The 72,089-nt window shown below is 39.1% G+C and overlaps 1 protein-coding gene across 9 annotated transcripts; it reads right to left on the minus strand.

The window, feature by feature from the left end:
* Positions 1–6,617: 6,617 nt before the first annotated feature.
* FCRL3 (Fc receptor like 3) lies at positions 6,618–36,172 on the minus strand. 9 transcript variants are annotated; one of them, XM_017948143.3, is made up of 15 exons: positions 35,919–36,168; positions 35,630–35,801; positions 34,908–34,928; positions 33,611–33,856; positions 32,880–33,143; positions 32,359–32,643; positions 31,262–31,549; positions 30,553–30,831; positions 25,308–25,586; positions 24,848–24,970; positions 17,985–18,012; positions 17,006–17,124; positions 16,728–16,796; positions 9,065–9,096; positions 6,618–8,978 (listed from the first exon to the last, which is right to left on the minus strand). In XM_017948143.3, exons 2-15 carry the CDS (start codon positions 35,709–35,711, stop codon positions 8,835–8,837), a joined length of 2,259 nt encoding a protein of 752 aa, XP_017803632.2. In that variant the 5' UTR covers positions 35,712–35,801; positions 35,919–36,168; the 3' UTR covers positions 6,618–8,834. The 9 variants fall into 9 exon arrangements, 7 of the variants coding, with proteins under 7 accessions (XP_017803632.2, XP_021780853.2, XP_017803628.2 ...); XM_021925161.2 differs by having other exon boundaries at positions 35,882–36,168; XM_017948139.3 differs by having other exon boundaries at positions 35,878–36,168.
* Positions 36,173–72,089: the final 35,917 nt, after the last annotated feature.

The following is a 72,089-nucleotide window of genomic DNA, read 5'->3' on the forward strand; positions in this document are numbered from 1 at the left end:
TTTTTTTTTTTCTCTTCTATTTTCAAATAGTCTGTTTCCAAGCTCACTAATTCTTACTTCTGTTTGACTAATTCTGCTGTTGATGCTCCCTATGGCATTTTTTATTTAATTTGTGTAGTTTTCAGCTCTATAATTTCTATTTGATTTTTAAAAATTATTTCAATTACTCTGTTAAAGTTCTCTAATAAGTTACTGACTCAATTCTCTGTTTTCCTGAAGTTTTTTGAGTTTTATTAAATTAGCTATTTTGAATTGTTTATTTGAGAGATCACACATCTCCATCACTTTAGGTCAGTCTCTGACACCTTATTTTATCTATTTGGTGAGGTCATACTTTCCAATATGATTTTATCTTTGTGGAAGTGTGATGATATCTGCACATTGCTATACTGGGTATTTATTTTAGTCTTTGTAGTCTGGCTTTGTGCCTGTTCTTCAAAGGACCTTTCTGGAAGTCCACATTGATGGACTATTGTTATAAAATAGCTTTATCCTTCCTGGGGTCTCCAGGAGGAAAAAGTTTGGAGCAAATTTGAAGCACATATAGACTCCACTTGAATTCCTTGATCCTTCTAAAGGCCACACCCACATTTCTGGATTATATTTTGCACCTTATGATCTGGAAACAAGACATATGAGATTCTATTTCAAAATTTAAAAATATATATTTTTTCCTTTTTAAGAAGAAGTAAATTTTTCCTCAGTGAATGAGTTTGCTAGTTGAATTCATTTGCCTAATATTAAAAACTTCAAAGTAGATTGCATTTTTATATACATTATACTTTCTGTTGTCTAAGCTATTGATACCAAATAGAAAAGCCATAAAATTTGAAATACACTTCATACTTCAATATCTGAGTTATTTTTAAGGTTTTCAAAGCATTCTAGTGTTGTTTACATAAAGTCATGAACAATGGCTGATGTAAAATCAGTGATGTTGATAAATTGTATCAGTTGATGTTTATTGGTCATCAGTGAACTTTTTAGCTTCTTTTCTTAAGATTCATTTTTCTCAAAGCTAAAAAAATGTTCAGTGTAATATCAAGTGATACAGGCTAACAATTTCAGTTATTCCTTTGTACCTCAGAGGAAATTATAAATAAAAGTAACTCTGTCCATTTTCCTGAAACGTAAGCACAAGAGTGTGCTTTTGTTTTATTTATCTTTTCAATGGTAGTTACTCAACGTATGTCAGTCAGTTGAAGAATAGATGAGGAGTCTTTTGAGCAATGGGAGGAATGTCTTTTTTTGAGCCTACTGGTTGATGCTTTGCATCTATACATCTACTGCCAGCTTAGTGCTGATGTTTCAGTAGCTTTCAAATGGTGAGTGCTGAAGTTAAGGAATAAAACTGAGATGCTACAGGTGGGGGGAAATGATTGATCCTGTGACAGAGGAGATATCTCAGAGACCACAACTTTTGTGCAGATCTACCTGTATCTATCTATCTATCTGTCTGTTTATCTATCTATCTATCTATCTATCTATCTATCTATCTATCTATCATCTATCTATCTATCTATCTTGCTAGCTAGCTATCATATCTATCATCATCATCACCTATCCTCTTTACTATCATTAATCATTTATCACCTACATATCTATGTGTTTATTTAATCAGACTATTTAGAAGCTCACTCTCCATTAAATAGAATGATTTTTTAAAAACTTGTTAGTAGTGATGTATATTTCACAAAGAAATAGTATATATGTTGATAAACAGAGACACAAATTACTGCAGAGACACAAATATTTCTATTAACATTGACATCTCAGGAAAGCAAGCCTCTTTAAAAAGATATGAAAAAGATTCTGTACTTTGAGCAATTTTAAACAGAGTGAATAAGAATTATTTTTGCAAGTAACATTAAAATCCTGACAGAAGGGAAAAGTCATTTTGATGCAAATTGCATACAAAATGATCACTGAGGGAAGAAATAAAGGATCAATGAACAATGCAAAACCAAGACAATGAAAGAAGAGAACCTGCATCGTGTTTATTGGGAAGGGTTAGAGGTCCATAACAGAACAATCTTGAATATCATTTATACATGCTTAAGCCAGTTGTTTAGTAAACTGCATAACATTCTTCTTCCATAAAATTGTTTGGTCCTTTTGAATTCTAGTATCATCCTTGTAACTAGAAGGCAATGTAGTTTGGCAATGTAGAGCACAGATTTCAGAGTTGGTCAAATCTGAGTTTGGATTCTGTTTTACTTTGCATTTGATAAACTATTGGATAAACTATTTAAACTCCCTGAGCCTCAGTCTCATCTTTAAATAGGTATTATAATACCGAACTCTTGGAATTTTTTGTGAGTCTGTGAGTCATGCACTATATTCACAGCACTTATGTATATAAAAACTCAATATAGTGCATGACTCATAGTGTGTGCTCAACTTTGGTAGATTTAGGGCTTGGCTTTATCCATTCAGAGAAAAATTACCAGATTGTGTGGAGTAAAATTCATGATAGACTAATTTATAGAAAGAACGATTCTTTTTCTTTTCTTTCTTTCTTTCTTCTTTTTTTTTTTAGATGGAGTTTTGCTGTTGTTGCCCAGGCTGGAGTGCAATGGCAAGATCTTGACTCACTACAAACTCTGCTGCCCGGATTCGAGCAATTCTCCTGCCTCAGCCTCCTGAGTAGCTGGGATTACAGGTGCCCACCACCATGCCCAGCTAATTTTTGTATTATTATAGAGACAGGGTTTTGCCATATTGGCCAGGCTGGTCTTGAACTCCTGACCTCAGGTGATCTGCCCACCTCGGCCTCCCAAAGTTCGGGGATTACAGACGTGAGACACTGTGCCCAGCCAAAAGAACTATTCTTTTCAAGTATAATTGAGAATTTTTTCCCAATGAACAGAGGAGTTGTGTTGGCAACTCTGAACACCCTCTTCTCAGTCAAGGGTCTTGGAAAAAATAGAGTGTCTTGGGAATATTGCTTGAATAACAGAATAGCCCTGATTATATGTTTATTTCCCTTTGAAACCTTATTAACGTTTATTTCAGGTTCAGGGATACATGCACAAGTCTGCTATACAGGTAAATCGCATGTCTTAGGGGTTTGGCATACAGATTATCTTGTTACTCAGGTGATAAGCATAGTACCCAACAGGTTCTTTTTCGATCCTCAGCCTCCTCCCAACCTCCACCCTCAAGTGGGTCCTGGTGCCTGTTGTTCCCTTCTTTGTGTCCGTATGTACTCAAAATTTAGCCCCCACTTAAAAGTGAGAACAGGTGATATTTGGTTTTCTCTTCCTGTGCTTGTTTACTAAGGATAATGACCTCCAGCTCCATCTATGTTGCTACAAAGGACATGATCTCATTCTTTTTTATGGGTGCATAGTATTCCATTATTATATGTACCACATTTTAATTTTTACCCATTCTACTGTTGATGGGCATTTAGGTTGATCCCATGTCTTGTTATTGTGTATAGTGCTGCAGTGAACATACATGTGCATGTGTCTTTCTGGTGGAATGACTTACATTCTTTTGGGTATATACCCAGTAAGGGGCTTGCTTGTTCAAATGGTAATTCTGTTTTAAGTTCTTTGAGAAATTACCAAACTGCTTTCCACAATGGCTGAACTAATTTACATTTCCACCAGCGGTGTATAAGCATTTTCTTTTCTCCACAGCCTCACCAGCATCTGTTAGTTTTTGACTTTTTAATAATAACTGTTCTGCCTAGGGTGAGATGGTATCTCATGGTGGTTTTGATTTGCATTTCTTTAATGATTAGTGATGTCTAACACTTTTATATGCTCATTGGCCGTGTGTATGTCTTCTTTTTAAAAGAACCAGGATATTTTTCTAACTTAGTTCAAGTTTTCCCTTATTTCTTATATTTGGATTTTATTATGTATTTTTTATTATCTGTATGTCAACTTCTAGAAATGTAATGGTCTTTATTATTGTTGTAAATATTATCTCCTTTTTAAAAACAATTGAATTTCCTACAACTTAAAACTGGCATGTATGGATATAATTAATTTTTATTAATTTATCAACACTTTACCCTTTTTGTTTGACTTTTTTGGACTTTCTGGTTATATAACTATATAGTGATAATAGTCTCTATATTATGGATGTACCATAATTTATTTAACCAATTTTCTGCTGATGTAATTTCTTCAGAACCACCCTGTTCTTTATTATCAACAATCTCGTGTAGAATTCAAGGGCTAAAGGTATACACATTCAAAAATGTTGTTGCTGATTGCCGAAAAAGACTTAGTAATTACTCTGCCACCTGCAGAGTGAGGAATTGTCTGTTTCCCAAAACTTTTGTCAACATAGCACTATAAGAAATCAAAGTCTGAATAAAAAATAATAAATACTGTTCATTATCAACCAGAAATAACCACTTTCCACAGTTCTATGAGTATCTAAATCTATATTTGTAGCCACATCTATATATTTATTCAAATCCCTTTTGATTTTTTTACAATAATGGATCAATTTATAGAAACTATTCCAGAACACACCTGTAAAAAATTATGTGATGCAAAACTATTGATAGTTTTGCTTTCAAACTCAAATCTCATCTTGAATTGTAATCCCCATAATTCCCTTGTGTCAAGGGAGGGACCTGTTGGGAGGTGACTGGATTATGGGGGCAGTTCCCCCATGCTGTTCTCATGATAGTGAGTGAGTTCTCACAAGATTTGATGGTTTTATAAGGCAGTCTTCCCTGTTCTTGCTAACTTGCTGTTTCCTTCTGCCAATGTGAAGAAGGTCTTTGCTTTTCTTACACCTTCTTCCATGATTGTAAGTTTCCTGAGGCCTTCCCAGTCATGTGGAGCTGTGAATCAAGTAAACCTCTTTTTTAAATAAATTACCCAGTCTTGGGTATGTCTTTATAGCAGTGTGAAAATGGACTAATATATTAAGTTGGTACCAGGAGTGGGGCACTGCTATAAAAATACCCAAAAATGTGGAAGCGACTTTGAAACTGGGTAATGGGCAGAGATTGGAACAGTTTGAAGGACTCACAAGAAGACAAGAAGATGTGAGAAAGTTTGGAATTTTCTAGAGGCTTGTTGAATGATTTTGACGAAAATGCTGTTAGTGATGTGGTCGATGAAGTCCAGGCTGAGGTGTCTGAGATGCAGATGAGGAACTTATTGGGTACTGGAGTAAAGGTCACTCTTTCTCCACTTTAGCAAAAAGACTAGTGGCATTTTGCCCCTGCCCTACAGATCTTGGGAACTTTAAACTTGAGAGAGATGATTTAGGGTATGTGCTGGAAGAAATCTGTAAGAAGCAAAGTGTTCAACAGGTGACAGAGCATAAAAGTTTGGAAAATTTGCCTTCTGACCATATGATAAAAAAGAAAAACTTACTGTTCTGGTGAGAAATTCAAGTCAGAGGCAGAAATTTGCATAAATAATGAGGATCCAAATGTTAATTTCCAAGACAATGGGGAAAATGTCTCCAGGGCTGTCAGAGGTCTTCAGAGAAGCCCCTCTCATCACAGGCTGGTAGGCCTATGACGAAAATGTGGTTTCACAGGCCAGACCCAGGGCCTTGCTGCTTTGTGCAGTCTCAGAACTTGGTGTCCTGCATCCCAGCTATGGCTAAAGGGGCCAACATACACTTTAGGCCATTGCTTCAAAGGGTGAAAGCTCCAACCCTTAGTGGCTTCCATGTGGTCTTGGGCCTGCAGGTACACAGAACTTAAGAACTGAGATTTGGGAATCCCTGCCTAGATTTCGGAGGATGTATGGAAACTCCTGGATGTCCAGGCAGATGTCTGCTGCAGGGATGAAGTACTCATGGAGAAGCTCTGCTAGTGTGCAGTGCAGAAAGGAAATGTGGGGTTGGAGCCCCCACACAGAATCCCTACTGGGGCACTGCCTAGTAGAGCTGTGAGAAGAGCCCAGCATCCTCTAGACCCCAGAATTGTAGGTCCACTGACAGCTTGCGTTGTGCACCTGGAAAAGCTGCAGACACTCAATGACAACCATGAAAGCAGCTAGGGTGGGGGCTGTACCCTGCAAAGTCACAGGAAAAGAGCTGCCCAAGGCCATGGAAGCCCACTCTTTGCATCAGTGTGCCCTGGATATGTGACATGGAGTCAAAGGAGATTATGTTGGAGCTTTAAGATGTAATGACTGTCCCATTGAACTTTGGACCTGCATGGGACCTGTAGCCCCTTTGTTTTGGCCAATTTCTCCCATTTAAAATTGAAGCATTTATCCAATGCCTGTACCCCCATTGTATCTTGGAAGTAACTGATTGCTTTTAATTTCACAGGCTCCTAGTTGGAAGGGACTTGCCCTGTCTCTGATGAGACTTTGGACTTGGCTTTTTGTGTTAAGGCTGGAATGAGTTAAGACTTTAAGGGACTATGGGGAAGGCATGATTGTATTTTGAAATGTGAAAACATGGTATTTGGAAGAGGTCAGGGGCAGAATGATATGGTTTCACTCTGTGTCCCCACCCAAATCTGATCTTGATAAAATTAAAATAACCTTTTTAATATACTTTAGTGACAAAACCTAAGCTTCTCATGTGGCTTTGTCTTTGGTAATCTATGAGTGAGAATAGGCTCTGATGTAAAGATATACTAAAAGGGTAAGTGTGAGAAAGACACTGGAAACTGGTACTTTTTCCAATGGTCTTTTATTTTCAAAGACTCCATTAAAATTACTGTTTTTTAGATTTCTGGGTTATGGGGTTTTAGTTGTGAATTCAAAGGGAAAAGTCAAGTAGAGCAATGCATGAGAATAATTCATTTTACAGGGCAATCAGAATTTGCACTTTTGTTATATCTGAAATGTACAGTTAGGACTCACTCCTCTTTCCACTCACATACTCTGATTTGAACAGGGTTAAGTGTTACAAAGACATGGAAAATCTTGAACTTTGTCCTTTCCTGGGTTCAGAATCTAGGAGATGGATAAACAATGATAAAAGATGAGAGGTCCCTTAGAGAAAGTTCACTATAAGGCACAAAGGGACCTGGCAAGGTAATTCCAAATCAGCAGCAAGGTGTGAGAGGAGGAGAGCCTCCATGTACAGTCTGGTGGTTAGTACACAAACCTGTTTATATATTTTTACCATAGAGAAAAAAACAGCAGAGTGTATCACATAGAAGGCAGAGACATTTGCCTCCTCCCTCTTCAAGGGAACTTAAAATTTTAATGCCAATATGAACATGAACTGGCAGAGATCAGCATCTCAGTATAGGCAGGACATCGTGCCCTGCTCTCAAAGGCCAGGATAAGGGTAAGAGAGGCCAGTGGGAGCAGTGTGGATTGATCGTCACATTTTTTGAGGCCAGCAGCTGTGGCTTAGCTGGCTTTGCTGGTAGTAATGGAGGACAAAAGTGCCTTCTGGTGAAACTCAGCTTCTATAGTGATGGAATCCAAGCGTAGCAGAGTTTATGGTGACCCTGTAGTGTATCTCCAGAAATGGTGATTGGTTGAATGCTTGTAAGACATTCCTTTGGGACTCCAAGGAATACTGATTAGAGAAAGATGTGGTGCTTTGAAAGGACTTGGTGTTCCTACATGAACCAAGTGAAGGCTTAGAATTAACAACATTCAGAGATTAATGTTAATATAATCTCAGTTGTCCCTAGGACTTGAGGTGTTCAGATATATTTGGAAACATCAGGATTTCAGAATGGAGGTGAAGTCACTAAAAATTGTTGGTACATTTTCATTTTTGTCACATTAAAAATTCAAGACACTGTGGAAAGAGTTTTTGATAGTAATAGCTAGGAAAACATTAAAACATATTTTACACAAGTAAATACTAAACAGCAATAAAAACAAATGAACTATAGCAACATGCAACAATATGGATGAATCTTAGAAATAGAACATGAAGAGAAAATACCAAAAATATTTTCTACAACAATATGGTCTTTAACCTATAGCTAAAACTAATATAAAAACATATTAAGGAAAACATATAGTTACATTAATATGATAGAATTAGGAAAGCATGGGAATAATGAACATGAGATTTAGAATGGTTTTTTAGCAGATGGAGTGAGGTAGAGGCAGAGAATGGGAGAAACCACATAGATATAGTAGGTTATTGTCTCAGGGTTAATGGGTACTTATAAGAATAAAACTGACTGACTAGAAATCTATCATGTATGGAAAATGATGAGACTATGTCATGAAGCAAAAATTACAATTAATGTGATTTTTTACACATAAGGTCTTTGTAGTAGGGATAGAGGTCACATATTAAACTAGCAGAGCCTTTAATGAAATGCTGAGGTTATTTTTCATCATAACTAAGGGTAATTTGGTTGGGAATGTCACCCTGTAAGTACAAAAATACACTTCAGATAGAGTCACCTTAAAATCTTGTTCTATAACTTCTTATGGCTGTTCCCAATATGGTAGCAAGGATACAGCATATATACCAAAACATCAGCAATGCCACTACCAGCCACACACACAAAAAAGGAAACAATATTTGGAGCTAATTGTTTGTACAGAGAGCACATTAACAGCTTTCAATCACATTTGGATCAAACGGTCATGATTGTGCCTTTGTAACCCTGGCCAGACCATTTCTCTCTCCTCTATTCAACAGCCCTAGGAGCTGAGGGCCTTCCTGCCTTGCCATGTGTCTCCACTGTGAAAATAACACAGTGCTTGCTCAGAGGCTGCCCATTCTTTTCCTAGGGAACACACAGACTCAGGCACAGAGGAGATTTGCAGATCTTTTGTGCAGCCTCACATCCCCTGCAGCCCAGCCTCATAGGAGGCAGTCTGGAGAGATGGATGATGTGTGGTTGGAGAGAACAGAAAAAAAATGGTGCAGGCTGTTTCCTGTGGGCCACTCTGGGTAAGGGGCTAGTGGTCTGAGGCCAGTAATACACGTGGCATATTCTCATAATTTTCTTCATCATCTTCATGGGCCCTGCCTCTGCTGCGAGCCTCCCCTGCAGAGTCATCTGGGTATTTCTTCTTCAGTTCTGAATAGAGGACTGTGAGTTCCTGGTGGAAAAAAACCACAAAAGGTAAGTACCTAAATACAGGAGAGGAAGGCCAGAGAGGGAAGAAAGCCAAGAAATGTGACTCACCTTATGCTCTTGATGCATCGTTGGACAATTAGCTGTTGGGTAGGAGTAGCAAAGAAAAGTATTAAACTGTGGGCAGTATAATCCAACTTACAACCTACGCACACTGCATTCCAAGCCAATCTTCTGGATTTGCTTGATCTCTTGACTATTTCCTCTGTTGGATTCTTCCAAACCCACATAGAAAAAGTACTCTCCCAAGCACAAACACTAACAAAGACTTTCCTCTGCCCACCAAATACCCAGAACTACTTTCATGACAGTTTCCTTCTTGCTCCTCTGCTCATTCTAACCCCAGAGGGGCAACCACCCCCAATCCACTGCAGACTTCTAGGGCTGTATTGATCCTCTGGGAGAAGGAGGCAGATATGAGTCACTTCACTTTGCACAGGGAAATTGGAAGAGGCCAGAGAGGAGATTGGCATTCTAAGGCCACATGGCAATTTCCCAGGAAGCCAAAGAGTTGCACTGGAACATTGAGAAAATTTAGTGTGTGTGTGTTTTCTACCTTTCCAAGGGGTTCTTTGTATCTCTTTTATTTATTTGTGCAGTCAATAAGCATTCATTAAGCAATGGCCTTCTATTAGGCATTAGGTAAGGTATAAGGAGATAGAAATGCAGAAACTCCTGAACAACATGAGGCTTCCTTCCTCACCAAAATACAAAATTTAGCTGGGCGTGGTGATGCCGCCCTGTAATCTCAATGTGAGATTACTTAGGGAGGCTAAGGCAAGGAGATATATGAACCCAGGAGGCAGAGGTTGAAATGAGCAGGGTCACTGCCTTCAACAGCCTAGGCATTTGACAGAGTGAGATCCTATCTCAAAAAAGAAGAAATAAAATAAGAGTGACAAAGTGCAGAGGCCAGGAGCTTGGCTCAGTCTCTCAACTCCAGCTCCACACGGTGGTGGTACATTTCAAGCTGAGGTGCCGGGTTTGTCTCTGGGAATTGCAGGACATGCAGTGCTGATCAGCTACTGCAGCCGACCAGCGAGAGCTGAAGCAGAAGGGCATGCTCACACAGAGGCGCAAGGGAAGGAATCTGCACCTACAGCCTAGGGGCTAATTTGGCACAGGAGGCTCAGGGTGGCTCCCACCCCATGCTTTGAGCAGGCAGGCTGGGGTCTGTCCACCTGGCTGGGAGGGATTCCCACCCGGGGCCTCCTGTTGCTAGCACAAGCAGTGCAGTCTGGCCAGGCGGCAGGAGGCTGGGAGGGAAGCCATGCATGCTGGGAACTGGTAGATGGCTCAGCTGGGCTCTCCCAGCTAGGTGGGCTCACATGCATCAGCTACTATGCAGGCTCCACCTCTAGGGACGGGCACAGCACAGCAGCAACAACAACAAAGCAACGGCGAGAGCCTCTACAGATGCAGCTTGACTCTGTCAGCAGCTTTAGAGAGAGCAGTGGGATCTCCCAACCACGGAGGCTATGGTCTGAAATGGGACGTTTGCACTGCTCAGTGGGTCCCCTGACCCCTGGTGGCTAACTGGAGGGCCATCCCCACAGGGGCAGTCTGACACCCCTCCACAGGGTGGAGTACCCCTGAGGCTTCCAAAGCAAAAAGAATCAGGCAGTGCACTAGCTGTTCAGAAATGTTCTATCTTCTGCAGCCTCTGCTGCTGATACCCAGGCAGACCACCGGGGTGGACCCAGCTCAAGCAATCTCCAACAGACCTACAGCTGAGGGTCTGTTGTTAGAAGGAAAACTATCAAACAGGAGACCTACCTCAAGAAAAAACCCCATCAGTACATCACTGTGTCAAGACCAAGGCAGATAAAATACGAGGCCTAGGGAAGCAGGGGTGAACAGCTGGAAATTCCTGCACAAAAGTAGGCATCTCCCAGCCGAGGGTGAAACTCCGCCATGGCTCTTGGATCAAAGCTGGGCCAGGAGAATGACTTTGGCGAGGGTGAAAGAGGCTGATCCATCAAATTTCATAAGAGCTAAGGAGAATTTGGTACCCATGCAAAGAAACTAAAAATCTTGAAAAAAGTGGAAGAATTGACGGCTAGAGTAGTCATGCAGAGGAAAGGTCATAGCAGAAATGAAAGAGATGAAAACTCCTTGACATGAAATCACGTGACAAATCACAGAAACTTCCATTATAGGCTGAATCAACTGGAAGAAAGAGTATGTGATTGAGAGGGATCAAGTAGATAAATGACAAAGAAAAGAAAAGTAGGCTGAAAGCACGAAACTGGGATGCATATACAAAAAGTGAAATCTCAAATGATTGATTTTCCTAGAAATTGAGGGGAAAATGGAACCAAAGTTGGAAAACACTCTTCAGGATATCATCCGGGAGAACTTACAACCAGTAGAACGGAGCCAAACATTCAAATCAGGAGGGAAATACAGAAGCGCTCCTAAAGATACTCCTGAGGCGTTTTCAGACACATAATTACCGGATTGCAAGAGAGTTGAAATGGAAAATCTGGGGCAGCCAAGAGAAAGGTCAGATTCACCACAAAGGGAGGCCATCTGTGGAGCTCTAGCAGATCTCTCGGCGGGAAAACTCTCCAAGCCAAGAAGAGAGTGGGGGCCAATATTCAACATTCTTAAAGAAAAATTTCCAACTCAAATTTCATATCCAATGACTTGCTGGGTTTCATAAGTGAGGAGAAATAAATCCTTTACAGATAAGAAAGCAAATGCTTAGAGATTTTGTCTCACCACAGGCCTGCCCTTACAGAGACCCTGAAGGAAGCACTCCAACATGGAAAGGGCATGGGGTACCAGCCATTCCAAAACATGCAAAATCTGCAGAGACCATGTCAGGCTAGGAAGAAACCCCATCACAGCCTGGCAGGCAAAATAACCGGATTAATATCATAATGGGGATCAAGTTCACACAATCTTAACCTTCAATGTAAATGTTCGTCTCCAATGAAAGGCCTGAACCCAGCAAACTGGATAAAAGGAGTCAGACCCATCAGTCACCTGCTGTATTCAGGAGACCATCTCACCGCATGAAGAGAACATACATAGGCTCAAAATAAAGGGATGGAGGAAGTTACCAAACAAATGGAGAATAAAAAAAAGCAGGGTTGAAATGCAAAGATCTCTGATAAAACAGACTTTAAACCATCAAAAGATCAAAGAGACAAGAGGCGAAATACATAATGGTCAAGGGATCACATTCGCTTGGGAAGAGCTAACTATCCTAAATATATACCGGCGGGGCACTTTGATTCATAGAAGCGAGTCCTTGAAATTTACAAAGAGACTTCGAACTCCCCACTTTACAATACAGCGGGGCTTTCAACACTCAACCAACATTGACAGATCAACAAGACAGAAAGTTAACAAAGGATATCCAGGTGGGCGCTCATACGCAGCGAAGCGACCTAATGAACATGTCGCAGAACTCTCACCTACAAATCAACAGAATATACATTCTTCTCCGGCGCAATAGTACTTACCGAAATTGACCATGTAATTGGAAGTAGAAGCACTCTACAGCAAATGTACAAGAACAGAAATTCTGCTCAGGCATGCCTCAGACTACAGTGCAATCAGAGCTGAACTGGGACTAAGAAACTCAATCAAAACAGCTCAACTACATGGAAACTAGGGCAGCCTATGGACAGCTACTGGGTACATATGAGGCAGAAATAAAATTCTTTGAAACCAATGAGAACAAAGATACAACATGCAAGAATCTCTGGGACACATTTAGAAAAAACAGTGTGTGGGGGAAATTTATAGCACTAAATACCCACAAGAGAGAGAAGCAGGAAAGATCAAAATTGAAAGCACTCAGCATAATTAAGAACTAGAAGCAAAGAACGACACATTCCAAAGCTAGCAGAAGGCAAAATATGGCAGATCAGAGGCAGGCTAGAGAAGGAGATAGAGACACAAAAACCCTCCAAAATATTTGAGATGGGAGTTGGTTTTTAGAAAGGTCAACAAATTGGCAGACACTAGCAAGACTAATGAAGAAAAAGAAGAGAGGAATCAATCGACACAATTAAAAATGATAAAGGGGATAATACTTACTGATGACCCCACAAATACAAACTACCATCAGAGAATACTATAAGCACCTCTCATGACCAAGCGGAAAACCTAGAAGAAATGGATATTCCTGGACGCATGTTTGGACTATTGGGGAAGAAGTTCAGATCCTAGATAGACCGTGTGGGAAACCTGTAGGGGTGGAGCAGCCGTGTAGCCTGCAAGCCAAAGAAAGGAGTGGGACCAGGGTGGATTCAAGCTGGAATTCTACAGAGGTATAAGGAGGAGTTGGTACCATTCCTTCTGGAAACTATTTATTCAATCAATAGAAGGGGGTCTCATCTTTTTGTGAGATACATAAACATTAATCCTGATACAAAAGCCTGGCGAGCACATAAAAAAGAAGGTACTGGGCCAAATATTCCTGAAATGAACATGGTGCAAAAATCTCAATAAATGTCACGGCAGGCGGTTCAGCAGCACGTCAAAAGAAACACTCTTACTTGATCAGGTGGGAGGCTGTAAATACAAGGATGCAAAGGCTGGTTCAACATTCATAAAATCAATAAACATAATCAGCACCTCAGCAGACAAGAGACGAGAACCACGCTGATTTATCTCAATAGATGCCCAGAAGGAAGCTTTTGACAAAAGAACAACAGCCCTTCATTGCTGGCAATGAATTGGGTATTTGGTGGGCATTACCTCAAAATAATAAGAGCTATTTATGACGAAACCCGTATGCTGAATGGGCAAGCTTTAGCAATTCCTGAAAGCCCAGCTTGAGGCGGGGTTGCCCTCTCTCTTTCCACTCATCCAACACCGAGTGTTTGGAGTTTCTAAACAGGCAATTAAGGCAGAGAAAAGAAATCCAAGAGGGTATTCAGTTGGGAAAGAGAAGTCAAATTGTCCCTGTTTGCATAGAGATGGCATGATTGTGTATATTTAAGAAAACCCCGTAGTCTCGGCCCAGAATATATGGCTGATGGCCAGCTTTAGCAGATATAGGATACAAATTAATGTGCAAAAGAATGCAGGCATTTCTTATACATAATAACCAGACTAAACAAGCCAGAATGTTGGACGGGCTTTTAATTCCATTTGGCTGAGAGAGAATCCAAATACTAGAGATCGCTTACAAAGGGATGTAAAGAGACCTCCTTCAAAGGGAGAACTGCAAACCACCTCTACTGAAATAAAGGGGACACAACAGTGGAAGGAGCATGCCTTGGGATGGGAAGAATCAATATGAAAAGTAATGCATACTGCAGGGCGTTATAGATTCAATGAAATACATCGGCTGTGGGTTTCTTTGGGTGGAGAAAAACTGCTTTCCAAGGTTCATGAGTTAAAAGGAAACCCGCATCTCAAGACAATCCCTAGTCCGAGGCCAAGCTGGGAGAAAAATACATGCCAGCTTCAAACTATACTACAAGGGCTACAGTAACCAAAACAAGCAGTGCATGGTACCAAAACAGAGATATAGACAATGGAACAGAACAGAGTCCTCAGAAATAATACCACATCTACAGCCATCTGATCTTTACGACAAACCTAGAAAAACTTACAAAGAAATGGGAAAGATTCCCTGTTTAGCTATAAAATGGTGCTGGGAAATTATTTATACATAGAAAGCTGAAACTAGGTCTTTCCTTGCCATATGCAATTAATTCAAGATGGATTGAGAGACTTAAAATGTTAGACCCTAATACCATAAAAATCCTAGAGGAAAACCACAGTGGTACAAATTTACCAGGACATAGGCATGGAGGGCTTTATTGTCTAAAACACCCATAAAAGCTGCTTGACGTAAAAAGCTGAGTACATGCATTGGGGATCTGTTAAACTAAGAGCTTCTGCACAGCAAAGAAACTACCCATCAGAGTGAACAGGCAGCCTACAGAATGGGAGAAAATTTTTGTCCACTCATCTGACAAGGGGCAATATCCAGAGCCTACGAGCAACAAATTTACAAGAAGAAAAAACAAACAACTGTCAAAGTAGGCGAGATATGAATGTGGGCATTATAAAGAGGCATTATACAACCAGCAGGCACTGAAAAAATGCTCATGTCGCAGCCCATCAAGGAAATACAAATCAAAACTACAATGAGATAGCATCTCTGCACCCAATTGATAAGCGATCATTAAAAGTCAGAAACAACAGGTGCTGCTGGAGAGGATGTGGAAAGAACACTTTTATGTTGGTGCAAGCCTTCGTTTCAACATTATGGAAAGTGGCGTTTCTCCAAAAGGATCTAGAACTAAGATGCCGCCCAGGCCAATATCCATTGCAGGATTCTTGCAAGGATTATAAATTATGCTGCTATAAAGACACATGCATGGCACAGCCTGTAGTATTACAATAGCAAAGACTTGGGAGGTCCCAGCTTAAGTATATACATCAGTGACATGAATTAGATTAAGAAAATGTGGCATACACCATGGAATGCTATGCAGCCATAAAGGATGAGTTTGTTTTTTTCTTTTAAAGGGACATGGATGCAGCTGGAAACCATCGATGCTATAGCTATCACAGAACAGAAAACCAAGCTTACCGCATGTTTCACTCATAGGTGAGGGCGAACGTGGGGTCACTTGGACTCAGGAAGGGGAACATGCACGGGGCCTATCACAGGAGGGGAGGGGAGGTTACGTGGGAGGAGTTATACCTGGTGCTAAATAGCCAGTTGATGGGTGCAGCAGACCAACATGGCACAAAGTATACATATGTAACAAACCTGCATGTTATGCTGTACCTAACTTAAAGTATAGCCAAGCCAAATTTTTAAAAAAGAGCAAGCAATAAATAAATAAAATAAAAATAAAATAAATAAGCAAATAAATAAAATGACAAGAAACTCGTTTAAGCGTGATCAAGAGGAGAATACTCTGTTTGGAAGGGAGAAATGGTTTGAGAGAGAATATCTAAATGCAGCAATTATAGGGCACCCAAGATAGAAATACATATTGAACTATTTTGTTGCCATAAAGAATAAATGGCTCCTCCCAGATTAGCATATAGAAAGGGTAGTTGGCATCAGTGTGAGTTTCACTGTGTTACCTGAGCTATGTCTTGAAATATGAGTAGGGATCACCAAGTAGACTAGAGGCAAGGACATTTCAGGACCAGTAAGAAACATGAGCACCAAGCATAAAGATGCCAAGAGTTCAGTATGGCTAGAGGAAGAACATTAGGCAAAGCTTGCAAGAGGAGCCAGTGTGTGGAAGGCAAAGATCATGCTTTGGAATGGGTGTCAGTGAGGGCAGTTAATCTAGGCACTGTTGTGAACAATAGAGCACCTCAAAGGGATCATGCTGGAAGTAGATTGTGGGAAGGCTGGAGGAGAACAGTAGTAGAAATAAAGAGACCAGTTAAAAGAATGACAATTGTCTACACATTTGATTATTCACTCATTAATTCAAACAGTATTTTAGGGGGCCTGCAGTTTCCAAGAGTTGGGCTAAATGCTGTGAATACATTAGTGAAAAAGTCACAGTGTCTGTCCTCAAAGAATTTATGGGATCACGGTGGCAGTGTGTAAAGGTAAGAAGAAATGGATAGATTCTACAACTGACAATATGGGAGACAAGTAATGCCTTGCATGTTGGACTTGTATTTGAAATAACTCTGATCAAAGGCCCCTTACCGGTTTCAATAAAACACTGCCACCTCACCTCTATTTGCCTGAAAGGCATCTCACCTGAATTTTCTTTTGTGTGTTGGATGCTCCAGATGTGGGAATAAATCAGGTTGCTATCTCCAGGATTTACTGTGAGAGAAGGTATCATAGTTGGTTGCAGTCAAGAGCTCATATTCTAGACTCTACTTCCCAATCATCAAATTATAACCACCTTCTATTTCTAGTCTAATGTTAGAAATGTCATTTTTAAATTTGTGACAGGGCCACGGGCTGTTATTCAATCTCTCTTCCCTCCCTGGCTCCTCCCTAGAGCCTTCTGCCCCCTAGGGAGTCCTCACCATTGCTGTACATTGGCTCCAGCTCCACTGGGGCTAGTGGTTTAGAGTGAGTGGGCTCTTGAAGGTCTATCCTGGAAGGCCTGGACGAGGAAGGCTCCTGGCACTCACTAGGACTGTGACTGTGACAGAGGGGGAGAGAAAATGGATAAAAAACTATCTGTGGGTTACACAGAATTTCAGGGAACTCGGTATCCAGGAAGTCTTCCAGTACAGCATGATTCAAGTAAAAATATCGTGTCTGCTTCTGTTTGGCTCTTTTGATAAAGTGTCAGAAGACGTATGGCACAAGATGAAGCCCAGGGAAGCATTACAAAACAGGACAGCCAAGGCAAGGCCAGAGGGCAAAGCAGCCTCAGCGCTTCTTTGAAAGGCAAAAACTCATATTTGACTAATTTTAAATGTTATTTTTGAAGATGTAAATGATTAAACACTGATACGCAAAGACCTCTGCATTCTTAGAGAACTTAAACCTTGTCTTTTGTAAAAGGTCCCTTTCAATTTTCCACCTCATATTACAATAATCTACCTTTCCTGCAAGATGCCACGTGAGCTCTTCAAGTAAAGTGGATTTTTTCCAATTTCATTTCCTTCTGCAGCTAATATTGCGAATTGAACATTGCCAGCATTCAATAATAATTTCCCAAATGAGTGGAGGAATGAGGAAGAAGGAAATGAATGCCCTGCAGCCCTATGAAAGGTGATGCCATTAAGACATTAGTGGTCAAGTCTCTGCTGGAACACATTTAAGGAAGTAGATAAATTAACATAGATAGCCAATAACATGTATTCTGTGTTTAAGTGGACACAGTGAATATTGTTCACAAATATAAATGAAAGTGACATTCACTTATATCTACTTTTTTATTTTGTAAGAATGTAAAAATGCTACTAGGAAATCCATTCATATTTTTAAAAAACAAGTCTTGTGCATATAAATAAATCATGAAAATGTTGGCAGCACAAGAAGCAGAGACCTCACCTAGATGTTCCAGTGGCAGAAAGTCCTCCTGCAAAACAAACAAAGGAAGGTTGGGTGGTAAGTGAGCTGTGTAGATCATGAACTCTCTGTTACAACGTTTTCTCCTAGAAATCAGATTCATTCTAGATCTAAGCTATGGCAAATCTCAAGGATTATCCAGTTCTACCCTCCTTCCTCCAGCTATGTTATGTTATAGGTGAGGAACATGGGGTCTTGAAAGGCATTTGCCTAGAATCACACTTATTCTGAATCATTTTTCAATCAGTAACAGGTGAATAGCAACTCTAAGTAGTTGTGACTGAATAGGTCACAACCTGGGTCAGGTGCTCCCCGCAAACCCACTTCTTCATCCTGACTGCAGCCCTACAAGGTGGAAACAAGGAGACTGAGGCCTAAAGGGGCCAAGGGATGCTCAAAATTGATACAGAATTCCTTCACTAATATGAATCAATGGGACTACCATGATAAACTCTACCTTCTTTTTCTCTAACTGTGACCCCTCACCCCTGCAAGTCTATTCCAGCAACACTAAACTGCAAATCGTTTGGGTATGTAATGGCTTTTCCACACCTCTTCTCTCCTTCTCTTTCACTTGGCTAACCCCAATTTATCTTTTTTCCAGAGCATGCCAACAGGCTGGATTAAGTAAACTGTCTCCATGCATATAAGACCATGTAAGATTAAAATTACTATACTGTTTTGTAATTATTTATTTCTGTTTCCCTCTCATTCTCTCTTTCTTGAAAGGATGTGCTACTTGAGGCTGTAAACATCATCTTAAATTTTTTTTGTATTTCTGATGTCATGGCCAGCAGTTAAAAATATTCAACAAAGATTTGCGAAACAACTGAACAAAGTATGTATATTGAGGACTTAAAAATAACAAACTGACAATTTTAGAAGTTAGAAGTCTATCCTTGAAGCCAAACCTAGCAGACTTAAAAATATGGCAGGTTTCTATCATCACTGAAATATTGAATCTTTCAGGCCTGCCCCAATGCAAGCCTTATCCCCGGTTCCCATCCTTGTCCTTTGCCTTTTTAAAAATCTATGGCTCTATATCAGTCTCATTGGCTTAGAGAACACAAGTCATTGCTCAAAATAAACATAGCAGCCTTGACTCTCATGAAAAATAACTGAGTAACTCCCTGTTCCTCAGGGAGTGGGCCTCCTGAGTTAAGCTAGAGGGGTATGATCAGGATCTGGTCCTGAATCTCCTCAGAGCAATCACAGTTCACATAAGTTAATAACCAGTATCTTTCCTGTGGGTGGTTAGCTCAGACCCAGAATGCATCTGGGAGTCAGTCTATCTCCTTATTTGTAAAAGAGAAAACTGAGACCTAGACAGGTAGCTATTTATTATACAAGCTAATATTCGTTAAATACATATGGGCCAGCACTGTGTTAAGCAGTTTACCTAGGTTGTGTCATAGTACCTAAAAGGTAGATACTGTTATTATTATAACCACTTCATAGATGAAGAAACTGAAGTTTAATGAGTTTAATTTGTTTGCCTAATATCAAGTTGGCAAGTTTTATTACCGGAATTTCAACATAGCCAGATTTACCATAGAGTCAATAAATCTATCATTCTTTTTAGGAGTGATTCACTCAGGCAAAAAGCAGAGTCCTTCACTTTTAGAAAAATTTAGAAGGTCTGAGCTTCTTCCTGAGAAGTCTTGCCAATGATGAGAAGGGATACTTTGCTATGAGGAGGTACAGTAAGCAAGATTTTGAGAAAAGAAGAGCACAGACCCTCTGCTTGGTGAACTATCCTAATTTCTTAGTGAGTTTGTTATTTAAAATAACACTCCCCCTAAGTCTGGGGGACAGACCACCTGGGCTCCTATTCACATGTATCATGTGAAATGATTGTCAATTTTCTCTCTTGGTGCTGTGCTGACTGAAAACCTCAACACTGAGATTCAATTGTCTTCTTTTAGTATGTTACAGATTAGAAAATGGCATCCCAGATAAACAATGAGAGAAAAAAAATAAAAGTAATTTTGGAAGTAGGAGGTATGACTAGCCTTCTATAAGTAATATAATATCACTTGAAAATAGCAATAAGTTGAAGATATACACTATAAACCCTAAAGCAATCACCAGAGTAACAAAACAAATAATTATCACTTCCAACAAGAAAACTTAACTATTCTAAATATATATGCTCCCAACATCGCAGCACCCAGATTCATTAAACAAGTTCTTCTTGATCTACAAAAATCTTGGACAGTCACACAATAATAGTGGGAGATTTCAATATCCCACTGACAGAGTTAGACAGATCATCCAGGCAGAAAACTGACAAAGAAATCCTGGACTTAAACTTGACACTTGACCAAATAGACCTAACACACATCTACAGAATATTCTATCCAGCAACTGTGGAATATACATTCTTCTCACCTGCATGTGGAACATATCCTAGGTTCAGCGACAGGCTCGGCCATAAAGCAGATATCAATACATTTTTAAAAAATCATACCGAGTACACTCCTAGACTACAGTGCAATAAAAACAAAAGTAAATATCAAGAAGATCTCTCAAAACTACACAAATACATGGAAATTAGACAACTTACTCCTGAATAACTCCTGGATGAAGATCAAAATTAATGCAGAAATAAAAAAAATTTAATTAATGAAAAAGGGAAACAACTATGCATGTCCACTATCACCACACTCATTCAAGACAGTACTAAAGTCCTAGCCAGATCAATCAGGCAAGAGAAAGAAATAAAAGGCACCCAAATAGGTAAATAAGTCAAACCATCTTTTTTCGCTGACTGCATGACTCTCTACCTTGAAAACCCTCAAGACTCTGCCAAGAGTAAAGTTTCAGGACACAAAATTAAGGTACAAAAACCAGTAGCATTTCTATACACCAACAAAGTCAGGCCGAGAGTTAAATCAATGGACAATTCCATTTTGAATAGCCACAAAGAAAATGAAATACCTAGGAATACAGCTAACAAAGGAGGTGAAAAGTCTCTGTGAGAACTACAAAAAAAAAAAAAAATGCTGAAATAAATCAAAGATAACACAAATAAATGGAAAAACATTGCATATTCATAGATTGGAAGAATTAATATTGTTAAAATGGTCATACTGCCCAAAGAAATTTACAGATTCAATGTTATTCCTATCAAATTACCAATATCATTCTTCACAGAATTAGAAAAATCTATTTTAAAATTCATATGGAGCCAAAAAAAAGCCAAAATAGCCAAAGCATTCCTAAGCAAAAACAACAAAGCTGGAGGCATCACACCCCACAACTTCAAACTATACCAGAAGCCTACACTAATCAAAATAGTATAGTACTGATACAAAAACAGACACATAGACCAACGGAAAGGAATAGAAAACTCGGAAATAAAGATTCACACCTACAACCATCTGATCTTTGCCAAGGCTAACAAAAAGAAGCAATGGGGAAATGACTCTCTATTCAACAAATGGTGCTGGGATAACTGGCTAGCCATATGCAGAAGATTGAAACTAGAACCCTACTTTTCACCATATACAAAACTTAATTCAGGATGGATCAAAGATTTAAATGTAGGACTCCAAACTACAAAATTCCTGGAAGAAAACCTAGGAAATATGCTTCTTGACATCAGCTTTGGTAAAGAATTTTTGGCTAAGTTCCCAAAGCAATTGCAACTAACACAAAAATTGACAAGTGTGACTTGACTAAACTAAAGAGCTTCTGCACAGCAAAAGAAATTATCAACAGAGTAAACAGACAACCTATAGAATGGGGAAAATATTAGGAAACTATGTATCTGACAGAAGTCTAATGTTGAGACCTGTAAGGAACTTAAACAAATCAACAAGCAAAAACCAAATAACCCCATTAAAACATAAGTGAAGGACATGAACAGACACTTCTCAAAAGAAGTCAAACTAGCGGCCAACAAACATGAAAAAATGCTCAACATCACTAATCTCCAGAGAAATGGAAATCAAAACCACCATCAGATACCATCTCACCCCAGTCAGAATGGCTAGTACTTAAAAGGCAGAAAACAATAGATGCTGGTGAGACTGAAGAGAAAGGGAATGCTTATACACTGTTGGGAATTTAAGTTAGTTTAGCCACTGTGGAAAGGAGTTTGGAGATTTCTCAAAGACCTTATAATAGAGCTACCATTCAACCTAGTAATTCCATTATTGGTATGCACCCACAATAAAATAAATCATTCTGTCAAAAAGACACATGCGGCTGGGTGGGGTAGCTCACGCCTGTAATCCCAGCACTTTGGGAGGCCGAGGTGGGCAGATCACGAGGTCAGGAGATCGAGACCATCCTGGCTAATTTTAGTCTCTACTAATAATGCAAAAAATTAACCAGGCCTGGTGGTGGGCGCCTGTAGTCCCAGCTAGGTGGGAGGCTGAGGCAGGAGAATTGCGGGAGGAGGCGGAGCTTACAGTGAGCGGAGGCGGAGCTTACAGTGAGCCGGGATCAGGCCACTGCACTCCAGCCTGGGCTACAGAGCAAGACTTCAACTCAAAAAAAAAAAAAAAAGAAAAAAAGACACATGCACTCATATGTTCATTGCCATACTACTCACAATAGCAAAGATATGGTATCAACCTAGGTGCCCACCAGTGGTAGACTGGATGATGAAAATGTGGTACATATACACCATGGAATACTACACAGCCATAAAAAATGAAATCATGTCTTTTGCAGCAACATGGATTTAACTGGAGGTCATAATCATACACCAACTAACACAAGAACAGAAAACCAAATACCACATGTTCTCACTTATAAGTGGGACTAAACATTGAGTAAACATGGACATAAACATGGGAACAACAGACACTGTGGACTACTAGATGGGGGAGATGGGGAGGAATGCCTGAGTTGAAAAACTACCTATTGGGTACTATGCTTACTATCTGGGTGGCAGGATCTGTACCCCAAATCTCAATATCATGCAATATAACCATGTAACAAATCCACACATTTACCCCTTACATCTAAAATAAAAGTTGAAAATTTTTAGAAAGTTATTGCTATTATGTTAACAAAGGAAGTAAAGCAGAATTAAAAAATCACTCAATTATTCCAAAAATAAGTCAAAGTAAAGCAAAAAAATAGATGTGACAAATAGCAAATAGCAAAATAGACATGAAACCTAATCATATCAATAATTATACTAGTGTAAATTGTCTAAACACCTCATTTTAAAGGCAGACTATAATATTAAACTAAAAAAAACCCCGCAAGAATTAGCTGCATGGTATCTATTAAAAATTAACTTTAAATATGGGGGTACAAATAGGCTAAAAGCAAAAGGGTGGGAAAAAATCGCATGCTAACACTAATTATATTAATACATTAATATTAGACAAAGACTGTTTCACAGTAAGTGATTCGACCAGGGATACAGAGGGTCATTTCATAAGGATAAAGTGGATAATTCATCAAAAACATGAAAATTCTCAACACTTATCCACCTAATAATGAGCAATTCCAAATTATGGAAGCAAAACTTGATAGAATTGCAGAAGAAATGGATAAATTCACAATTACAGTTAAAGATTTTAATTTCCCTATCTCAATAATTGATAGATCAGATAGACCAAAAAATCAGTAAGGATATAGAGGAATTGAGAAACATTATCAATCAAATTCACTTGCAGACATTCATACTGTAAGAAATGTTAAAAAAAAAAAAAATCCTTCAGGCAGAACAAAATTGATACCAGGTGAAAATATGGCTATATAAAAATGAATGAAAAATCCTGGAAGTGGTAACTAAGTGAGTATTCTTTTGATACCAAATCATAAAAAGGCATTTCTAGAAATGAAAGCTAACAACCAATATTCCTCATAAACATGGATGTAAATATCCTTTGCAAAATTTTAGCAAATCATATCAACAATCATGATCCAGTTGGGTTGACCCCAGAAATATAAGGCTGCTTCAACATTCAAAATTCACCTTATCAATAGATTAAAAAAAATCACATTATTATCTCAATAAATGTAGAAAAATCATTTTACAAAAATTTATTTGTGTAAAATCTCTCAGCAAATTAGGAATAGGAGGGACTTCCTCCACCAGATAAACAGCATTGAAAAAAACGCATGGCTAAAGTAATCTGTAATGGGGAGAGATTGAATACTTTCCCCCTAAGATCTGGAATGTGATAAGGATATTTTCTCTCACCACTTGCACTCAACATTGTACAGGAGGTTCTAATCAGTGCAATTAAGCAAGAACAAGAAGTAAAAGAAATTAAGATTGGAAAGGAAAGAGTTAAACTATCATTATTTGCAGACAACATGATCATCTATATAGTACATCTGATGAAATCTACAAAAGAGATACTGAACTAATAAGTGAGTCTAGCAAAATTTCAGGATATAAAATTAATATTAAAATTAGCTGTGTTTCTATATACTAACAACAATGGGAAACTGAATTTTTAATCTCATTTTTGGCATTCTTTATTTATTTTATCCAATTTCACTATATTCAGCTGGTATTCAAATATACCTTGGAGTTTATGGTCACCTCTACGATCATTTATTTATTTTTTGTTATGAATGAAGGACTTTCTTAGGGAGATAGAACATGAGTTAATTAATTTTCTAATTTTTAATTGGAAGCAAAACTCTGCTACCTAATATAAATCTCAAATTAAACAAGAGGTAAAAATTTTATTGAGAAGTTTATTCTATTGTTTTTGCTACAGTTGCCTACAGAGCGACAGTGAGTAGTGGAACCAAGGGCCTAGTACTTGGAAGGGAATAATTGACCTTTACAGGATGCACCAGACAACTTCAAATTATTATAGCAACAGCAAAATCACATCACAGGGTAGGACCTAGACACCCACCTGGTTTCCTCTGGGCCCTGGCGTAGTGCAGCAGAGCAGCAGCAGCAGCAGCAAGGCTGAGGATGCTGAGCACCAGCCCCGTGACTCCCGCAGTGGTAAGGCCTGTTCTGTTCCTGGAAGTTCCTGAGTGGAGGGAGCTGTACTTGAGTTCCAGTGGCACAGGTTTTGGATACAGACAAAATCATGCAGGTAGAGTGAGTATGTTCCAGTTTCTGATTCCTCCTGTAGCGTCATTTGTAATTTTCAAAACTATAGCACATGAAAGGTATTTGCCAGCATCTAAGATTAAAATGTATTTCCTTTCCCTCTCCCATATAAAATCCATACCAATCTCCAGAAGTCCCAAGCCTTGGGGTGCGTGTTCAAAACCTCCTTGCTGCTGGTAGAATTTGTACAATCTGTCAGATAACTATTTTATTTACCATAATGGTGACCTCTAGCCCAGGTACTACTAACTTACCTGTAACACTGAATGTCACCACTTCACTGCGCTGGGCCCCCAGGCCATTGTCAGCCTCACATGAGTAGTTGCCAGAATGTTCTGTAGTCAGAGAGAGGTTGAAGGATGCCCCTCCTCCAGAGTGGGCCGAGCTCTTCCCCAAGGTGTCATCTTCGTGATAAAACCAGTACAGGATCGGGAAGGAACCTCTCAGGGACTCACAGTGAAGCTCCAGCAGGTCCCCCACCACAGCCTGGGCCCCAGGAGCCCTGAGGGTGAGGATGGGACGAGACACCGGAACTGAGGGAGGAAAAATAGTTCACTGGCAGTTTTGCTTAAGTAGGTATGCAAGAGAACTTAATAAAGGAATACGCAGCATAGTTGAGTTGCAGGAACATGCACCTGGATTCTGGAGAACCTGGGCTTCAATCCTGTCTCTATTCTTTATTAGCTCTATAAGCTTGACTGTTTAAGAACTTTTTAATTTCTCTAAGTCTTAGTTTATTCCTCTGTAAAACTGAGCTAATGATACATTATATCTCAAGCTATTGTAATAAAAATCAAATTGTATGTAAAGTACTATAAAAATTGGTTATTATTGATAAAAATATAACTAAAATCAAGGTTTCTAAACATTCCTACACCTGAATCTTAGCTCTAAGACTGAAACTTCCATACCTATCTAAAGCAAGACCCATTACTCTCTACCTAATCACCTTGCTTTATTTTTCTAGAGAGCATTTAGCACTAACATCTGTCTATCTATGTATCTATGTATCTATGTATCTATGTATCTATCTATCTATCTATCATCAACATCATCTATCATCGTTTTATATGATTCCCCAATAGGATGGAGAATTATCTGTTTGTTCGTTGCTGTATTTATGGCTGTTGGAACTTTGCCTGGCATGTAAAATTTATGCTCAATAATTGGTGATTGAATGGAAAACTGAATTGAACCAAACTATCACAAAAATATCCAGATATAGCTCTAGCAACAATGATTTCCATTTTAATGAACAATTAAAGAAACGGCATAGTGGGAAGAATAGAAAGCCCTTAATATGGAATGTAAACTGTAAGATTGCTGGTTCTGCAAAGTTGTGAGGAAAACTGGATGAACCAATCTGTGTGTAGTGCTTTAGATATAAGCTGTGTGCTTTATTGGCAAGGGTAGCTTGGTAAGGATCTTAAGTTCTGCTTTCCATTGGAGATTGGCTAAAGGGAATGAGTGTGAATGTGGAAACTATTCACTGAATGGCAATGATTAAACTTGAAAACGAGCCATCTGCTGGCTGCAAGAAAGATGGCACCAGCTGCCTCATCAGGATAGAGGTGCCAAGTCCCGATATTGGAAGTGTAGAGTTCTTGCTAAATTGAAACCGATGGTTTGAATTTGTCCCGTTCGTATAGCATCTGCAATATGAAGTGACCTGGGCGGGATGCAGAGGGCCTCAGGGGTGAGTCTTTTATATGGTGCTTTGTGATCTCACTGTGCCTTTCACCCATGTCTCTCGGTGTTCGTATTCTGGGAAGAGAGATTTCCAACCTCTTGCATCCCCTCCTCTAGGGCTCATGGGACCCCTGGTTCTGAATGCATATTCCCCTAAAATCAAAGAGTTTGAAGACTGAAAAAGACCATGGTTATGGTCAACTTAAGTGGTCTCCAACATGGGCTGTAAGACACCCGATTGAAGTGTAAGGAGAAAATATGACAATGTTTAAGAGTATTTCTTTTTGAGCTTGAAATTTAAAAAGATGTTCAGCTTTACTAATATTCATGGTGGTGCTCCTGCTCAGGTAGATGTCACATTGTATATTGGGATATGACAGGGTTTCTTATGATGGCAGGGCCACCCAGGCACAGAGAGTGGGAGAGCAGTGCCTTGGTTTGTTGGTTAACTCTCAACATATGGAACATAATGCCCTTTTAATTGGCTACTTAAGTGTTTTTACAGATGATTTCAATTTAAATCATAAAATATATTTTTTAATTTAATTTCTTTCTTTCTTTTTCTTTTTTGACAGGGTCTCACTCTGTTGCGCAGCCTGCAGTGCAGTGGTGCGATCATGACTCACTGAAGCCTTGACCTGGGCTCAAGGGATCCTGCTGCTTCAGCCTCCAGAGTAGCTGGTTTTACAGGATTTTGCCACCACGCCTTGCTATTTTTTTTGTATTTTTAGTAAAGACAGGGTTTCGCCATGTTGCCCAGGCTTGTGTAAACTCTTGGGCTCAAGCAATCCTTCCTTGGCCTGCCAAAGTGCTGGAATTGCAAGCATGAGCCACTGTGCCTGGCCAAATCATAAAAACTTTACAATGCTTTGTGATGAGATTTGGAAGCAACCTCAAACCTTTTTCTATCACATGAAAGTTCATTTATTTTGTGACAAAGTTCTAAAAAGAGGAATCAAATGTAAAGATAAGTTACGCGTTTTTCCGCAAAGAAAGATCAGTATTTAATTTTTGTTGTCTTTTTGGTCATCAGTGGCTACTGACAATGTTAATACTTAGCAAACACTTTAAAAACTGACCTTTAACAGTACTCATATTGTTAATGCTTTTCTAAACTCATGCTATAGAGATAATATTTTGGAAAATAGTTGTTTAAAAATATTTACATTTCTATGTGGTCTTATTATCAGAAAAATGTAAGTAAGTCAACTTTAAAAATTTATATCTGCACCTTTAAAAATCCATGGAAACAGAACATGGCAACCAGCTTATAGCTCTTCCAAAGTTTAAACACATTCAATAGAAATTCAGCATGCAGTGGCTGGGTGTGGTGGCTCATGCCTATAATTCTAGCACTTTGGGAGGTTGAGGCGGGTAGATTCCCTGAGCTCAGAAGTTTGAGACCAGCCTGGGCAATATGATGAAAACCCGTCTCTACTAAAAATACAAAATATTGCAGGGTATGGTGGCCTGCCTCAGCTACTAGAGAGGCTGAGGCAGGAGAATTGCTTGAACCTGAGAGGTGGAGGTTGCAGTGAGCTGAGATAGTGCAACTGCACTCCAGCCAGGGCAACAGAGTAAGACTCCATCTCAAAAAAAAAAAAAAAAAAAAAGGAAATCCAACATGCAGCACTTCCCACTTACTTTACAAGAACAACTAATAAACATCAACAAAAATATAAACTTATTAACCAAATTGCAGTGAAAAGCCTTGCATAATTAGACTATGGGATTGAAAAATGAGTATAATGGAGTTGAAAAAGCAGCAGTGATGATCTGCTTCCACTTGGATCTAGATATATTGGTAAGATAAAGCTTTAGCAGTAACAGGCACTAAAACTAATGGGAATAAGGCCAAACTCAGAACCAAACCTCAAATAATTGTACCACCATAAGTAAACTAAGATTTTCAAAGTAAATGAAGCATATTCAATTATAATAATTTTAGTCAAGTATTCTAAATCAAAGATTTAAAAATATTTTCTCCCTTCTTTCCTTCCTTCCTTCCTTCCTTCCCCTTCCTTCCTTCCTTCCTTCCTTCCTTCCTTCCTTCCTCTTTCTTTCTTTCTTTCTTTCTCTCTCTCTCTCTCTTTCTTTCTTTCTTTCTTTCTTTCTTTCTTTCTTTCTTTTTCTTTCTTTCTTTCTTTCTTCTTTTCTTTCTTTCTTTCCTTCTTTCTTTCTTTCTTTCTTTCTTCTCTCTCTCTCTTTCTTTCTCTCTTTCTCTCTTTCTTTCTTTTCTTTCTTTTTTGACTTGGTCTCACTCTGTTGCCCAGGTTGAAGTGCAGTGGGACAATCTTGGCTCACTGCAGTATCAACCTCTTGGGTTCAAGCCATCCTCCCACCTCAGCCTCCCAAATATCTGAGAGTACAAGCGCATGCCACCATGCCCAACTGAATTTTGTGGTTTTTTTGTAGAGACAGGGGTTTCTCCATGTTGCCCAGGCTGGTCTCAAACTCCTAAGCTCAAGTAATCTGCCCACCTCAGCCTCCCAAAGTGCTAGGATTACAGGCATGAGCCACTGCCCCTTATTTAATTTCTATTTCTCTATTTGTTTTGCCATGTGCCCATTAAGTTAATACAGTAGTACATGTATATAATTAATACACAAATATGTTATTAATATACACATTTGTGGGGTGTGTGTTAAATAATTTTGATGGAGAGTGGTGTGATATCCAGAATTCTTGTACCCCCATGATTTGCTGACTCAATTAGTTTATAAGAGAGGAAAATAAGCACAAGACTGGTAAGAAGACTTATTCAAGGTTAAACAAATGGTATTTTCTTGTTTGAAACTGGAGTCTTTGTTTCAGCACACTGTCTGGCATTCCCAGATTTTAATACTTCCTTAAATCATTACCCAAGTTTGGCCTATAGGAAGGATTATTATTAACCAAAATGTCATAAGTGTTCTAATAGTTTGGAATCATTAGAGAACAAGAGTCCATGGCAAAATCCTGAGAATGTACGGGTTTGGGTCACTGATAATTATTGCCATATCTCTCTTATTTTGTCACCTTTTCCTAGGTCCCAGTGCCCTCTCCCATCCTCCAAATGCTAAGCACTTTGGGATAACCATGACTTGGACTGGAGGTTCTCTTTGAAATGATTGGGCACATTGCTAATGGTTCTTCGGGGCTGGACATGGAAAATACGAGATGTCCTGGTGCCTCTGCTGAAGGAAAATTTTGTTAGGGGATACTGAGACCATCAGTTTAAACGAGACCCAATCAGAAGGCATTTGAAAAAAGTGAGAAGGTTAGATTGCTCATTAGAATCCAGAGGCCATCAAAGAGGTCTGCTGCTGTGATCCTAGTGGCTGACAGAGAACCCACAGAAGTGGGTATCCATGAAGACAGACACTTTAATGATCCAGGGAGCCAAGTGGAAATTTAGATCGAGATAGGGGCAGAAAACTATGGCAAGGGATGATCCAGTCAATTTTTCCTGGGCAAGGGAATTCAGAATTTTCCTTTGTCAGTAATTGCTGACCCATCACATATTTGGTATTCTGGTAAGCCTTCGTGCCTCCACCAGAAAAAAAAAAAAAAAAAAAAAAAAGAAAAAAAAAAGAATGGGGTATATGGATGGTCGTTGATGACAATTATAGAGGAATAATAATAAAAAAAGAAATGGTCTAAGTTACTAAATGTGTAGTCACAAGGAACAATCCCAGAACTCCCAGGCAGAGTCATAAAGAGCGGGAAGTCTATTGGGATATCAACCAGCAAATAGCCCAGTGGAGCTATTTCTGAGAAGACATGATCTCTTGCATTGGCTGTTAACTGCTGTGGGTATATCTTGCTTACCTGTGACCCTGAGACTCACTCCATGACTGTGCTGGGCCCCCAGGCCATTGTCTGCATCACAGGAGTAGTTTCCAGAATGTTCTGCAGTCAGAGAGAGGTTGAAGGAGGCTCCTCCTCCAGAGGTGGCTGAGCTGTTCCCCAGGGTGACATCCTCACGATAAAATCGGTACAGGATCGGGGGAGAGCCTCTCAGGGACTCACAGTGAAGCTCCAGTAGGTCCCCCACCAGAGCCTGGACCCTGGGGGCCCTGAAGGTGAGGATGGGGTGAGATACCGGAACTGAGGGAGACAAAAGGGCTGTCAGAGGATTCTGATGTTTGTGACAGATGCACAACCTCTCTCAAGGAGCGTAGCAATCGATACGTCCCTTGTCCCTTGATTGTTTCTGTTTCTCACTGATCACATTTTTCTCATCTAACAATCAGAAGCATTTCCCCAAAACAGTGAGAGTTAATCCTGGGTAATTTTGTTTTCATCACCATTCAGTCTTCCCCACAAGAAGTAAGGTCCTTCAACTTATTTTGCCATCTTTCCATTTCTCGGATAGCTTTTAAATCTCTCTCTCTCTTTCTCTCTCTCTCTCTCCCCCACCTCCCTCTTTCCCTCCCTCCCTCCCTCCCAATGCCTCTTTTAGGAGATCCTAGTGGCTGACAGAGAACCTAAACCCTGGCCTGCAACTAGAGGCTGTGTGAAAAGAATCGAAACTTACTTCTCACAGTGACTTGAATCCACCTGCTGAGGATGGGGCCGTGAACGTTGTCAGCTGCACAGTAGTATCTCCCTGCGTCGCTCTCCTTTACCATGAGAACATGCAGCTCTGCCAACAGGGAACGCTGGGTCTTTCTACCCAGGCTTCTTACTCTTCCTTCTTTGTGCCAGGAGAATGTGACAGTCCCTGAACCCTGGGCTACTGAGCAAATAAGGACCATATTTTCTCCTTCAATCAGCTGCCCTCTGGTGGGCTGGATCTCTAGATTCACATTAGATACAGGCACTCCTGGGGGAACACAAGACGGCATGTGAAGGTCCTGATGGCGGGGACATCAAGGTCAAGGGGAAGGCTGGACCTGCCATGAATAGGCCAATAGCAGCAGGTGCAGCAGGCAGAAGCCCAAAGTAGGAAATAAGAAATTAATTGTGTATACTATTATAATGGAAGCAACATCCCTCTCACTCCCACAACAATTCCCATCCTTGGGAAATGTGGGCAACAAGTCCATAATCTCCATAAACCCAAAGTTTTCTGGTCACATTTTATATGTGTTTATCTCTAAGGAATCTTTGATGCATCAATAAACCACGAAGTAAAAGAGAACACTGAAGATCCTCTATTTTGAAGATCAAAGTAGAATCCAAACTCTTCTCCTATTCTTCAAGACTTCTCCAGATTTACATCCATGCCTCCATATCTTTGACTATTACCGTTCATATTCATCTTCCCCTTTTCTGACTATTTTGTTGTGAGTTTAGGTCACCAAATGGAAGCACCACAGGGACCTCTCAAAACTGCATGTGTTCAGCTATGCTTCTAGTTGTCTCTTGATTCATGAGAGAACCGATCTTGTGCATCTCTGTAACCCCATAGGGTTAGGCACTCAGTAACTGATCAATAATTACTATTACCTGACTCAGGTGGAAGAAAATGTTCTAGGGCTGTTAAACCAATGTTGAGCTTAGAGAAGATTACCAGAATAGCTGGACACTCCTCTCTGTTATGTCTACCATCCTAGGGGTGCTGGAGTTGTCACTGGTCTGCCTTCCTCTCCCCAGCTCTGACTCTGGAAGAGTAGCCACTTGGACACTCACTCTGTACACGTATCTGAGATGTCAGGCTCCTTTTTCTGATGTTGTGAGTCACTGTCTCTGTCTCACACCAGTAAGACCCAGAGTCTTCAGTCCACATGGCAGGGATCTGGAGTTCGGGGGACGTGCTCCAGCCTGATCCGAGGGTCTGACTATCTCTGAAGAAGGAGAATTGCAGCTGGACTTCTGGCCTCTGTGGAGAGAGCTGGGTCTCACAGATCAGGGTCATGGGACTCCCCTCTATGGGCGTGGAAGAGCTGACTCTCAGCACAGGATGTAGAAACAGCTCTAATGAAAAGAAAAAAAACATAGTCCCCAGGGTGGTGAGGCACAGAGTTCCTAGAGAGATGCACTTCTGTTCTCAGCACCAGCCATCAGGAGATAGAGAAGCATGCAGAAAGAACAATCTCCTTCCCATGGCTGAGCCATAGGAACCTCTTTATGAAATTCCCACGGATAAACACCTTCCCTTTATCCTCAGTTTCCCTACCAAACCCAATAATCCACAGGAATCTAGCCATTACCTTGAACTTGGATATTTAGGGGTTTTGAATTTCGTTTAATTGATACTATGGAAAGTATCGTACAAGTAGCAGTACAATGATATTTGCTATTGTCCCTGGAGACTGAATTCACTGTGATGAAGTCTAAATTATAACTATTAGGAAGCTGTTTTCCATCTTTGTAGTAAACCTTTTCACGAGCTTTTTCATTTTCTTTCCCCTGACATCTCAGGGTGACATTATCTCCTTCAAAGACAGGATGCGAAGCCTGCAGGATCAGCGAGTCTGCAAAGAGCACAGGAGCACACTCAGTTTATACCCTGTTGCTTCTGCCTTCACTCCCATTTCCGCCCATGAGGCAAGAGCCATAGTTCTATACACACCTGCAAATGGCCCCCACCCACATTGTCATGTGGCTCCAATACCTTATTCTTCCTTTCCCCAGGAGAGCGAACCAATTCCCAGAAAACTTTCTTGAGAAATCCTCACATGTCTTTACAAAAAGAGGAATCCCAGACCTAAACCTCTTTGTGCTTGATGGCCACTGGGTCACCCATACTTCTTTGGAGGGGAATACATAAACAATCCAACATCATGCTGCTGCCCTATCTCTTTATTTTCCCCAGTGGGGTCAGCGCATCAAATATCCCCATGTCTGCTTACAACTCTGCCTGGGATCCCTGCATTAACCCAGCCCTCAGACATTCTGCCTGGCGGCTTGACACTTTAGACACTCCCCTTCCATTCCTCACCATGTGAAAATTCCACATGCACAGCATCACTGAGGGAGGATCCTCGGGTCTTGCATTGGTAATTTCCAGACTCCCTAATTTGGATCGCGTTATGTTGTATTTCCCACAGCTTCTCATCGCGATACCAAAACGTGCCTCTGCGGGCGGGGGACTGTGATATTCCGCTGCATGTGAGAGTCACTTTTTCTCCTTTGAAGGCTGTGGACCATGGAGGATCAAGGAGAAGTACAGCTTTTGGAGCTACCCCTAAACAGGAAATAGAAAGATAAAGGCAGAGGAAGGTCAATTGGTGGTAGGCACAGCACAGTGGGAGCCCAACCTACAGTCAGGAGTTTTCCTGGACTAATTTCCAGTCAGGACCAGGGTGGAAAATGGAGCAGAAATAACCTGGGGAAATGCCTGGGAAAGAATCTGTTCTTCCTCACCCATTTTCTGGAGGTGAGCAGATGGGTATTACAGGGGAGAGGTCTCGGGTTCCTGGCATTGCCTTAGAAAAGCTCAGGAGATGTGATTTGCCATTGGGCAAACACTGTGAAGGCCTCAGAATGTGGCTGATTCTGAAATTCTCTTGTCCTATACATTTCTGTCCAGATAAAGGTGAACCTGGGATGTATATACCTCAGAAGTAGTTTCTAGACTCTAGAAAATTACTTCCTACTTGTTAACACTTAATGAATAAGATTTTCTCACTTGTATTACTTTTATATCTTTCTCAGTTTGAGAGTCTGTGGGGAAGGCAACTTTACTCTCCATGTAAGTTGGGCACAGTAAACAATGGAGGGACATAAAGAATTTAAATGGAGGAGGACGGGCTGCTTGAGAAGTCAAACTTGTGTGTGGAATTGCAACTGACTGACAGGCATGGAAGTGAGGTGTGGCAGTGGCATGAGCTCTTTTTGGAAATTTATAAGGATTCTGCTGTAGCATCTTCCTCCATGAATGGGAGCTATTTCTATGTCCTTTGATAGCAGCACTAGCTTGGACATTCAGATGGAGATGTATTAGAGAATATGGAGATCAGAGATGAGATTCCTTCATCATCAGCCTCTTGCCTCTGCCCTTTGCTCTGCAAATGTTTCCTTCCTCTACTCTGAGGAATCCTGGTAATGTAGGGGAAAAAAATCCTGGAGACTGAAAAAGTCAGAGGAGGCTCTGTTCACGCAATATAGTAGCAGATGTGACCCCAGAGCATCAGCACTGCTGATGGGATGCATCCTTGCAAGCGTTGGGGCAGGCTGTGTGGGCTGAGGGCACCCATATACAGAGAGCAGAGGGGCAGAGAGAAGGAGAAACTTACCTGATTGTTCTCTTCTAGGAGCTGTGAGGGAGCAGAAAATGACAATCAGACACTCTCTAAAACATTTTTTAACAACCTAACCACAACCGCTTCTTTTGTTTTTCCTTATCACTTCTTTGCTCCCTTTTTATATCACCCAGAGCCCCTAAGCAACAAACAAATGGCCTATAAATTATTTTACAAACATGATGGCTTGTGTCCAAGGCCTGACCTCATCTCTGCTATTATTTTCTTGGCCATGGCACACTTTATTCTCTCCCCATCTTCTCTGAGTGCAGGGGCAGACAAAGACTTGCAGAAATGGTTTATGCTCCCTTCGTTCCTTGGGCTTCCTATTGTTCCTCTCACTTTTTCAATCTCTGATTAAATTTTGGCTTAAAACTTCTAGAAAAGAGTGATGTTTCTCAGTAGACCTTCCTTCACATGCCTAAGTTTTTAGAAGTCACTGTTTATCTGAAAAATTATTTAGTCTGAGGCTTAAGAGGGAGGGTGGGATATAGAGTTGTGGTTTGGCAGAAGGAAAAATCCAAGTTTCCTGTGAGGGGAGAAAAGCAGTGGATGAGAAACCAAGGGCAGGATATGTGGCTTGCTCTGATGGTTGCATTTGGAGCCTCTTGGTTGTCCTGGGAGCCCAGCTCTGCTCACTTCTCATCCCTTGCTATCTGTCTCTGAACCCCAAGTAGAAGCAGAGATAGAAGCTCCTTGAGTGTTTCCCTGGTCACCTTTAGGAACGGAGGCCCTGGTCCCATTATAGTCCATCTGTTCACTCAGGATCAGCAGCAGCAGCCACAGAAGCATGGGCATCGGCCGGGCAGAGGGCAGGGAAAGTCTTTCTCACCAAAAGCCGGACTTATCTCCAGGAAGGAGGGCAGGAAGCTGCTACTCAGATCAGACCTGCAAGAATTAGAAAAGGGAAGAAGAGTTTAGTAACATATCTTGCTTTGGGCTCTGAAAATGTGAACGTGGCTACCTTCCTAAATGCTGCTTGTATCTCAATCCTGGTAGTGATACATTTTTAGAAGTTGGGGCTCATCTTCCAACAAATGCAGTCTCTCAGGAGTAATGTCTCCAAGGCTGTGCCTGGGTTCTCTAGAAATGTGAAGTTGTGGATTTGCTAATATTCAAATAATTCTTTCTTTGTTTTTCACATGGAAAACCCCTTCACTACTTGGTCTTCACACAGCCTTTGCTTCCGCATGCAGCTCCTAATGTAAGCAAGCTTAATGAGCGTGGTGTGAGTCACACAGTCAAGATGTGTCAAGCATATGCCTTTTTGACTCTCACATAAGTTGTCATGAGGTTTCTGAACAGGAAAATAATACAAATTTACAGATTAGGGACTGCTCGTAATCTCACCCAGATCTGCAAATTAGGAGATAAATCAGCACGTGTACCACCGTTTTTAAAGCCAAAGCCCTTCTCAGAAAGGCCTTCCCTCACTTTGCAATCAAAGAGGTTCCACCCCATTATTTTGTTTCAAGTCCTTTGTGTTTTTTTCACAGTTTTAATAATAATTTGCAATTATTTTCTCTATTTCCTTGTTTGCTTTTGCGTCTTCTTTCCCACTAACATTTAAGGACCCCTTTTCTTACCCATTATATCCCCTGCACCTCTAACTGTTCTTTCTTGAAAGCATGCCTTCAGTAAATACTGTTTGAGGGACTATTGAATAAAATCTCTGAACCAGTGTTTCTCAACCATTTTTTCATTATTGCTCCCCTAAGGATCTTTTTTAGACATTTTTGTTTTTAGCCACCCCCTTTTTCCATGAAAATTTAATACCACAAATATACTATTTATGTGTTTATGTGCTGCCTGTACAGCTGTGTTTGATACATTAAAAAATTAGGTTTTTTTCATCTTCCCAAGAGTCAATTCTTGCCTCTTTGAAGGTGATATCACTTCTGTTAGGAATGCATGTTTTAGACTTAGAGGTAAGCCATTCTTAGGAATCTACCTACCAGGATAAAGTTGTCATCATTCAGAGACCTTTACACTAGAAATGGAAGATGATCTCAGATCAAATGTCCCATCCTCAGGGTGCCCAACCTTGGCATGTAATGGAAAGAGGGTCTTCTTTTTTAAACGAATATTATTATGTTCTTTCTCCTATGGAATTCACCAAATTTTATCTTTCTCTCTATATTTATGTGATTGTATAATACCTGTTTTTCTCATTAGATAGTATTGCAAGGTTTGGGAACAAGCCTGGTTTGTTCTTTATTTTGTTTCAATGCCTAACAGATCACTTGTCACATACCAATTTGTCAATAAGGACTTGCTGAATGAACGACCAACAAGCAGTAAGGAACAGTATGACAATAGAAGAGGATTGGATGTGTTTCAATGTGTTCTTAGTCACTCCTGGTTAGAGATTTCTCCAATATTCTGGAGAAGATGGTTATATCAATTTATTTAAATTAACCTAAATTATTTATTAAAATTGTACCCAATTAATCCATAGTACAGGGTCCATTAATAATTGTAGAGTATGCTGCCACTTCTACTGAGAGGCATTCTCTGACCTCCCACATTTGGGCTGGGTGTTCCTCTCATGTGCATCAATAACACTTCGATTTCCTTCACCCCAGAGCCGATCACAGTGAATTGAAACATCCTGTCCCTTTGATGGTATTTCTCAATGATCTAAGCATCTTTAGGGAAGGAAGTGATTAGGGCTTATTTTTCATTTTTCTGAGGACAGGATGGTCATCAACAAAAGGAAGGTTCAGTGGGATATGGATAGCTTCAAGATTCAGTGTGTCAATTCAGACTAATTCGAAACATGAATAAACTTCAAATTCACTTCGTGCTCAAAGGTGAAGATGTTGTTGATGACTCTGAACTGTTGTTTCCTGTGGTTGGAAAGATATGCTCAGAAAAGAGTATTTTGAATTTAGTTGTTCATCTGTAGCCAAAAGTGTTACATTTTTCTACCTCTGTCTCTGAAGACAGGGACTACGTCATATTCACATTATTCTAGCACCTTGGCACAGTGCCTTTCACTCAGTAGAGGACTGCCAGGTAAAATACAAGGTTCTCATTTAAATTTGTATTTCAAATAAAAAATAAATAATTTTTACTATAATTATGTCCCATACAATACTTGGGATATGTATGAGTTCGTTTTCATGCTGCTGATAAAGACAAACCAAGACTGGGCAATTTACAAAATAAAGAGGTTTATTGGACTTCCAGCTCCACATGGCTGGGGAGGCCTCACAATCATGGTAGAAGGCAAGGAGGAGCAAGTTACACAAATGGCAGCAGGCAAAGAGAGAGAATGAGAGCCAAGTGAAATGGGTTTCCCCTTATCAAACCATCAGATCTCGTGAGACTTATTCACTACCAGAAAAATAGTATGGAGAAAACGGTTCCCATGATTCAATTATCTCTCACTGGGTCCCTCCCACAACACACGGGAATTATAGGAGTACAGTTCAAGATGAGATTTGGGTGGGGACACAGAGCCATATCAGGATATAATTACATTTAAAAAGTAGTCACTGTTTATCTGAGATACAAATGTAACTAGGAGTCCCACATTTTAATTTGCTAAATATGGCAAATCTAATTGAACAGAATAACTTTTCATTTGCATGAATAAATTAATGAATGGTTGTGTTGGGGGGACACCTGTTTTCTTCCATGTGCATGCAACTCCTACTCCCGTTCCTCCTTCTGCTCCTTAACTCACTCCACCCTGGAAGAAGTGACATGCCTCGTGATTGGTAAATTTGGGAAGAATAATTGAGTCATGCTAAACTTATTATTATTATTACTATTATTTTTTGAGAAGGAGTCTCACTTTGTTGCCCAGGCTGAAGTGCAGTGGCATGATCTCGGCTCACTGCAACCTCTGCATCCCGGGTTCAAGTGTTTCTTGTGCCTCAGCCTCCCAAGTAGCTGGGACTACAGGCATGTGCCACCATGCCTGGCTAATTTTTGTATTCATAGTAGAGACTGGGTTTCACCATGTTGGCCAGGATGGTCTCGATCTCCTGACCTCGTGATCCACCCACTCGGCCTCCCAAAGTGCTGGGATTACAGGCATGAGCCACTGCGCCTGGCTCCATGCTAAACTTAGCTCCATGCTCTTCACCCTGGATGCAACTCTGCTGGTAGAAGGATTTAAGAACAAGCATATGCCTTCCCCCGTATGGAGATTTAAGTGGGGAGGGAGTGGGGGAATCTAAAGTTCCAGAGCAAATTTTCAGAGACACAAATAATTGTGGCATGGGTTTAGATGTTAAAGAACTAAAAACAAAAGATCATATATATGAGAACTATATATTTACAAGGAGAGGCTTTTGGTGGCAACAGATCCTGTCGTTCGGAGCCTTGGGATTTGTTTAGTAAGAGAGAAGGCATTTTCCAGATTGCAGAGGACTATTCTGAGTCACCTTTTATACTTAACTACTGAACCTGGGCAAGATGCTTGCAGTCTTAGGGCATATGGTTTTGTGACACAACTTGTGGTGGCTTTGTTCATAGGCCAGTGACTGCTTCTATAGAGGTGGGACTGTACCCATGAATGTCAATAAGCAAAAGGCACAAAAACCTTGTGAGGGCCTTCAAGATTGCTGCGAAGCCCTTGTAAGCAGGGACAGACAAGGCAAGGGCTTACACGTGGGCAGTAAGTGCTTGGAAGGACACAAGTGCTGCCTGGTAACAGAACTTTGGGGGCTACAAGATGGTTCAACAGAGGCCCACAGTAGGCAGAGTCACATTTTCTAGGTAGTCATAGGTGAAGCAGATAGTCTTTTGTTTTGTTTTGTTTTGAGGAGGTGAGGGGCAAAAATATAAATCTCTAAAGCATTTTTAGGCACTGGTGACTGGAATAATATTTTTGGCTCTAAGATTCCTTGTATGCTACAAAACACCAGTAAGAATCTAGTTTTAAATTGCTAGAATGAAGCCTAGAAAAGCTTCCTATATCTCAGTCACCCCAAATCTCACCCTGCTTTCAAGTCCAAGCAGCAAACTGAATGGATCACTCTTGAATTCATGTGATGTTCTCTAGGCTCAAGGGTGTAAAACATTTAAACAATTACTGACATGATTGCTTAGTTATTGTAGGTGGCTTAATTTTTTAATTCTTTCATATAGAGATGGGGCTATGCTGCCCAGACTGGTCCTGAACTCCTAGGCTCAAACAATCTACCCACCTCCACCTCCGAAAGTGCTGGGGCTACAGGCGTGAGCAAACACATATATCTGGCCAGATATACTTTCTAACTAAACTAAATGTAAGTGCAAGGTGAAAATCTTCCCTAGGAGTCAGTCTTCTTAGGCCAGTACAATTCCATATCAAGCAGAGGCTGGTCTGCTCACTTGAGACATTAGATGCTGTGTCACATAAGAGGTCTCTCACTGAACTCAGAGTTGAGGTGTCAGAAGCACTTCACTCAAAGAGGAAGTGAAAACTAAGAGACTTTGAATAGATTAAATGGAAAAGAAAGACACAAAATTGAAGGCCTTTTCTACATTTATTGAGATAATCATGTGGCTTTTGTCTTTAGTTCTGTTTATGGGATGAATCACATTTATTGATTTGCATATGTTGAACCTTGCATCCTGGGGCATGAGAAACCCACAGCCAAGCCAATATCATACTGAATGAGCAAAAGCTGGAAGCATTCCCCTTGAAAATCCCCAAGACAAGGATGGCCTCTCTCACCACTCCTATTCAGCATAGAATTGGAAGTTCTGGCCAGGGCAATCAGGCAAGAGAAAGAACTAAAGGGTATTCAAATAGGAAGAGAGGAAGTCACACTATCTTTGTTAGCAGATGACATGATCATATATCTAGATAACCCATCATCTCAGCTCAAAAGCTTCTTAAGCTGATAAGCAACTTCAGCAAAGTCTCAGGACACATAATCAAAGTGCAAAAATCATGAGAATTTCTATACACCAACAATAGACAAGCAGAGAGCCAATCATAAATGAGCTCCTACTCACAATTGCCACAAAAAGAATAAAATACCTGGGAATACAGCTAACAAGGGAAGTGAAGTCCCTCTTCAAGGAGAACTGCAAACCACTACTCAAGGATAGCAGAGATGACACAAAGAAATGGAAAAACATTCCATACTCATGGATAGGAAGAATTGATATCATGAAAAAACAATTTATAGATTCAATGCTATGCCCATTAAATTACCATTGACATTCTTCACAGAATTAGAAAAAAAAAAAAAAACTATTTTAAAATGTGTATGGAACCAAAAAAAGAGCCCAAATAGCCAGGACAATCCTTAACAACAAGAACAAACCTGGAGATATCACACTGCTTGACTTCCAATTATACTACAAGACAACAGTGACCAAAAAAGCACGGTACTGGTATAAGAACAGACACATAGACCAATGGAACAGACTAGAGAGCTCAGAAATAAGACCACACCCCTAAAACCATCTGATCTTTGACAAATCTGACCAAAACAAGCAACGGGGAAAGGATTCGCTATTTAATAAATGGTGCTGGGAGAACTGGCTAGCCGTATGCAGAAGATTGAAACTGGACCCCTCCTTACACCATATACAAAAATTAATTCAAGATGGATTAAGAACTTAAATGTAAAACCTCAAACTATAAAAACCTTAGAAGAAATTCTAGACAATACCTTTCAGGATATAGGCACGGGCAAAGATTTCATGACAAAGACACCAAAAGCAATTGCAACAAAAGCAAAAATTGACAACTGGGATCCAATGAAACTAATGAGCTTCTGCACAGCAAAAGAAACTATCATCAGAGTGACCAGACAACCTACAGAATGGGAGAAAATATTTGCAATCTATCCATCTGACAAATGTCTAACATCTAACGTCTACAAGATACTTAAACAAATTTACAAGAAAAAAATTTTTAAAAAACCTCATTAAAAAGTGGGCAAAGGACATGGACAGACACTTGTCAAAAGAAGACATATATGCGACCAACAAACATATGAGAAAAAGGTCAACACTACTAATCATTGGAGAAATGCAAATCAAAACTACTATAAGATACCATCTCACACCAGTCAGAAGGTTACTATCAAAAAGTCAAAAAACAACAGATACTGGCAAGGTTGTGGAGGAAAAGGAAAGCTTATACCCTGCTGGTGAGAATACATATTAGTTCAATCACTGTGGAAGACAGTGTGGTGATTCCTCCAAGACCTAGAGGCAGAAATACCATTTGATCCAGCAATCCTATTACTGGGTATATACCCCAAGGAACATAAATCAATTGATTATAAAAATACTTGAATGCATATGTTCATTGCAGCACTATTCACAATAGCGAAGACATGGAATCAACCTAAATACCCATCAATGATAGACTGGATAAGGAAAATGTGGTACATATACACCATGGAATACTATGCAGCCATAAAAAGGAATGAGATTATGTCCTTTGCAGGGACACAGATGGAGCTGGAAGCCATGATTCTCAACAAACTAATGCAAGAACAGCAAACCAGGAATTGCATGTTCTTGCTTATAGGTGAGAGCTGAATGATGAGAACACATGGTCACACAGAGGGAAACAGAACACACTGGGGCCTGTTGGAGGGTAGCGGGGTGGGAAGACAGAGAGCATCAGGAAAAATAACTAATGAATACTAGGCTTAATACCTGGGTGATGAAATCATCTGTACAACAAATTCCCATGATACATGTTTACCTATGTAACAAACTTGCACATCCTGCACATGTACCCCTGGGCTTCAAATAAAAATTGGGGGAAAAAAGAAACTACTCAATTACAAAGCAGGGCATCCTCAGAAAGCAGAAGAAGGAATGCTGCTACCTCATACATGATACTTGCTTATATAGGATATTAAAGCTAAGAATAGTCTACTTTATTATAAAGTCTTGTGATCAGCCTGTGACAGGCTATAAGTATTTGTATTTTCCTGTGTAATTATTGATTTCAGTAAGAATTTATGAGTGTACTACTACCTTTGAAATGAAACTTATTCTTAAAATGCTTTCTGTTCTTAAAAAAAAGGGCACAAAATGAATGGTTCCCACTCATCCTTAAAATAGTAAATGCTTTTAGTGTCAACATTAACCTTGTGCTGCGAGCTTCCTCACAATTGAGTTTAAGTTCAAAGGCTCTGAGTCGACTGGCATCAACTGGCATCAACTGACTGGCATTCTGCTGAAGCTAAACAATGAATTTCTTCATATACTTTTCTTTCTTCATATGTGAATGAATCTCCATCAGGGCCTGTAGAGACATTAAATAAGGGTTCTAAGAGTGTAAGCCTGCTTAGTATAATTGCTCTAGGGTTGGGGATTGGCTTTCTAGAATTCAGTGGCTATAGGACCTGTGCTGTGATAATCTTTTATCCCCTATTAATCCTTTGAACTTATTAAAACTGTGGCTCATGAGAGTCTTGGCATTGAACCAACACAATCTCCAAGGTTCTGAAAGAAATGACTCAATTCAGCTGTGAGACAGTACAGACAGCAATTGCTAAAACAAACTTAGCTTCATCCAGAACTTACACTTAGTTGAGATTAAGCAGAATATAATAAATTAGGGTCAGAGGTTACTTTAAATTCTTAAAGACGATTTGATTTAAGGTTTTAGTTGATTTGGATTTTACTGTGTCTGGAATTTTTCCTACAAAAAGATTTAATCTTTGAACTTCAATTTCTTCCTAGGGATATTAAAAAGGGGAAAGAAAAGTTTGTAATAAAATTTGTGGCATCTCAACATTGTTATAATTTTGCTATTGGAGGATCTCATTGTTTAATCTTACTGCAGAACCTCTGAACTGCTTATCGGACTTAATTTATCATGAAACATGGGGAGCAAAATTTTAGCTTTGGATTCCAATACACATTTGTGTTATATAGCTAACATATTTTTCTGAATTTTCTTGAAAAATTCTACACCACTGCCCACCAGTGGTGCCATGAGGATACCCACAAGGGCAGGGTTGGTCCTGGGGAGCAGCTTTGTGAACATGGGTGACAACTTTCGGGGATTCTGATAGCTACTGTTGGCAATATAAAGAGAAATGAGATAGGATCCCTAAAAACAGAAAGTATACAAGATTTTGTGAAGAGTGATAGATATGATAAAGTTGTATACACAAATTTCTATGTGAAAACCAAACATGAAATAAGTACCTTATTAAACAAGGTAGTCACATGATGCAAATGTTTGTCGAAGAAAAGTTTCCACATGAGTGGAGAGACGAAAGAAAGTCATAGACATCGCATAGCCGGATAGGGTAGAGATATAACCTCACTTGTACTTCATCTTAGAATGAGTCATCCCATCTTTATGATCCTAACAACATCTGAAAGCTTAACACTCAATAGAATAAAATGCAAATAGAATAAAATTCTCTCTCTTCCCCACTTCACCTCCCTCTTATTTTCCTCTCCCTTTATATTGCCCTTTTTGATTCAGACAGCTGGCCATAATGTTCTATTAATGAGCTAAAATACAATATAAAGGACACACACAGATGTGACAAAAAAGCAGAATGCACACGTAGAGCCCAAGTGCAAAGGCACTGCAACTTTGTGTTTTACTGACTGCAAAGCTCTTGAAAAGACTTGAAAGTAGCTAAGTTCTGCCTTAGGGTCAAACGTCCCTTGGGAGTCCAAATGGTGGAGAAAATACATCTGACCTCAAGCCCACATAAAATGGGCACAGAATGGTTAAAAAACAAAACCTTGAACATCTACATAAGTGAAATTAGATTTAGTTTTATTACACACAACGTGGAGGCACTTGACACCTCTGTGCAGTGATAGGATTCTTTTGAGATCAGATGTTTTCCAGAGCATTTGATTTTCACTTCATTAAATAGATTTCTCTTCTTACTCTAGAGTCTAAACCAAAATAGTCAACATTCCCTGAACATTATCGTTCATGTGTTTAATCGCACCTCCAGATGAACATATCCAAAATTGAAGCAATCTTTTTTTTTTTTTTCTCCCAACACAGAGTCTTGCTCTGTTACCCAGGCTGGAGTGCAGTGGCACGATCTCGTCTCACTGCAACCTCTGCCTCCTGGGTTCAAGCAATTCTCCTGCCTCAGCCTCCCGAGTAGCTGGGATTATAGTCATACACCACCAGACCCAGCTTATTTTTGTATTCTTAGTAGAGATGGGGTTTCACCACGTTGGCCAGGATGGTCTCGATCTCCTGACCTAGTGATCTGCCCACCTTGGCCTCCCAAAGTGCTTGGATTATAGATGTGAGTCAACACACCTCTCCACTTTTTTTTTTTAACTATATGTACCCCCTCAGGTGTCCCCATCACCATTCACTCAGATGCTTACACTAGGAACCTGAAAATTATGTTTGATTATTTTCTATTATCATTTCCAACTGTACCATTGCTGTTTGATAAAATTATTCTTGATTCCTTTCATTTCTCTTTTTATTGTCATGGCGCTATTCCAATCTCTCACTACCAGTCTATTCTTTTTTAAGGCTTTTTTCCAAATATAATATATATGTATAGCATAGTATGTATAACAAAAGCATTTAGCTTAATTATCGTAAAGCAATCACCCATATAATCACCACCCAGACCATAAAATAGGATATTACAAGGATTCTAGAAGTCCTTGCCTGCCTCTTCCTCATCACAACTCCCTACTTCCCGGGTGTTAGCTTTTATGGTAATCACTTCACTTTGCTCTACCCATTCCTAATCAATATTGATTAGTTTTGCCTGTTTCTGAACTAGATAGTCATTTAATCAAATTATTCATATTCTTTTGTATTTTGCTTGTTTCATTCAACATGATGTTTGCGAGATTTATTCATGCATTTATTCTAGTTTATTTTTATTGCTGTGTTCTAACTTTTTATTAAATTCAATCTATTGTATGAATGCATTACTTTTATTTGTCCATTGTACTGTTTATGACCAGTTGAGTAGTATCAAGTGTTTGCATTATTACACTGATACTCTGGATATTGTGAACATTTTGGTATATATAAGCACACACTTATACAGAAATTGAATGTTGGGTCACAGGGTAGTATACATGCATGTCAGCTTTAGTAGATGGTGCCAAAAAGTTTTGCAAAGTGATTGAACCAATTTACATTCAGCCTAGTTCTCATTGCTCCACTTAAATTTAGCCATTGCTATCGGTGTGTAGTAGCAGCTCATGATTTTATTTTGTTTTCCTCTTATTATTAATGAGGTTGACCATATTTTTACAGGTTTTTTGTCTTTGGATTTTCTTTTTTTGTAAAGTGCTCAAGTCTTGTGGTGATTTTTCTATTGAGTTGTTTGTCTTTTCTTTATAAATCTGTAGTTCTCTATGACTTGTAATTTTGGATACAAACCCTTTTTTGGGTTTCTGTAATGTAAATATTTTCTCTCACCCTGAGGCCCTGCTTTGCACTTTCTTCCTTGTGTCTCTGGATAAAGAGAAGTTCTTAATTTCAGTATAGTCAAACTTACCAATCTTTTCTTTTATCTTTGCTGTTTTGTTTAAGAAATTTTCTCTACTCTAACTTATAAAGATATAGTACTAAGTTATCTTTTAAAACCCTGTTTCTCTTTTCTCATTTAGTTTTATGGTTCACTTGAAATTATTTTGTGTTGCTTGCATATGTAGTAATGAAGAGATTAAAATTTATTTTACTCTATCTTGATATTTAATTATCCCAGGATCAATTATAGAAAGTTTTTCTGTTCTCTGTACTACATTTATTTTTTAACTTTTAATTTTTATTTGTCGTGGGTACATAGTAAGTGTATATTTTTATGAGATGCCTGAGATACTTTAATATAGACATGCAATGTGTAATAACCACATCATGGTAAATAGGGGATCCATCACTTTAAGCATTTATCCTTTCTGTTACAAACAACCCAATAATACTATTTTAGTTATTTAAAAATATACAATTAAATTATTATTGACTATAGTCACCATGTTGTGCTATCAAGTACTAGGTCTTATTTATTCTTCAAACTATTTTTTGTACCCATTAACCATCCCTAGTTCCTCCTCATACCTGTACTATCCTTCCTAGCCTCTGCTAACCATCTTTCTACTCTATCTTCATGAGTTCAATTGTTTTGGTTTTTAGCTTCCACAAATAAGTGAAAACATATGTTTGTCTTTCTGTGCCTGGCTGATTTCACTTAACATAATGATGTCCAGTTCCATCCGTGTTGTTGCAAATGACAGGGTCTCATTCATTTTTGTGGCTGAATACTACTCCGTTATGTATGTGCATCACATTTTCTTCATCGACTCCTCTGTGATGAACACTTAGGTTGCTTCCAAATCTTGGCTGTTGTGAACAGTGCTGCAACAAACATAGGAATGTGGATAGCTCTTTAATAAACTAATTTCCTTTTGGGGGTGATACATACCCAGCAGTGGGATTGCTGGATCATATGGTAGCTCTATGTTTAGTTTTCTGATGAGCCTCCAAAGTGTTCTCCATACTGCTTATACTAATTCACATTCCACCAACAGTGTGTGAGGGTTCCCTTTTCTCCACATCTTCACTAGCATCTGTTATCGCCTGTCTTTTGGGTATACGCCATTTTAACTGGGGTGAGATGATAACTCATTGTAGTTTTGATTTGCATGTCTCTGATGATCATATGCCTGTTTGCCATTTGTATGTCTTCTTTTGAGAAATATCTATTCAGATCTCTTGCTTATTTTTGATTAGATTATTAGATTATTTTCTACAGAGTTGTCTGATCTTCTTATATATTCTGGTTATTAATACCTTGTCAGAATGGGAGTTTGCAAATATTTTCTCCCATTCTGTGGGTGATCTCTTCACTTCGTTAATTATTTCCTTTCCTGTGCAGAAGCTTTTTAATTTGATGTGATCCAATTTGTCCATTTTAGCATTAGTTGCCTGTAAAGCTCACTCATTCTTTCCTCTGTTTGATCTATTCTGTTATTAAAAGATGCTGATGTATTCTTCCACATGTTGATTGCATTTTTCAACACCAGAATTTCTGCTTGATTTTCTTTTATTATTTCGATCCCTATGTTAAGTTTACCTGATAGAATTCTGAATTCTCTCTTTGTTATCTTGAATTTCTTTGCATTTTGTCAAAATTGCTATTTTGCATGATCTGTCTGAAAGGTAACATATCTCTGCTTCTCCAGTATTGGTCCCAGGTGCCTTATTCAGTTCATTTGGTGATCATGTTTTCCGAGATGGTTTTTTTTTTTTTTTTTTTTTTTTTGTCGGAGGGTGTCTTGTTTGGTCCCCCCTGGAGTGGAGTGGCCGGATCTCAGCTCACTGCAAGCTCCGCCTCCCGGGTTTTTACGCCATTCTCCTGCCTCAGCCTCCTGAGTAGCTGGGACTACAGGCGCCCACCACCTCGCCCGGCTAGTTTTTTGTATTTTTTAGTAGAGACGGGGTTTCACCGTGTTAGCCAGGATGGTCTCGAACTCCTGACCTTGTGATCCGCCCGTCTCGGCCTCCCAAAGTGCTGGGATTACAGGCTTGAGCCACCGCGCCCGGCCTCCGAGATGGTTTTGATACTCACGGATGTTCCTTAGTGTCTAGGCATTTAAGAGTTAAGTATTTGCTGTGGTTCTTTGCAGTCTGGCCTTGTTTGTGCCTGTCTTTCTTGGGAAGGTTTTCCAGGTATATTCAAAGGAACCTGGGACCCAACCCCAATAGTGCTGTGGTTCCTGCAGACTCATAGAGGTACTGCCTTAGTGGTCTGGGATAAGTTCCAGAAGACTTTCCTGGATTATCAGGCAGACACTCTTGTTCTTTTCCCTTATGTTCTCCCAAATAAATGGAGTCTCTCTCTCTGTGCTGTGCAGCCTGGAGCTGGGGGTGGCATGATGCAAGCACCCCTAAGGCCACCACCACTGACTGTGCTGGGTCAGATCTGAAGCCAGTCCAGCATTAGGTCTCACTCAGGGTCCACTGTAACCACTACCTGGCTACTGTTTATGCTCACTTAAGACCCTAGGACTCTACAGTTAGCAAGTTGGGAAGCCAGTCAGGTTTGTGCCTTTCTTGCCCTGGTCAGGTCCAGAGATGCTGTCTGAGAGCCAGGGACTGGAGTCAAAAACCTTAGAAATGTAGCTGGTATTTTATTCTATTGAAGCCAAGCTGTTCCTTGGTCCACGAGACAAAGTCCTTTCCACTCTTCCCCGCCCTTTCCCATAGGCAGACGAGCCTTTCTCAGTGGCTGCCACCACGGGCCCACAGGGAATTCTGTCAGGCCACTGCCAATATTCACTCAAGGCCCAAGGGATCTTCACTTAGCATGCTTAGCACGTGGTGAAAGCTTCCAGTTCTGGGACTCACCCTCCATGGCAGTGGGCTTCCCTCTGGCCCAGGGCAGGTTCAGAAATGCTGTTTAAGAGCCCAGGCCTGGACTTAGGGTCCCCAGGAGCCCACTTGGTGATCTACCCAACTGTAGACGAGCTGGTACCTAAGGTGCAAGACAAAGTCCCCTTTACTTTTCTCTTTGCTTTTCTCAAGTAGAAGGAGTCTTTCACCATGGCCTCCACAACAGGGAGTGTACTGGGTCTCACTTGAAGCCCGGATGTCTCATAGTCTCACCAAAAGTCCATAGTGTACTGTCTGGGTATTGCTGCTGGTTATTGAGGGCCCAAGGGCTCTTTATTCAGCACGTGATGAATCTTGCCTGGACTGGGTCCTTCTCTTCAAGGCAGCAGATTCCCTTCTGGGCCATGATGTGTCTAGAAATGTCATCTGAGAGTTAGGGCTTGGAATGGGGGACTTACAACTCTGCCCAATGCCCTACCCTACTGTGGCTGAGCTGCAAGAGAAAGTCCTCTTTACTCTTCGCTCTCCTCTCAAGCAGAAGAAAGGAGTCCATTTCTTTGCTACAAGCTGCACTGCCTGGGGTTTTGAAAGGGGTGATGCAAGCACTCCCTTAGCCCACTGGGCTGGTGTCTCTCTGGGTCACATGCTACCCTAGTTCACTGGCTCTAAGCCCAACCCAGCACCAGGACTTGCCTAGGAATTGCAGTCCTTGTGTCCTAGACTGCGTTTCAGGCTTATCTAGAATCCCAGAGCACTTTAACCCAGAGTGACAAGGTTTGCTGAGAAACTCAGGTTCTGACCACTGGGATGGGCTATTCCTCTCTGGCTAGGGCTAGTCCAAATGTTCCCTCTATGGGTGGGCACTGGCTGAACCCAGGTGGTTTTTCTGTCAGTGTTACGACAGGGCCACACTGAGTTTAATGCCAAGTTCCCCAGTCACTGTGCTTTCCCTCTCCCAACTGCACAGATTCTCTCTATGTGCCACCCAGCTGCTGCCAAGGAATCGGGGAGGGGTGATGTCGGCAATTCAAAACTGTCTTTCCTACTCTCTTCAGTGCCTCTTTCAGTAATATAAAGCTAAAATCAGGTACAGTGATTGCTCACCTGATTTTTTGTTCGTGTGTAGTTGTTGAAATTTGCAGGAGGGATGATTGGTGAAGGTTTCTATTTGTTCATCTTCCTCTGCCTCCTCTTGTACTATATTTATTATAACCGAAGTGTATGCATATATATGGATCAGTTTCTGAATTACCTATATGATTACATTGATTCATTTATCATTGTGACTGTATCACCCTTTTATAGCTTCAAAATATATTTGAATCTGAAATATTTTGTCTTTCTCTTTTTTTTCAAAACTATCTTGCTATTCTTTGCCCTTTGCATTTGTATATGCATACCAATTTTAAAATCAACTGTTAAATTCCATAAAAGATAAACAAAAATAAAATAGTTTTAGGATTAAGATTGAGATTTCATTAAATTAATAGAGCAATTGGGAAAAATTGAGGTTATCATATTAAACATTTAACTGCTATTATCATATTAAAACCTTTAACTGCTAAATATGATATGTTTCTCTATTTTCTAGGTCTTCTTTAATTTTTTCTAATGCTTTTATAATTACCTTTGTAGAAGTCTAAAATGTCTCTTCCTTATTCTTAGGTATGCTATCAAAAATAATATATATATATAGTGCGTTTCATTTTTGTTGATGTGATAAAGACATTTACTCATTTTTATATACGAATTATTTTTATTCAGCAATCTTTCTAAACTCTTGTGTGAATTCCAACAATTTATCTATATATTCTTTTGGATTTGCTACATTTGCATTCATATTATTTGTGAATAATACTTGTTCTTTTACTTCTTGCTTACTCTTTGTATTTTTTAATTTCTTTTTCCTGTCTTTCTGCAACGAAAAGGGCCTCCAGGTACTGTTGATAAGAGTGCTGGGCCACTGTGATGTTGTGGATTTGTTTTGCTTTTACTCAGATTTCTCCTTTCTAGGTTTACATGGGAAGTTATTATTATGTTTCAAGACACAGACTATGCCAATATATGTTATTGTTTCTCCCATAGTCAGAAGACTTAGATCTGAGAACTTAAGCAGATGAGGAATTTAGGAGTCACGGAACATCTCAGAATATAATTTAAAAGTCACGTATGGATGTTTGCCATCTTATTGTGAAAATTAACAGCTATTGAATCACGATATCTAATCAAAACTGCATTTTTTCTTTTTCTTTTCTCTTCATCAGTCTTGCTAGATGTTTGTTAATTTCATTAGTCTTTTTATGGAAACAGCTACTGGTTTTGCTGGTTCTCCTTTTGAGTTCTTTTTTATTATTCTACTATTTTTTATTATTTCTTTACTATTCCCCCCATTTGGAGGGAAGAATTCTGTAGTTCCATTTACAAGCTTTTTGAGTTCAATGGTAGGTCCCTTGACTTTAATTTTTCTTTTTTTTTTAATTCAATAAATAATTGTTAATTAGTTCAATAAAATTTCCTCTCAGTTTTGCTCTAGCTGTATTCTATATTTTTTCACATTACACTTTTACTATCATTTTCTTGTTTTTTTAACATTCTTTATTATTTCCTCTTTAATTAAAGTATAATTTTGAGTAATTTTTTTTCCTTTTGCAGATATGAGACTATTTTTACTATCTTCTTTAATCAATTTTGAATTTATTGCATTGTAGTTTAAAAACTTATAATGTTAGTTTTTTATTGAATTTATAATTGACTCATTTGAATGCTCCATCTGTACTCCTAAACAAAGTGAATTTTTGGTTCCATGTAAATTTATCTATATTTGAATGTATTACTCACATCTATCCTTTTGTTTAGTTTTATTTTATCTGTTAGTTTCAGAAGGGTTACATTAAAATATTCAACTACAATTGTTGATTTAAATTTTCTTCTCCTGTGATTCTGAATTGTTACTATATATTTGGAGACTATATTGTTACATGAGTATATAAGCATGATATACGATGTTTTTTGGACCCTAATATTTACTTTGAATATTGGTTCCTTGTATTTTTTTATTCAACTTTTTTGAGTGTTTTAAATGTATAACAAGTGGTTAAAATAAAAGTTTTGATTAGATATCGTGATTCAATAGCTGTTAATTTTCACAATAAGATCGCAAATATCCATATGTGACTTTTAAATTATATTCTGAGATGTTCCGTGACCCCTAAACTCCTCATCTGCTCAAGGAATATAAAAGCGTTCGGAGAGAGAGAAAAGAGATTGTTAAATGCACTTCCTTGGGCAGAGTTTTTGTACTGGATTTCTGTCTCTTATCTCCACTACAAGAGGACTGGTTTGGGGTGATACTTCCGGAACTTGCCTTGGCTCTGATACTCTTTAGAGTATCAGACAACTTTGAAATGTGTTTCTTGTATTCAGATAACACAGTGGACTCTGATCTAACTCCTTTCTGAGAAATCTAAAGGGAAAGAAAGGACAGATTAAGTGTTTTGATGATGGGCCTGGGAGAGAGCTTTCTACCAATTAGAGCCTCCAAAAAAAGGAAAGACAATAGTTTTAAATACCTATATGCCTATGTCATCAGAAGCCCGAGCTTTTCTAATCCTGCCTTCCTATGCCAAAACTTGTTGATGCCAACTGGAGGGGCAAAATGGAGAAAAGAGCTGAAATTAAGCACATTTTTACTCTGGTTTTACTGTAGGTTTTTTAGCATAAAATAAACTTAGGCTGAGAGAAGAGGAAGTTTCAAATTTTAGTTAATGCCTTGAACTTAATGTCCTAATTATCCAATTGAGAGTTAAATATTTACCTTACCTATTACCTAAGAGTGAGCAGAAAAACCATGGAACCTGCTTAAATTTTTAGGAGAAAGAGAATTTTATTACCACGGCATTCATTTTAATGGTAAAATGAGAGACAAAAATAGCTTCAGTTAGAAGTAGTACCCCAAATAGTATTATTTCAATTGAATTATATTAAACTAAATTGATATTATTTGTTTGTTTAGTGTTGTTATAGATATGTTTCTCAATGTATTGTTGGATTTCTAAAAATACAATCTAAGAGTCTATGCTTTGTTATTGTTAAGTTTAACTCATTTATGGTATTGTAATTACTAGGCTAATGGGACTTAATTTCTGCTGTTTTATTTGGTCATTTCTGTTTACCTATTTAAAAATGTCTACTTATGCCTACCAGTTTTTATTATAGAGTTTGAATTTTTAAAATTTTATTTAAATTTTATTTAAGTGAAGTTAATTATAGCATTTGAAGGGGAGAATCTAATTCCACACAAAATGGAAGACTCTAAACCATACTCATTAAACTGTTAAAAAAATAAGTTGGTAAGAATATAGCAGAAGTCCACTTTAGATTATAAGTGTGATTACAGCCACAGAGACTCTTCCAGGCTTGCATTCAGTGTTTTTGGAAGCTATTTCATTCTCTGATGCAAGGACAATAAAACTACAACTTGAGAGGAAATTAAGTCTTTGTAATAGTTCATTTGCACATTGGTATAAAGAAATACCTAAGACTGGCTAATTAATAAATAAAAGAGGTTTCATTGGCTCACAGTTCTGCAGGAAGCATAATGGCTTCTGCTTCTGGGGAAGCCTCAAGAGGCTTTCAATTATAATGGACGGCAAAGGGGGAATGAGATGTTTCAGATGGTCAGAGCAGAAGGAAGAGAGAGATGGGAGAGGTACTACACACTTTTAAACAACCAGAGATCCTGAGAACTCAATCATGAGAACAACACTAGGAGGATGGTGCTAAACCACTAAGCCATTAGAAACCATTGCCATGATCCAACTGCCTCCCACCAGGCCCCACCTCCAGCATTGAGGATTACATTTCAACATGAGATTTGGTGGAGACACAGATCAAAACTGTATAATTCCACCTCTGGTCCCTCCAAAATCTCATGTCCTTCTCACATTGTAAAATACAATCATACCTTCCCAACAGACCCCCAAAATCATAACTCATTACCACATTAACTTAAAAGTACAAAGTCCAAATTCTCATCTCAGACAAGGCTAGTCCCTTCCACCTATGAGACTGTAAGGTAAAAAAACAAGTTAGTTACTTTCAAGATACAATGGGAGGTATAGGCTTTGGGTAAATACTCCCATTCCAAGAGGGATAAATTAGCCAAATGAAAGAGGCTATAGCCAGCAGGGAAGTCATTAAATGTTAAAGCTCTAAAACAATCTATTTTGACTCCATGTCTGACCTCCAGGGCAGGCTGGTGCAAGGAGTGTGCTCCCAAAGCCTTGGACAGCTCTACCTCTGTGGCTTTGCAGTGTTAAGCCCTCACAGCTTCTCTATGGACTGGCATTAAATGCCTGCAGCTTTTCCTGGAGCATGGTGTGTGCTGTCGTGGATCTACCATTCTAGAGTCTTGAGGATGGTGGCCCTCTTCTCACAGTTCCACTAGGCAGTGCCCCAGTGGTGACCTTATGTGGGGGCACCAACCCCACATTTCTCCTCCACATTTCCCTAGTAAAATCTCTCCATGAGGGCTCCATCCCTACAGCAGGCTTCTGCCTGAACACCAAGATTTTCCAAAGATCCTCTGAAATCTAGGTGGAGGCACCCATGACTCAACTCTTGCACTCTGGAAGAATGTACCCATAGGCTTAACACCATGTGGAAGCTGCATAGTCTCATGGCTTGCACCCTCTGAAGCAGTGACCTAAGCAATATCTGGGGCCCTTTGAGCCATAGCTGAAGCTGGAGTGGCTGGGATGCAGAGAGCAATGTCCCAAGGCTGCACAGGGTGGCAGGATCTGGACCCTAGACCACAAAACCATTTAGTCCTTCTAGGCCTTTGGCCTGTGATGGGAGGGGCTGTCAAGAAGGTCTCTGAAATGTCTTGGAGGCTTCTTGCCCATTGTCTTGGCTATCAGCACTTGACTCCTTTATACTTATGCAAATGTCTGCAGCCTGCTTGAATTCTTCCCCTGAAAATAGGCTTTTCTTTTCTACCACGTGGCCAGGCTGCAAATTTTCCAAACTTTCATGTTCTGCTTCCCTTTTAAATATAATTTCCAGTTTTACATTAGGCTGTTAGAAGCAGCCAGATCACATTTTTGAATACTTTCCTTCTTAGAAATTTCTTCTGCCAAATACCCTAAATCTTCACTCTCAAGTTCAAAGTTCCACAGATCCCTAGGGCAGAGGCACAATGCCAGGTTCTTTGCTAATGCATAATAAAAGTGACCTTTTCTCCAGTTCTCAATAAATTTCTTATCTCTATCTGAGACCTCCTCAGCCTGGACTTCATTGTCCATATCACTATTAGCATTTTGGTCACAACAATTTAACAAGTCTCCAGGAAGTTCTGAACTTTCCCTCACCTTCCAGTCTTCTTTTGAGCCCTCCACACTCTTCTAACCTCTGTCAGTTATCGAATTCCAAAGCTGCTTCCAAATTTCCAGGCATCTTTATAGCAATGCCCCACTTCTCAGTACCAATTTTCTGTATTAGTCCATTTTTGCATTGCTATAAAGAAATACTTGATACTGAGTAATTTATAAAGAAAAGAGATTTAATTGGCTCATGATTCTGCAGGCTGTACAGGAAGCATAGCAGCTTCTGCTTTTGGGGAGGTCTCAGGAAACTTTCAGTCATGGAGGAAGGTGAAGGGAAAGCAGGCATGTCATATGTGGCCAGAGCAGGAACAAGAAAAAGAGGCAGGGGAGGTGCTACCACTTTTAAACATCCATATCTCATGAGAAGTCACTCACTATATAGTACCAAGGGGATAGGACTCAACTATTCATAAGAATTTCACCACATTAGCCAATCACCTCCCACTAGGCCCACCTCCAACACTAGGGATTACAATCCGACATGAGATTTTGTGGAGACACAGATCTAAAGCATATCAGTCTTGAATCATTGGCTTCATCACCCTTGCTACCCACAAATGGCACAAAGGAAATAACTTACCACACCCTGCAAACTACTTTTGGTATAAAAGAGGTGATAGAGTAGAGTGGAAAGAGACCATGAATATACATCTAAAAAAGTATCCCTCAGATATATTTGTACACACCATCAAGCAATGAGTCTCTCATTAGGATAGGAAACCAAAGTTCAATTCTCAAGAAGTCCCAATTTCATTTACTCAGTATAATTTTAGAAAGTGCCTACATGTTATCAGCTTCCACTTGCAGCCATTTCTAAATGAAAAACAAAAAACAAAAACAAAAAAAAAACCCAGACATCTTTAGAGGGACCACCAATTCCTCCCAAATTTCTAACTGAAAGGACCTTTTGGGAATCAGGTTCCTTCTATACCTCTGAAAAGGTAGCATCTTAAAGATGAAACATCTTTAACCTAGAGATTTATCATGATATGTAGGAATACTTGCATCCAGACATACAACATAAGAGGGTACATTAAATTTTGAAGGTAGCTATGCTGCACAATACTTTAAAATTAAATAATTGTACAGTATTGATTTATGCTTAAAATTCCAGTCTTAGGCCGGTGTGGTGGCTCATGTCTGTAATCTCAGCACTTTGGGAGGCCTAGGTGGCAGATCACCTGAGGTCAGGAGTTCAAGACCAGCCTGGCCAACATGGTAAAACCCCATCTCTACTAAAAATACAAAAATTAACTGGGCATGGTGGTGTATGCCTGTAATCCCAACTACTTGGGAGGCTAAGGCACAGTAATCACTTGAACCCAGGAGGTGGAGGTTGTAGTGAACCGAGATAGTGCCACTGCACTCCAGCCTGGGCAACAAAGTGAGACTCCATCTCAAAAAAAAAAAAAAAAAAAAATTCCAATCTTAGAACAAACTTGTTTTAGACCAGCACTGACGTTTTTGTCATCTCGCAGGACTGACGGAATTAGTTTGATAACTGCTTTGGGGTCTGAATGTATCCTAAACCTCTCATGGGAGTTGTTCCCTTTAGCTGAGAAGCAGCTGTCAGCATCTATCTACTACTTGGCTGCTGTTCCAAACCAAGTGTTATTGTTTCCTGCTGTCCACGCATGATTGACAGTGGTCTCCAAAGTCTTGCTCACCTTCCAGTAAGTGGAGCTGCCAAACACTGTCATTTATATTAGTGTAATGCTGGAATTCATCAGTCTTGAAGTCAACTGCAAAAAGTTGTTCTAGGTCGCCTGGGACTCTTTGATCTCAAAATGTATTTGGTATCCAGCCAGCCAGCACAAGAGCACCCTGGATGAAAGGCCTGGAGATGTCAAAATCTACGTTGCAGCCCAGGTTGATGTACTGTCACTTGTACCCTGTCTTGATTTTAGCATTTTGCCCCCAGTGTTAGATGAGGAGGCTGAATCACAGGTCGGCCTTAGTCCGTGTAAAAAGCTCATCTTCCCCAGTAACTCTGCACCTAGTGTCTTGTCAGTGTTCCACTTCTCTGCAAATGTCAGGCCATATTTGATCCATCTGTTCTTGGTTTCCAGACTACCTGTCACTTTGGTGGCCTCAGGATTGGCTGAGCCTGAGCTTGTAACAACCAGTCTATTCCCAGATTTTGTTTTCAAATGAAGCTTTATTAATCCTAATCTATACCTCTTGGTGAAGACATCCCTGGTAGATTTGTCAAGATCAGTGTACATGGGAGGGACAGCCATCTTCTGCTCAGTGGCAGCAACAGGACGCTCGGCAGGGTAAGGCGGTGGATTTTCCTATGCTGCTCTAAAGGTCATTCTATTCTTATTTCTGGTGGTAATGAATAACAACATTCATTTACATGTCTTCAAAACAACTTCCTCCCCACCCTACAATCACATTATCATTCTTGAGTTTAAATAATATAATTTTATTTTACTTCTTCTTTCCATGTGTGTTTTTCATTGTTTAAACAACAAAATTTTATTATTTTATTTATTCAAACTCACTTTCCCTATCTTGTGACCTATTTCTGCATTTATTTTTCATCTTGCTGTAGCACTTCCTCTATAAGTGTTTTTAGTGGTTTGCATGTGTGTGTGAGTGTGCAGGCGTGTCTGTGTGTTAAGATTCTGAGGGCTGTAATACCAAAGAAAAAATCTTCATTCACCCTCGCAGTTAAATAAAAGTCCAGATACATGTAAAATAATAGGTTTGCCTTTTTTGTTTGAACACTTTGAAAACATTTTCCATTGACTTCTTACATTTAGTGTTATTGTTAAGAAGTCTTAGGCTATTCTCATTCCTGTGACTTATAGATAATGCTTTATGCTCTTTAGTATTTCAAAATTTTCCCTTGGTCATTGATATATCCAAATTTTACTTTAATATTTAGGTTTTTAAAATAAATTCAATTAAAAAATTATGACACTTTTCATTGTGAAATCTTTACTCCTTCTCTGATTTTGTAAAATATGGGGTTATTATTTTTTCCGTAAGTTTTCTTCTCTTATTTGTACCTGTATGCAGTACATGAATCACACAGATATTGACACTTCCTTTGCCATCATTCACGTTTCTTAACTTGTATACTCTCCTTCTCTGTACCTCGTCTTGGTATTTTTAAGAGAGTTTTTCCTGATCTTACAGCTCACTATGTTTTTTTCTTTAGTATTATTCTGTATGCTAATCAGTTCACCTGTCAGGTACTTATTTTGACAATTATAATTTTCATTTTTATTCTCTCTCAGCTGGTATTTAACTTGTCATGATTTGGCGTGTTGAGGGAGTGTTGAGGATTAGTCTCAGTCAGAAAACCTCTAGAGCTCTAGCTGGACACAGTCATTCCCTAGTTGCCCACCCCGCTGTGTATGGTGGTGAGGAGACAGGAATTCTCGGGAGCAGTACTCTTGTGCCTATTGCTATCTGCTTCCCACAGTGGCTGGGTTCTAATACTGCCCTAGTCATTACTCCACTGCCACTGGTTGGTGGAATAATTGCCCTGCTGGGATAGGAAATGATCAGTTCAGAAAAATCTAGGGGAGAGAAAAGATCTCATTTAGAAAGCATTCTCTTACCTCTCATCTGCCTCTTCCAGTCTAAGCAGCTTCTGCTTCCCTGTAGTTGTTTTCCTATGTGTTTATGATAGTTTTACAGGTTTTTTGATAGGCAAAAGTTTGCCTCTTGTTTATTTGGTATTTCCTACAGTTTAATAGTAAGAGCCTGAAGCCATCTTGTCAACAAATGTAAGTTTGTTGATGCATAAAAAGTGCAAGTAAAACAAAATAAATCTGCGGTCTGAAACAGGATTAGATGGCTTTTTAAATTTTTATTTATTTTTATTATTATTATTATTTTTGAGACAGAGTCTCACTCTGTTGTTGCAAGTTCCACCTCCAGGGGTTCATGCCATTCTCCTGCCGTAGCCTCCAGAGTAATTGGGACTACAGGCACCCCCCACCACACCCAGCTAATTTTTTTTTTGTATTTTTAGCAGAGACAGGGTTTCACCATGTTAGCCAAGATGGTCTTGATCTCCTGACCTCGTGATCCGCCTGCCTCAGCCTCTCAAAGTGCTGGGATTACAGGTGTAAGCCACCGCGCCCGACCGATTAGAGGGCTTTAAAAGACCAGACAGTGTCTGCCCAACCAGAAAAATTGTGTATTTTCAGAGCAGGTGTATGTGAAAGCAGAATAATCAGGGCCTGAGGAAACCACCGAGCATTTGCATATCTGAGAGTTCTCAACCTCACGTGTCTGAGACAGCATCTATATGCCTCCTGAGCTGGTCAGAAGGACAGTGTTACTGAAAATCTGTGAGAAAGGACCAGCAGGGAAACACAGCAAATTGTCCACTGAATGAAGCTGCAAGAGAGAGAAGAATGAAAAGTGAGCACAGAGCAGTACATCATCTCTTTTCACTCTGTAATTCTGAGGGTTTTTTGGCACCTGTCCATACCCTACTTCCCTGCTTTTTTTCAAATTCCTTTTCAAATTAAATAAATATATATTTAATATATCCCCAAAAGTCACACCTTTCCCAACAACACTATATCCTATGCTGTATTTTATGCTCACAAGGAACTTTCCAACATATGCATTGCCCATTACCAACAGCTCTTCATTTTTCAGATGTTCAGCATCTCCAGTATTTATTACTTTCACTGCAGCTTCCACATCTTCAGGGCACTAGTATAATTTAAGACATACAGTCTCAGGTTAAAATATCAATGGCAAAAATTAGTAGCACTGCTATACACCAACAACAACAAAGCTGAGAAGCAAATAAAAAATGGAATCCCTTTTATAATAGTTGTAAAAATAAACAAACAACAACAATAACAGCAAACCCTAGTAATATACTTAACCGAAGAGGTGGAAGATTTCTGCAAGGAGAACTACAAAATACTGCTGAAAGAAATCATAGATGGCACATATAGATGGAAATACATCCTATGCTCATGGATTGGAAGAATGGTTATTTTCACAATTTCGTGATTGCCCAAAGCCACCTACAGATTTCATGCAAATTTTATCGAAATACCAGCACCATTTTTCACAGAATAAAAAAAAAATCTTAAAATTCATATGGAACCGAAAATTAAAAAAAAAAAAAAGCCCAAATAGCCAAAGCAATCCTAAGCAGAAAGAACAAATCTGGAGATATTAAATAACAAGACTTGAAATTATGCTACAAGACTACAGTTACTAAAACAGCATGGGTACTGGTATAAAAGTAGGCACATAATAACCAATGGAACAGAATAGAAAATCCAGAAATAAAACCAAATACTTACAACCAACTGATGTTCAACAAAACATACAAAAACATAAATTGGAGAGAGGACACCCTATTTAATAAATTGTGCTGGGAAAACTGGTTAGCCACGTGTAGAAGAATAAATCTGGATCCCTATCTCTCACCTTATACAAAAATCAACTCAGGATGGGTCAAAGACTTAATCTAAGACCTGAAACCATAAAAATTCTAGAAGATAACCTTGGAATAACTCTTCTGGACATTGACCTAGGCAAAGAATTTATAACTTAAGACCTCAAAAGCAAATGCAACAAAAACAAGGATAAATAAATGGGACCTAATTAAACTAAAAAAGCTTCTGCACAGCAAAAGCAATAATCATCAGAGCAAACAGACAACCCACAGATTGGGAGAAAATATTTGCAAACTGTCCATCCAACCAAGGACTAATATTTAGAACTACAAGGAACTCAGACAAATCAGCAAGAAAAAAAAAATAATCTGATCAAAAAGTGGGAAAATGACATGTATAGACATTTCTCAAAAGAAGATACACAAAAGGCCAACAAATATATGAATCAATGCTCAACATCACTAATCATCAGGAAAAAGTAAATTAAAGCCACAATGAAATGCTACTTTAGTTTTATAAGAATGGCCATTATTAAAAAGTCAAAAAACAGTAGATGTTGGCCTGGATGTGGTGAAAAGGGAACACTTAGACACTGCTGGTGAGAATGTAAATTAGTACAACCTCTATGGAAAACAGTATGGAGATTTCTTAAAGAACTAAAAGTAGAAATACCTTTCAATCCAGCAATCCCACTACGGGGTATCTACCCAAAGGAAAAGAAGTCATTACATGAAAAAGACATATACATATGTATGTTTATAGCAGCACAAGTCACAATTGCAAACAGATGGAACTAATCTGAGTGCCTATCAACTAATGAGTGAATAAAGAAAATGTGGTGTACATGCATACCATGGAATACCACTCAGCCATAAAAATGAATGAAACGATGTCTTTTGTAGCACTTGGATGAAGTTGGAGGCCACTATTCTAAGTGAAGTAACTCAGGAATGGAAAATCAAATATTCTGTGTTCTCACTTAACAGTAGCAGCTAATCTATGAGTACATAAAAGCTTACAGAATGATATAACAGGCATTGGAGACTCAGAAGAAGGACAGTAGGAGGGGGATGAGGGACAAAAACCTACCAATTGGGTACAATGTACACTAGTTGGGTGACGGGTGCACTAAAATCTCAGAATGCACCACTATATAATTCATCTATGTAACCAAAAAACCACTTACACCTCCAAACTATTGAAATAATAAAATATTAAGATGTTAAAAAAAAAGACACAGAGCTAGAGAGAGAACATACAGAAGAAAAGTGGTCTCTCCCATGTTCTGTAGGTTGTATAGGTCCTCCTTTCTTGATTTTAGGTCAACTTTTTGCTTAGGAGTCCATTTCTTCACTCTAAAATTATGTACAGAATGTGTCTACTAAGTACAGGGAAAGGAATTGTGTTTCTTAGTGAAGTTTTTGTCTTCCCTTGTGTACAATTAAACAGTGATGCCAAAGGGTCTCATTGTTTAACACAAATTTTAATCTGTTATCTAAAGTGTGTTGATTTCATTTTGGAAGGAATGGATTACTGGAGTGTGGTATTAAAAAAATACCAATAACATCTTGTATAAAGTTTCCTATAAGATCAGAACAGAAATTTAAGAAAAAGAAAGATTTCTTTTTTTCCTAGTAGAATTTGAAATGCATTGCTTCTACATTTTCTTGGAAATCTACATCATCTCATTTTCTTCATTCTCAAATATCTCTGGAGACTGCATTGGAAGTGAGACCCAGCGTTTCTGCTAGACAATGGCCACAGACTTGGGCTCTGAGAAAATCTCAAAGATATCCAGATCCCAGGACCTCCATTCTCTTGCTGTTCCACATCTCATTCCAAGTCGTCCAGCTCATAAAATGCCAGCAGCAATGACCACAGCTGAGGCTTCCTCATTCAGCTATTTGAGAGGGGATTGTCTTAGCGACTGACTTGAAGGGGTCTATCAAAAAGTAACCAAAAGCAAGGATCAGAAACAGCCCTTCAGAATATTTTACCTAGATGGAAAGCAAGAAAGTAAGACTCCTCCAATGTTTGATTTCTATTTTCTCACATAGTATACCGAGAAAATAGAGATTGCTCTTTTCTATAAGATTGTTTTGATTATTTATCTCAATAGTAATGTATCATAAGCTGATAGACCCTCCACACAACCATCGGGATATCTCAGGGGAAATATTGCCAAGTGATTGTCTGACTGCATAGAGTAACAGTCTTTCATTTCTCTAAACTAGTAATACTACTCAAAATGTTGACTTAAACACAAAGATGCTCATTGTAACACTGTGTATCATAATGAGTAATTGTCAATACTATAAAGGCCCTCAAATGAATCATTTACAAAATAAGTTCCTACATTTTCAAACATACCAGGCAATATACAAATATCTTAGAATAATACTTTATGGCATGAAAACAAAACAAAATTATAAAAGAAAAAATCAGATTACTGTTATCATTATTTTTAAATTGTATATTTATGTAATGTGAGCACATGCATAGAAAATATTCTGGCTGATGGATATTGAGATATTAGCAATTATCTCAGAGTTAATGGAATAAAAGTGATTTTTAATTACCTTTTTTATTTCTCATGCTTCTAATTTTTCTAAAATAGATACACACACACACACCCCATAGGTTCTTGTGGCCCTTCTCAGTTCTAAGGGGTTCAGGTTCAGGGTCCAGATTCTCAGATTTCAGCACAGGCAAGTCATATGTATGAACGTTATGCATGCGGAGGAAAGTTAAATGGTTAAGTGACATCTCGTCTTCAGATAGTCTCCACCTGAGACCAGAGAAGTCACTGGCAACTTAACCATCAGTCCAGACCTTGAATTTCTGAAAGCCTGCAGTTCCCACCAGGTTCTGGCAAGTCAGAAATATGTAGATGTTCTTAACAGATAAATGTGAGTTTGAGGTGGTTATTTGTGCAGGGAGTCGCTGAGCGGAGATACATTAAGTTGCCTATGTCCCCATGTACGCTTTGATATATTCCTTTGGAGCAATTTACTCCAGAGTTACTATTAATAAAGGGGAGTATGTACTATCTCCCAAGGATGGTTGGGTGTAAGTAATAGCTAAGTGTAATTTTTCACACCTGGGTGCAGTGGCTCACACCTGTACCCCCAGCCCTTTGGGAGGCCAACGCTGGAGGATCACTTGAGGTATCTGATGAAGGAGTTTGAGACCAGCCTGGGCAACATAGTGAGCCCTCATCTCTACCAAAGATATTTTTTTTAAAAAATTAGCTGGGTGTAGTGGCAGAGACCTGTGGTCCCAGCTACTTGGGAGGCTGAAGTGGGAGGATCACTTGGGGCCGGGAGGTCAAGGCCCCAGTAAGCTGTGATTGTGCTACTTCACTGCAGCCTGGGCAATGAAGTAAGACTCCATCTCAATAAATAAATAAATAAATAAATAAATAAATAAATAAGTAGTTCCTCATTTCTAGGGTGATATCAAATGCTGCTATGAAGTTCATTTTGGATCTCCTGAACCAATGACTCATGCATGATTGGCTAGGAGGAATACACTAGGAGGTTGTCTAGGCGAACTCCTTTCAAGCCTCTTGGTTCATGGACTCTTATTTTTAAGTTGGCATTTAGAATGTTTCAGCCTAAATGTATACACCAGTGTATCTTGTTTTATTGTGCTTTGCAAATACTGTGTCTCTGAAACATTGAAGGTTTGTGGCAACTCTGCATTCAGAAAGTCTGCTTGTGCCATTTTTCCCACAGCGTGTGTTCACTTTGTTTCTCTGTGTTACATTTTAGTAATTCTCATATTTCAGACTCTTTCATTATTATTATATATGTTATGATTATCTGTCATCAATTCTCTATTATAACTGCTTTGGGGCTCCACAAACCATGCCCACATCAGACAGTGAACATAACTGACAAACATGTGTTTTCTGGCTGCTCCACAGACTGGCCTTTCCGCTCTTTTTCTCTCTCTCCCTGGCCCTCCATATTCCCTGAGACAAAAAAATATTGAAACTAGTCCAGTTAATATCGCTACAATGCCCTTTAAGCATTCAAGTGGAAAGAGGAGTCACATGTCTTTCACTTTAAATCAAAATCTGGAACTGACTAAGCTTAGCGAAGAAGGCATGTCAACAGCTGAGATGGGCCAAAAGCTAGGCCTCTGGTGCTAGTTAGCCAAGTTGTGAATGCAAAGGAAAAGTTATTGAAGGAAATTAAATACTCTACTGCAGTGAACACATGCATAATAAGAAAGCAATACAGCCTCATTGCTGATATGAAGAGAGTTTTAGTGGTCTGGATAGAAGATCAAGTCAGCCACAACATTCCCTTAAATACTTAATACAGAGTGAGGTCTTTAACTCACTAAAAACTCCCTGTTAAGCTCTGTTAAGACTTTTTACAGAGTGAGGACTTTAACGCTCTTCAATTCTATAAAGGCTGAGAGAAGTGAGGAAGCTGTGGAAGAAAATTTTGCAGCTAGGAAATGTTGGTTCATGAAGTTTAGGGAAAGAAGCCCCCCCAACAACAAAAAGTACAAGGTGAAGCAGCAAGTGCTGTGTGGAAGCTGCAGCAAGTTACCCAGAGTAGCTAAAATAATTAATAAAGGTGATTACACTAAAGAACAGATTTTCAATGTAGTGCAATAGCCTTACCCTGGAAAAAGATGCCATTTAGAATTTTCACAGCTAGAGAAGAGAAGTCAATGTCTGGCTTCAAAGAATCAAAGGACAGGTTGACTCTCTTGTTAGGTATGAACGCAACTGGTGACTTTAAGTTGAAGCCAATGCTCATTTACTATTCTGAAAATCCTAAGGCCCTTAAGAGTTATGCTAAATCTAATTTTCCTGTGTTCTACAAATGGAGCCAGAAAGTCTGAATAACAACACATCTGTTTACAACATGGTTTACTGAATATTTTAAGCCCACTGTTGAGACTTCTGCTGAGAATAAAAGATTTATTTCAAAATATTGCTCTTCATTGGCAATGTACCTGGTCACCCAAGAGCTCTGATGGAGATATACAAGGAGATTAATGTTGTTTTCATGCCTGCTAATATAACATTCATTCTGCAGCAAGGGGTAAGTTAGAGTTTCAAGTTAAGAAATACGGGACATCACACACCGGGGCCTATCATGGGGAGGGGGGAGGAGGGAGGGATTGCATTGGGAGTTATACCTGATGTAAATGACGAGTTGTTGGGTGCTGACGAGTTGATGGGTGCAGCACAGCAACATGGCACAAGTATACATATGTAACAAACCTGCACATTATGCACATGTACCCTAGAACTTAAAGTATAATAATAATAAAAAAAAAAAAGAAAGAAATACATGTTCCAAGACTATTACTGTCTTAGATAATGATTTCTCCTATGGATCTAAGCAAAATAAATTGAAAATATTCTGGAAAGGATTCACTGCTCTACATGTTATTAAGAACATTCATGATTTGTCGGAGGAAGTCCAAATAGTAACATTAACAGAGGCTTGGAAGAAGATGACTCCAACTCTCATGGATGATTTAGAGGGGTTCAAAACTCCAGTGAAGGAAGTAACTGAAGATGTGGTAGAAACAGCAAGAGAACTAGAATTGGAAGTGAAGCCTGAGGTATGATAGAATCACTGCAATCTCATGATAAAATGTGAATGAATGAGGACTTGCTTCTTATGAATTAGCAAAGAACATAGTTTCTTGAGCTGGAATTTGCTCCCAGTGAAGATGTAAACAATGTTGAAATGAAAATGAAGCATTTTTGAATATTCCATAAACAGTTGATAAAGCAGCCACAAGGTTTGAGAGGATTGACTCCAATTTTGAAGGAAGTTCTATTGTGGGAAAAATGCTTTCAAACAGCATCACATGCTACAGGGAAGTCTTTTGTAACAGAAAGAGTCAGTCAATGCAGCACATATCACTGGTATCTTATTTTAAGAAATTACTACAGCCTCTTTAGCCTTCAGCAACCACTACTCTGACCAGTCAGCAGCCATCAATACTGAGGCATGACCTCCCCATCAGAAAACAGATTACAACTCACTTCAGGCTTATGAAATCATTAGCATTCTTTAGGCAATTAAGAATTTTTTAGTTAAGATAAGTACATTACTTTTATAGACTTAATTCTATTGCACACTTAATAGACCACAGTATTGTATAAACATAACTTTTTAAAAATGTTCTCATAGCTTTAATTAAGAACACTTTTCAGGAAATAATATACATCACACCAATTGTCCTTGCAGATTTAAGGTATTTGAAGAAATTTTCAGATAATTCAATGTATCTTTAACTCTTTTCTTTTTTTAAGTTTCAAATGTTATTTTAGATACAGGGAGTACACATGCAGGTTTGTTACATGGGTATATTGTACCCTGGTAATGAGCATAATACCTAACAGGTAGTTTTTTGACCCACCCTCCCCTCCCTCCCTCCCCGCTCTAGTAGCGCATAGTGTCTGTTGTTCCTATGTTTATGTCCATATATACTCAATGTTTAGCTCCCACTTATAACTAAGAACATGTGATATTTGGTTTTCTATTCCTGCACTAATTTGCTTAAGGTTATGACCTCCAGCTCCATTCATGTTGCTGTGGAGGATGTGATTTCATTCTCTCTTATGGCCATGTAGTATTCTATGGTTATATGTACCACATTTTCTTTTTTGTTATTTGACTTTTAAGTTCAGGGGTAACTGTATAGGTTTATTATGTAGGTAAACTTGTATCATGGGGGTTTGTTGTATAGATTATTTCATCACTCAGACATTAAGCCTAGTACCCATTGTTTAATTTTTTCTGATCCTCTCTCTCCTCTCACCCTCTACTCTCTGATAGGCCCCAATGTGTGTTGTTCCTCTCTATGTGTCCATGTGTTCTCATCATTTAGCTCCCACTTATAAGTGAGAACGTGCAGTTTTTGGTTTTCTGTTCCTGTGTTAGTTTGTGAAGAATAATGGCCTCCAGCTCCATTCATGTTCCTGCAAAGGACATGATCTCCTTTTTTATGGCCACATAGTATTCCGTGGTACATATGCACCACACTTTCTTTATCCAGTCTACTATTGATGGGCATTTAGGTTGATTCCATGTCTTTACTACTGTGAATAGTGCTGCAGTGAACGTATGCATGTATGTGTCTTTATAATAGAACAATTTATATTCACTTGGGTAGATAGTGGTATTTCTGTTTTTAGGTCTTTGAGGAATTGCCACAACATCTTCTACAATGGTTGAACCAATTTACACTTCCACTAACAGTGTGTAAGCATTCCTTTTTCTTCATAACTTACCAGCATCTGTTATTTATTTATTCATTTATTTTTCTTTCTTTCTTTCTTTTTTGAGACAGAGTCTTGCAATGTTGCCCAGTCTGGAGTGCAATGGCTTGACCTCAGCTCACCCCAACCTCCACCTCCTGGGTTCAAGTGACTCTCCTGCCTCTGCCTCCCAAGTAGCTGGGATTACAGGTGTGCCACCATTCCTGCCTGGCTAATTTTTTGTATCTTTAGTAGAGACTGGGTTTCACCATGTTGGCCAGGCTGATCTCGAACTCCTGACCTCATGATCTGCCCATCTCAGCCTCCCAAAGTGCTAAGATTACAGGCATGAGTCCCCGCGCCTGACCACATCTATTATTTTTTAACTTTCTAATAGTAGCCATTCTGACTGTTATGAGATGGTATCTCACTGTGGTTTTGTTTTGCATTTCTCTAATGATCAGTGATGTTGACTTCTTTTTATCATATGACTGTTGGCTGCATGTATGTCTTCTTTTGAGAACTGTCTGTTCACGTCCTTTGCCCACTTTTTAATGGGGTTGTTTGTTTTTTTTCTTGTAAATTTGTTTAAGTTCCTTATAGATGCTGGATATTAGACCTTTGTCATATTCAGTTTGCAAAAATTTTCTCCCATTATGTATGTTGTCTCTTTATTGATAGTTTCTTTTGCTGTGCAGAAGCTTTGTAGTTTAATTACACCTCATTCATCAATTTTTGCTTTTGTTGCAATTGCTTTTGGTGTCTTTGTCATGAAATCTTTCTTCATTCCTCTGTCCAGAATGGTATTGCCTTGGTTGTCTTCCGGGGTTTTTATAGTTTTGGGTTTTACGTTTAAGTCTTTAATCCATCTTGAGTTAATTTTCGTATATGGTGTAAGGAATGAGTTTTAATTTTCTGCATATGGCTAGCCAGTTATCCCAGCACCGTTTATTAAATAGAGAATGCTTACTGCTTGTTTTTGTCAGTTTTGTTGAATATCAGAGAGTTGTAGGTGTGTAATCTTATTTCTGGGTTCTCTATTCTGTTCCATTGCTCCATGTGTCTGTACCAGTACCATGCTGTTGGGCTCCTTTTTTTTTTTTTTTTTGGTTCCATGTGAATTTTCAAGTTCTGTGAAGAATGTCAGTGGTAGTTTAATAGGAATAGCATTGAGTCTATAGATTGCTTTGGGCAGTATGGTCACTTTAATGATATTGATCCTTCCTATCTATGAACATTGAATGCTTTTCCATTTGTTTGTTTCATCTCCAACTTCTTTGAGCAGTGTTTTGTAGTTCTCCTTGTAGAGACCTTTCATCTCTCTGGTTAGCTCTATTCTTAGGTATTTTATTCTTTTTGTGGCTATTGTAAACGGGATTGTGTTCCTTATTTGGCTCTCAGCTTGATTGTTATTGGTGTTTAGTGATGTTGGCAATTTTTGCACATTATTTTGTATCCTGAGACATTGCTAAACTTGTTTATTAGCTTAAGGAGCTTTTGGGCTGAGACTATGGGATTTTCTAGATATGGAATTGTCAGGCCTCTGAGCCCAAGCCAAACCATCACATCCCCTGTGACTTGCATGAATACGCCCAGATGGCCTGAAGTAACTGAAGAATCACAAAAGAAGTGAAAAGGCCCTGCCCCGCCTTAACTTTCACAAAAGAAGTGAAAATGGCCGGTCCTTGCCTTAAGCGATGACATTACCTTGGGGGCTTAGCTAAAAATTCTTTGCCAAGGCTGATGTTGAGAAGGGTATTTCCTAGGTTTTTTTCTAGAATTTTCATAGTTTTGGGTCTTACACTTAAGGCTTTAATCTATGTTGAATAGATTTTTGTATATGATGAAAGACAACTGTCCAATCTTATTCTTCTGCATATGGCTAATCAGTTATCCCAGCACCATTTATTGAACAGGGACTACCTTCCCCATTGCTTGTTTTTGTTAGCCTTGTCAAAGACCAGGTGGTTGTGGGTGTATGACTATATTTTTGAGTTTTCTATTCTGTCCCATTGGTCTATGTGTCTGTTTTTTACAAGTACCACGGTGTTTTGGTTACTGTAGACTTATTGTATAGTTTGAAGTTAGGGAATGTGAAGCTTCCAGTTTTGTCCTTTTTGCTTAGGATTGCTTTGGTTATTTGGGCTCTTTTTTGGTTCCATATGAATTATAGAATAGATTTTTCTAATTCTATGAAGAATGACATTGGTATTTTGATATGAATTGTGTTGAATCTATACATTACTTTGGGCAGTACAGCCATTTTAATGATATTGATTCTTCCAATCCATAAACATGGAATGTTTTTCCATTTATTTATGTCATCTTTGAATTTTTTCAGCAGCGTTTTGTAGCTCTCCTTGTAGAGATTGTTTGCCTCTTTGGTTAGCTGTATTGCTAGAGATTTCATTTTCTTTGTGGCTGTTGTAAATGGAGATTGTGTTCTTGATTTTACTCTCAGCCTAGCCATCATTGTTGTATAGGAATCCTACTGATTTTTGGACACTGATTTTGTATCTAGAAATCATTTATCAGTTCTAGGAGCCTTTTGGCAGAGTCAAGGGTTTTCTAGGTAGAGGATCATATTATCAACTGAGAGAAATAGTTTGACTTCCTCTTTTCCTATTTGAATACCTTTATTTATTTCTCTTGCTTGAGTTCTCTGGTTAGAACTGAACTTGGAGTGGTGAGAGTAGGCATCACTACTTCGTTCTAGTTCTCAAGAGGAATGGTTTTAGCTTTTGCCTATTCAGTATGATTTTGGTTGTGGGTTTGTCATAGCTCTTATTATTTTGAGATATGTTCCTTTGATGCCTAGTCTATTGACAGTTTTCTTTTTAATTATGAAGGGGTGTTGGATTTTATCAAAAGTTTTTTTTGCATCTATTGAAATGATTACATGGTTTTGCTTTTAATTCTATTTATAGGGTGAATCACATGTATTGATTTGCATATGTTGAACCAGCCTTGTGACCCAGGAATAAAGCCTACTTGATGGTGGTGTATTAACTTTTTGATGTGCTGCTAGATTCAATTTGCTAGTATTTTGTTGGGGATGTTCGCTTCTATGTTCATCAGGAATATTAGCCTGAAGTTTTCTCTTTTGGTTATATCTCTCCCAGATTTTGGTATAAGGGTGATACTGGCTTCATAGGATGAGTTAGGGAGGAGCCCCTCCTCCTTAATTTTTTGGCATAGTTTCAGGAGGATTAGTACCAGTTATTGTTCATATGTCTGGTAGAATTCAGCCATGAATGCTTCTGGTCCAGGACTTTTTTGTTGATAGGTGTTGTATTACTAATTCAATTTCAGAGCTTTAATTTGTCTATTTCGGGGTTTCCTTTTTTTCCTGACTCAATCTTGGAAGAGTGTATGTTTCAAGGAATTTGTCAATTTCCTTTAGGTTTTCTAATTTGTGTGCAGTGAGTTGTTCATAGTATTCTCTGAGTATCTTTTGTATTTCTATGGGATCAGTTGTAATTTCATCTTTGTCATTTCTGAGTATACTATTGATATCTTCTCTTCAATTTTCCTCTGTTAACCTAGCCAGCAGTCTATAAACCTTGTTTTTTTGTTTGTTTGTTTGTTTGTTTTTGTTTTTTTGAATATCTAACTCCTGGTTTCACTAATCTTTTGTATGAAATGTTGCATTTCAGTTTCATTCAGTTTTTTCCAATTTTAATTATTTATTTTCTTCTGCTAGCTTTGGAGTTGGTTTGTTCTTTTCTCCAGTTCCTTTTGGTAGAAACTTAGATTGTTAACTTGAGAACTTTCTAACTTTTTGATGAAGGCATTTAGTGCTATAAACTTTCCTTTTAACATTGCTTTAAATGCTTCCTAGAGTTTTGGTAAATTGTATCTCTAGTTTTTTGTTTGTTTGTTTTC

This window comes from Papio anubis, chromosome 1 (assembly GCF_008728515.1).
Source record: "Papio anubis isolate 15944 chromosome 1, Panubis1.0, whole genome shotgun sequence".
NCBI classification, from domain to species: Eukaryota; Metazoa; Chordata; class Mammalia; order Primates; family Cercopithecidae; genus Papio; species Papio anubis.

Excerpts from the sequence above, each read along its gene's own strand:
- FCRL3 (XM_017948143.3), bottom strand. The coding sequence starts at position 35,711 with ATGCCCATGCTTCTGTGGCTGCTGCTGCTGATCCTGAGTGAACAGATG. Across the intron at positions 30,832-31,261 it reads GATTCAAGTCACTGTGAGAA|TTCCGGTATCTCACCCCATC; the intron begins GTAAGTTTCGAT and ends TGTCTCCCTCAG. Across the intron at positions 9,097-16,727 it reads ACACACAAAAGAAAATTCAG|CTAATTGTCCAACGATGCAT; the intron begins GTGAGATGCCTT and ends CCTACCCAACAG.